Source organism: Lolium rigidum, chromosome 2 (genome assembly GCF_022539505.1).
Source record: "Lolium rigidum isolate FL_2022 chromosome 2, APGP_CSIRO_Lrig_0.1, whole genome shotgun sequence".
Lineage (NCBI taxonomy): Eukaryota > Viridiplantae > Streptophyta > Magnoliopsida > Poales > Poaceae > Lolium > Lolium rigidum.
The window spans coordinates 240,045,246-240,116,983 of record NC_061509.1 but is presented as its reverse complement, the minus strand read 5'-3'; the positions used below and the strand labels follow the sequence as shown (position 1 = coordinate 240,116,983).

Here is a 71,738-nt window from a genome sequence, read left to right as displayed (position 1 = left end):
TTGTAATAAGTGTTTAATAACATTATTCAACTAATGGTGAAGACCAAATAGGTCTAGGGTCAAAATTTATAAAAATGCCATAGGGCATATGTGAGGGTTTTGTGACTTTCTAATTTTTATTTATTTTATTTTTCTTTGCTTCACTTTGACAAGGGTGAGGTTTATTTGGTGCTAGATTGAGTTGGATGAAAGGTTCAAACCATTTTGAGGCAATAGAAGTGGCTAGGTCGGGATTGGATAATTTGGCTAAGTGCCACATATGCCTCTATGCATATGTTGGATTTTCTTTTGTTTCTTACTTGAAAAGGGTTGGTAAGTGCTTTGTTAAGTGTGTGGAGGTATTTCAATTCATCTATTCAAAGTAGACAAAGCAAAGCTCATCATTTCTAAAAAGTAGCCATAGGCTTGCATATGCCTTTTTCTTAAATAAGATCTTTTCTTTTTATTTTATTTTTCAAAGATTGATGACAAGAGGGATGAGGTTTAGGGTTTAGTAAGTTTTGCAATGGTTCACCACCATTTATCAAAGTAAGAAAGGTAGAGTTTAAAATTTTACTCATTAGGGCCACATGCCCACATATGTCTTTTTCTTCTATTTTGGGTTTCTCAAAATAGATCTAAAAGATTTTGAGAAGGTTAGGGTTTAGGGTTTTTCTTATTTGATTTCTTTCTCCTCTATTTTATTGGGTTTGTGATCTTCACTTGATCACTTTAAAGTTTTTAGGGTTTATCACATAAGCATAACTACACTCATCATGGCAAAAACACAAGTAAAAGGTATGAGCACTAAACATAGCACTCTATGTAAGAAAAGTTTTTGTTGGTTCACATTTTTGGAAAAAGGAAATTCATTTTCTCTTTGTTTTGAAATTTGGGGTGTTACATTTACTCATGTCATTACCATTGTTTTGATCGCTGCATTCATTACATATGTTTACAAATAGTATGATCAAGGTTATGATGGCATTTCACTTCAGAAATTATCTTTGTTATCGTTTTACCTGCTCGGGACGAGCAAAACTAAGCTTGGGGATGCTTGATACGTCTCCGACGTATCGATAATTTCTTATGTTCTATGCCATATTATTGATGATACCTACATGTTTTATGCACACTTTATGTCATATTCGTGCATTTTCCGGAACTAACCTATTAACAAGATGCCGAAGTGCCGATTCTTTGTTTTACGCTGTTTTTGGTTTCGAAATCCTAGTAACGAAATATTTTCGGAATTGGACGAAACGAAGACCCAGGGGCCTATTTTGCCACGAACCTTCCGGAAGACCGAAGAGCATACGAAGTGGGGCCACGAGGTGGCGACACCACAAGGCGGCGCGGCCAAGGGGGCCCGCGCCGCCCTATGGTGTGGGCCCCTCGTCGGCCCCCGACTACGCCCTTCCGCCTACTTAAAGCCTCCGTCGCGAAACCCCTGATGCGAAAAACCACGATACGGAAAACCTTACTGAGACGCCGCCGCCGCCGATCCCACCTTGGGGGATTCTGGAGATCTCCTCCGGCACCCTGCCGGAGAGGGGATTCATCTCCCGGAGGACTCTACACCGCCATGGTCGCCTCCGGAGTGATGAGTGAGTAGTTCACCCGTGGACTATGGGTCCATAGCAGTAGCTAGATGGTTGTCTTCTCCTCATTGTGCTTCATTGTTGGATCTTGTGAGCTGCCTAACATGATCAAGATCATCTATCTGTAATACTCTATGTTGTGTTTGTCGGGATCCGATGGATAGAGAATACCATGTTATGTTAATTATCAAGTTATTACATATGTGTTGTTTATGATCTTGCATGCTCTCCGTTACTAGTAGAGGCTCTGGCCAAGTTTTTGCTCTTAACTCCAAGAGGGAGTATTTATGCTCGATAGTGGGTTCATGCCTGCATTGACACCAGGACGATGACGAGAAAGTTCTAAGGTTGTGTTGTGCTTGTTGCCACTAGGGATAAAACATTGGCGCTATGTCTAAGGATGTAGTTGTTGATTACATTACGCACCATACTTAATGCAATTGTCCGTTGCTTTGCAACTTAATACTTGGAAGGGGTTCGGACGATAACCTAAAGGTGGACTTTTTAGGCATAGATGCGGTTGGATGGCGGTCTATGTACTTTGTCGTAATGCCCAATTAAATCTCACTATACTTATCATGACATGTATGTGCATTGTTATGCCCTCTCTATTTGTCAATTGCCCGACTGTAATTTGTTCACCCAACATGCTTTTATCTTATGGGAGAGACACCTCTAGTGAACTGTGGACCCCGGTCCATTCTTTAATACTGAAATACAAATCTGTTGCAATACTTGTTTTACTGTTTTCTCCGCAAACAATCATCTTACACACAATACGGTTAATCCTTTGTTACAGCAAGCCGGTGAGATTGACAACCTCATCTGTTTCGTTGGGGCAAAGTACTTTGGTTGTGTTGTGCGGGTTCCACGTTGGCGCCGGAATCCCTGGTGTTGCGCCGCACTACATCCCGCCGCCATCAACCTTCAACGTGCTTCTTGGCTCCTCCTGGTTCGATAAACCTTGGTTTCTTTCTGAGGGAAAACTTGCTGCTGTGCGCATCATACCTTCCTCTTGGGGTTGCCCAACGAACGTGTGAAATACACGCCATCAGGCACCGAGCGCTCTGGCACTGTGGCAGTACGTGCAGTTGTGGGGCCGGCTCAGGGATGCCCAACTTTCGGCGGATCAGGATAGGATGGTCTGGCGTTGGACGATGGATGGCCAGTACTCTTCCGGATCTTGCTATGACGCCCTTTTTCAAGGGGCGATCATCGCAGGCTTCTGGAAGCCGAACTGGAAATCCTGAGGGCTGCCAAGAGTGAAGTTCTTCTTATGGATGGCATGTCTTGACAGGTGTTGGATGGGTGAGAGGCTGGCTAGGCGGGGGTTACCGCATACCCCCAGCTGCCCGCTCTGCGACCAATCCACCGATACCATGAGTCACATGCTTACAGGTTGCTCGTTCTCCAGGATGGTTTGGTTCGAGGTCCTGTGGTGGTCGCTGGTGGTGCGAACTGCCCCTCTCCGGTTGCGCAAGGGAACTTCGTCGGTTATCATGCTTACGGCATGGTGGATATGGAAACACCAAAACGCAGCGGTCTTCGACAACGCACGGCCTTCGGTGACGTCCCTATTCAACGACATCGTGGCAGAGGCGCGGCAATGGGCGGACGCGGGGGGGGGGGCGAGGTGTGCGCCTTTTGCTCCCCTAGACTAGTTTTTTTTCTTTTTCTTGGGTCGAGTTGTACCGAGTGGTGTTCTTCCGTCCTCGGACTTGTATATATAACCTTTTTCATATATCAATGCATTGAATCGCAAGGCTTTTGCGTTTTCGCGAAAAAATCTTTATACATCTGTTCCACACAATGATCCCAAATTCGAAATACTGACAGGTTAGAAAGTGCCCTATGCAACACGTAGCGGTCTTCGACAACGCACGGCCTTCCGTGACGTCCATATTCAACGACAGCGTGGCAGAGGCGCGGCAATGGGCGAACGCGGGGGGGGGGGGGGCGAGGTGTGCGCCTTTTGCTCCCCTAGACTAGTTTTTTCTTTTTCTTGGGTCGAGTTGTACGGCGTGGTGTTCGTCCGTCCTCGAACTTGTACATATAATCTTCTTTATCTATCAATGCATCGAATCGCAAGTCTTTTGCGTTTTCGCGAAAACATCTGTTCCACTCAATAATCCCAAATTCGAAATACTGACAGGTCAGAAAGTGTCATATGCAACATGGATTTTAGTGAACTTATTGTGATGCTTTCCAAGGCTTGATTGAAGCTATGCTTCAAAAGCAGTGGTGCAAGCCAACTTCCGTCGCTTCAGTTATGGACAGAAAGAAGGAATGTGCCTGCCTGCCTGTAACAAACTTACACAGGCGAGGGAATGTTCTGTCCGAACAGGCAAAATATTAGACATACATGCATACCCTGTCGTCCTGAAGCTATGCACAGGATTTTCTTCTTCTTCTTCACAAAGTCTGGTACCACACTAGCTTGGCTACCTTGTCATGCATATACTGTTGCCCATAACCCTGGACCTCTCTAGGCATCTAAAGTGTAGAGTTCCAGATCCTCTGGAATCCACGTCTCACCTAACACTCTAACAGAGTAGATAGGGCTCATCACATGAGAAATCATTCGAATGAGACCACTTCATCGATTTCATCATAAACAAGAACAAACCGCATCACCCGTCAATTTGTCCATGCTGAAACATGCTGTTTATCGCAAGAAAATTGACACGAGCGAAGGATTGATGATGGAAACATTCATGTCTCTCCTACAAGCTCTTTCAATTAATTGGAAGATTCTGCACCGTTCACTACCAGCTTAGATGGAACGCCAACCAGCCGGATCCCCCCAACAGCAAAATCTGTTACTATAACGATGGGCGCAGGATTACAGAAACCTGCATGGACAGCAAATCTATTTTCCTGAATTCTGATGAGTGTGTTACCATTGTATTCGTGCAAAACAGCAGAAGTATCGTGTATGATTCGTCTTACCTCCTTTCGCACTATGGAGTTCGCCTTGTATAATCCAAAGCAGTGGAGGATCAGTCTAACAGCACTATAGTCAGAACTCAGAAGTGACAATCAGAGCATTGAGTTACTTGCAATCATTTGCTCATGGCTGCTTGCACTGATATATCATGCATTGAATGTACTAACTACTAGTCAGTATTATTTTCTCTGATTCTCATCTCTAGCTACGTTTGAGCAACGATTGATGGTAGCATCAACTCATAACAAAATTGGAATAATCATCATGTATACCACTCTTCAAATCACACAGGTGCAACATGATCTTTACAAGGCCTCAGCCCAAGTTTGATTGTTTTCAGAGAAAATCAGTCAGCCTCGGCCTACCTATGTTTGGTTGTTTTCAAAGAGGAACAGTCAGCCACAGCCGTACACTCTATATGAATCCTATATAGAAAAACTTCAAATGATGAAAACCCAGCATGCTTTTGGAATTTATTGTTGAAGGTAGGCTTGATCATGCTAGTCAACTCGGCGCTAGCAACTCGACATTTTACAAGTGCCCTACAGGCCGATGCACCGTACTTTCAGAGCCAAGATAAAACAAGGAGGCATCAAACTTAAATTGAAAAGGCTAACTGACTGAACTTGAGATTAAAGAAACAATAGTTTCTACCTGTAAGCATGATGATCTTACTCTCTGTACAAAAATCTGAGCACACGCACATGGAACTAAAATCTCGGGTGATCAGGGGCGCCCCGGGCTTCTTGAGGCGTCTGCATTGACGTCGCGTTCGCGGCTTGTCCAGTCGGCGTTCCACGTGTGCACAAGCCTATATTGCGAGGAAGAGCGAGCACTCGCTCAACGTGCATCCCGCGAGGTACAATATTTTCTTTCCTCTGCAGTTTTCTTTGGAGTTTCTTCCTTCCTTTTTTTCACTTCTATTTTGGCTTCTATTTCTTTATATTATTTTATTTTCAATACATATTTCTTAACTTTTATCGTATGTGAAAATATGGAATTAGTGAAATAAATAGCGGAAACTCCATTCGGAGGGGAAGCGACATGGAGGACATTAAAAAAATCAAAATGACATTTAAAAAATTCAAAAAAATAATCTGAAAACAGATATAGGTGTAGTCAGTGATTGATACAACAAATGGGCAAAATATCAATGGAAAATACCTTGTATTTTGTGCTACATAAAAATGAAAAATCTGACAAAATTTGGAGGTTTTGCACTGTTCACTACCTCATATCTGCAATGTTGTTAATTAACCGGTGTATCTCTACCACAACCACAAGTGGACTGACTTCAAAGGTGGGTGTGTATTTTATCCTCCCGGTCTGCATTTGGAGCGCAGTCCATGGCCGCTTCGATGACCAACATAAATGAGGGCTCCTCCCTGTTGCAATCGACATTTGGGACAGTGATTATTTCGATGGTTGATTTTTGTATCGACCCTCGTGGATCCGTGAGTTGTAAACTTTGATTATTTCATTGTTTAATAAAAACTTGTGTGCATCAACCGATGCAGAGGCCGGGTACACCCCATTTCGGAAAAAAAAAAAATCTGCACCACAACAATCATGCCTAGACAACAGACAACCGAACAGCTTCGACGACGATCCATCCATCGGTTTCCAGTGACAGCTAGCTCAAATTAGCTAGCATGCAATATCCATCAATCAGTACGCCCATCGAGCCCCACAGCCCGGACAACAAATCGACTTCTCCAAGGGCGTTTGGTAGCCTGGGCGTCCCTTGGCTCGCATCGGCCAGCATTTTTTCGGCCGTTTGGTTCCCTAGGCGCACTCACGTTCTTGCATAGCACGGGTTTTAAAGCACCCCTGGAACATGCTCCGGAGGAATGCCCGGTTTGACAGTTTCCCCAGGGCCAGGCCCTAGCGAGACAAAAATCGACAACGCCCTTCGCGCGGGAGCTCCGCCTCGGCATGGCGGGAGAAGCCAAAATCCCAGCGGCGTAGCGCGGCAAAGGTAGGGGTAACCTCCCTCTTCGGTTACCCTCTCCCTTAGCCCCCTCCCAAATTTTCCCTTCCCCCAAATTTCGCACCGACGGTGGCGGCGGCGATCCAGATCTGGCAGCACGCATCTCCCTCTGGTCTCTAGCGCCGGACCAGGGTCCTCTTCTCCAGCCGCGGCGGAGCCTGCGCACATCTACGGTGGCTTTCGGCCGTGTCCATCGTCCACCATGACGGAGATAAGGGAAAACTCCTCTGCTCTACTGTAGTGTTCGATTCATGTTCGCAGAACTGGTTGGGTTCGATAAGACCGTTTGTAATGCATAGATCTTGTTTGAGTAGACCGACCAGCTCCAGCTTGTGCATCACGCCGCAACACTCATCATTTGCGTACAAGCCTGGATCCTGATGGTGCACAAGAGAGCAGTTAGGCATGCTGCTTATCCTCGTGTGACTTACGGACCTATGTTACAACGAGATCAGGAGAGGATTGCCAACCTAAACAACATCTACAACTGCAACGACGTAGAGGCCATCCAGATGCTACGGATGAGAAGAGCCCCTTTCTATGCACTTGTGAAAACGTTCGGGAAAGAGGACTGCCGACCGATAGCATCCACACGTCCGTCGAAGAACAAGTCGCAATGTTTCTTCATGTCGTCGGTCATAACCGAGAGGTTCGAGTCATCCATAACACATTCGGGCGATCCACGGAGACTATCTCTCGGTACTTCCAGCCTGTGTTGTACGCAATTGGGGAGCTCGGAGGTGAAATGATCAAGCCGACATCAATGAACACACCAACCAAGATCAATAACAACTACGAGTGGTTCCCCTATTTCAAGGTGAGTACAATATCATGTTCCTTTTACCTATCAGACGTGTGCTACTGTTAGAAACATGATTGTGTGCTAATCTTTTTACATGATTGCATTGAGGCTATTGAAGGTAAGTGGACTGACTTCAAAGGTGGGTGTGTATTTTATCCTCCCGGTCTGCATTTGGAGGGCAGTCCATGGCCGCTTCGATGACCAACATAAATGAGGGCTCCTCCCTGTTGCAATCGACATTTGGGACAGTGATTATTTCGATGGTTGATTTTTGTATCGACCCTCGTGGATCCTTGAGTTGTAAACTTTGATTATTTCGTTGTTTAATAAAAAGTTGTGTGCATCAACTGATGCAGAGGCCGGGTACACCCCATTTCGGAAAAAAAAACTGCACCACAACAATCATGCCTAGACAACAGACAACCGAACAGCTTCGACGATGATCCATCCATCGGTTTCCGGTGACAGCTAGCTCAAATTAGCTAGCATGCAATATCCATCAGTCGGTACGCCTATCGAGCCCCACAGCCCGGACAACAAATCGACTTCTCCAAGGACGTTTGGTAGCCTGGGCGTCCCTTGGCTCGCATCGGCCAGCATTTTTTCGGCCGTTTGGTTCCCTAGGCGCACTCACGTTCTTGCATAGCACGGGTTTTAAAGCACCCCTGGAACATGCTCCGGAGGAATGCCCGGTTTGATAATTTCCCCAGGGCCAGGCCCTAGCGAGACAAAAATCGACAACACCCTTCGCGCGGGAGCTCTGCCTCGGCATGGCGGGAGAAGCCAAAATCCCAGCGGCGTAGCGCGGCAAAGGTAGGGGTAACCTCCCTCTTCGGTTACCCTCTCCATTAGCCCCCTCCCAAATTTTCCCTTCCCCCAAATTTCGCACCGACGGCGGCGGCGGCGATCCAGATCTGGCAGCGCGCATCTCCCTCTGGTCTCTAGCGCCGGACCAGGGTCCTCTTCTCCAGCCGTGGCGGAGCTTGCGCACATCTACGGCGGCTTTCGGCCGTGTCCATCGTCCACCATGACGGAGATAAGGGAAAACTCCTCTGCTCTACTGTAGTGTTCGATTCATGTTCGTAGAACTGGTTGGGTTCGATAAGACCGTTTGTAATGCATAGATCTTGTTTGAGTAGACCGACCAGCTCCAGCTTGTGCATCACGCCGCAACACTCATCATTTGCGTACAAGCCTGGATCCTGATGGTGCACAAGAGAGCAGTTAGGCATGCTGCTTATCCTCGTGTGACTTACGGACCTATGTTACAACGAGATCGGAGAGGATTGCCAACCTAAACAACATCTACAACTGCAACGACGTAGAGGCCATCCAGATGCTACGGATGAGAAGAGCCCCTTTCTATGCACTTGTGAAAACGTTCAGGGAAAGAGGACTACTGACTGATAGCATCCACACGTCTGTCGAAGAACAAGTCGCAATGTTTCTTCATGTCGTCGGTCATAACCAGAGGTTCAGAGTCATCCATAACACATTCAGGCGATCCACGGAGACTATCTCTCGGTACTTCCAGCCTGTGTTGTACGCAATTGGGGAGCTCAGAGGTGAAATGATCAAGCCAGCATCAATGAACACACCAACCAAGATCAATAACAGCTACAGGTGGTTCCCCTATTTCAAGGTGAGTACAATATCATGTTCCTTTTACCTATCAGACATGTGCTACTGTTAGAAACATGATTGTGTGCTAATCTTTTTACATGATTGCATTGAGGTTATTGATGGTACTCATGTCACTGCAAAGGTAACGAGATCAATGTCTGCAGCATTCTGCGGGAGAAAGCACTACACCAGCCAGAATGTTCTAGCAGTTGTGGATTTCGATATGAGGTTCACCTACGTGCTTGCTGGGTGGGAGGGTTCAGCTCATGATGCGAGCATCCTGGCCGACAGCTTGTCAAGGCCTGATGGGTTGCAAATCCACGACGGTAAGTTCTACCTTGGAGATCCCGGATATGCATGCCGACCTGGAATTCTACCTCCCTTCAGGAAAACAAGGTACCACCTCAATGAGTTCTCTGCGAAGCACCGACCTCTGAATGCGAGAGAGTTGTTCAATCTCAGACACTCAAGCCTTAGAGTCGCCATTGAGAGGGCCTTTGCTGCATTGAAGAACAGGTTCAAGGTCCTTGACCAGAAACCGTTCCACACGATTGACACTCAGGTAAAGCTGGTTCTTGCTTGCTGCATTCTTCACAACTGGACTCTAGGTTGGGGCGAGGATGAGTTCTTCGAAGAGGTTGTCAGTTTTGATGAAGTAGAGACCGTCCATGGCGTGGAAGCAGGCGATAATGATGCCTGGAAGGTGAAGAGACAAGAGTGGACACATGCAATGTGGGAGCAACGCCAGAAGGGATCATCGTGTTATGAACTACCATTCGTAGTAGTTAGTGATGATTTCGTGAACTGATTGCAACTATCATGAACTGTGATTTATGTGTGATGGGTAAGGCTACCCGTCGTAGAGAAGAGGTAACCGTAGACATGCCTAGATGGTACCAAACAGGCCTAATATATCTCCATCGAGATTTGGGCTTGGCTGCAGGCAAACAAACAAAAAATCCTTTTTGGCCCAGCCATGCAGTCCGACCTACCAAACAACATGCCAATTTCGATTTGTAGCTCGTTCTGGACGCGCAAGTGTGCTTACATGGCTACGCCAGTGAGCCACGAATCAGGCCCAGACAATCAAACGCGCCCCAAGCTGTTCACGCTCGATCGATCAGAACACACATATGTGGCCATGGTTGCAGATCGCTGTTCAACTCTGAAACATGTACGTAGAAGGTTGGCGGGATAAGCATTGCGTCATGGAGCAGCATCAGTCGTCAGGCGACAAGGTTTCGCAAGTTGCGATTCATTTGCAGAATGAAATATTTATGCTGTGGAGTTGCACGAAGAAGACAAGAGGCCCGTCCCATGCGGGGACAGTCGGAGCCTGTAGCCGGACAGGAACGAAGCCTGGTGCCATGGTGCGTGTTCTCCACGACGGAGGCACATCCACTAGGTTTATCTATATGATTGATGCCTGAATTTGGTTGGATATATGAAGATAATAATAATGGAACCTCAAACAGGCATGGGTGTCTCGTCTTCTTCTTTTGAGGCGCTAGAACAATTATGATGAGGGCAGGAGTGGCACACAATGATGTTTAAGTATTCAGCGAGGACATATACAATCTTGATCGCAAGAAGCACACAAATTAGAGACGTAAGTTATGCTTCATGTCCTCACAAGTGCGCATCAGCGAGTGGACACTAACATTGTTGGCCAATTGAGAACAGCTACCACTATAATATGCTGGATTCAGAGCACATGCTTAACGAAAAGAAGTAATCGAATGATCACCTGGTATTTAAACATTTTTGGTAACACATAGGAGCTCATTTTGTAGGGAGGCTTTAAGATGCTTACATGTCATGCATGATATGATCTCTTTTTCGTCATGTCGTCGACAATTATGCTAGTAATATATGAGAAAGAAAAGAGTGTGCCACCAAAATCTGACAATACGCGCAGCAAAACCTCACACTTTCAGACAACAAAAGGTGCCAACGAAATGGGTTGGCATGGTGCGTCATCTGCCGGAGGATCAAAGGAGAGCGACGTGAGTGGATTTTTCACACATGTACCATTACTCGATTAGTGCTAACTGCAACTGTCAAATAGTATTTTTTTTTCTCTCGGGTTACCCGCCAACTCGATCCATATGTGAATTGTTCTTAAACCTCTGAATCTGTGGGCGTAGGCTGGACCCGGTGTACATCTACATAGAGACAGTAGCTCGGGATATGTTCAACTATTATGGGTGATGGTCTAGCAATAAAATTTGTGTTGTATAAGCGTGACATGTATTTTCTATTTATTTTGTTGAGATTTGTATCCATATTTTTTCCTATGTAGACTTTGGATACTTCGTAATAATAATGGATATGTGCATCAGTTAATGTAGAGACGGAGATGTTCCCATATGTGATTAAAAATGATGGAACAGGATGATTCAAAGATAAACTAAAATGTAATTGTGCTCCTCATGGATGAACATGGCATGTAGGTACACTTTAGTTCACACACTTGCGTAAACTGGCGAATTGATCCATCTACTTCACTTTTAGGTTGTGTTTGGTCCAAACTGAGTCAACTCGGGCTAATATGTCTACTGTGGTGTGCCAACGTGTCGAGTTCACACACGTGTGCCAACTCATGCATCTCATTTAGAACTATAAGTATAAAATACCATCAACTACTGTAGGATTCATGAAAACATTGGTTCCCTCTCCGATTGCAATTGTAGCACACTAAATTATCTTATTTAAAACTCTAGCCCCAATTCCCCTTCTTGGAGCGAATTCATGCACAACTCGCTTGTTACATATGTTTCCTTTTACAATATTATACTCCCTCCATTTCTAGATATAAGGTGTGTAGTTTTTGGTACGAAAATTAAAGAATGCACATCGAGGAAAAATTACACAAAGTTTAGGTGGGATTACTCGTAAACAATTGACATGAGAAAATAGAGGAGTTTGCACAAGATAATTAAGAAAACGTAATCAAAACCTTAAAAAGTTTGTCCAGGCAAGTGATGCAACCAAAACACCTTATATTGTTGAATCTTTCTAAAAAAAACTATACACCTTATATCTAGAAATAGAGAGAGTATTGTGTACAACTAATGTCGACAATCCTATTTGACAAACTTTTATTTGGATAGTGCAAGAGTTATACTTTGCATAGCCTCTTCAAGATACTAGAATACACACACAACCATAATTTCTTAGGTTTAGACGTAATTTGTTCAGAAATTCTCCCAAACTAAAATTTGAAACATAATTTAATTTTCATGATGAAATAGAATTATGTTTAGCTTATTTATAATTATAAGATATACTTGCATTTCATAATTGTGAACTTCAAGATTTATCTTACATACGTTTAAAATTGAAAAGATACAAGTTGAGATTGTACGATAAAAGTTTATCAGGCGGGATCTATATCCTGAAAGTTGTATCAAGATAAAATATTTGCTATAAATATACAATAACCCTATAGTTCACCCTACCTTCGAATAGTCTTACCAAGGATGGCGTGCAAATTCACTAGTCTCGATCCTCCTCCACCTTAGAGACCACTACAAGTAGATGGAGTGCTAATATCAATAGTTCTTCGAATATATTAACAAGGTGGTGCCACTCGGTTGCACCGGTGTGGCCAAGAAGATATTCTGGGGCTCATACACGAACATGAGAGAGCATAAAAATGTTGTTCAATAGTGACATTCAGGGTGGGCTCTACTTTGAGGCTTGAGATCCATAAAGCTAAATATTTATATAAGGACAAAGAAGTGTAGAAATCACTTCGCTGCCATTGGTGAACATATCCGATCGGTGATACACACTCTAACTCGGTCTCAAAAGACCAGGAAGCATCATGAAGAGCCGATACGAGGAATGAGAAATAGAGGGAGATGTAGGGAAGCAACACAACGTGTTACATAGACATATGATCGCACAAATCAGATAACTAGTATACTTCATGTCTCTCACAGTGCCCAATAGGGAGAGGACACTAAGCTTTGCTGACCAATTAAAATCCACCACGGCAGCATAAAGATGTTTGATAAATAACACATGTCTAAGGAAAAAAAAAGGAGCTGAAAGACCACCTAGCTAGTATTTAACCTTTTTGGTAACATATGGGTGCTCTGCTTTAAGCTCCTTACAAGCAATGCATTATGGTCGTTTTTTTATTGCCGAGTCGATGTTCATGTCAGTTAGTAATATATAAGCAATAAAAGATCATGTCACAGAGATTTGATGATATGCGCAATAAAGGCTCACACTTTTGAGACCCTAAAAGGAGTTACTAAAATGGTATTGCACGATGCATCATCTCCCGGAGGATCGACTGAGAGCGACCTGAATGGATTTTTCGGATCGATCATAACCTCATTAGTGCTAAATGTCTAGGCAATTATTTGCTTGCTTATTGTGCAAGTGTTATACATAAAATATATTTGAGAAAAAGGAAGCCGCAGCAAAAAGGTGGACCATCAACTAAAGTCCCATATGTATTTGGAAGTTAGTAAACTGGGTACACCATACCATCATGGGACCGATCTCTTAGGAAGGTTCAAACAAATGCAACCTTGTGCCCAAGGTCCTGCAAATGTGATGCGTCCATCACGAGGTAGCAACCTAACTATTCCAACAAAATAGATTGACTATCCTTATACATCTGTTCCACACAATGATCACAAATTCGCAATACCGACATGTTAGAAAGTGCCATTTGCAATGTGGATTTTAGTGAGTTCAATGTGAAGCTTTGCAGCAGGCTGATTTGAAGTCATTATGGTTAAAAAGCAGTAGTGCTAGCTAACTTCCATCCGTTTCAGTTGTTGACAGAATTTAAAAAAAAATGCCTGCCTGCAACAAAACATGACAAGCAAAGGCATGTTTTACCTGAAAAAGCAAAAATATCAGACATGCTTGTAACCCTGTCGTCCTGGAAGCCATGCACAAGATTTTTCTTATTCCTCACAAAGTCTGGTACCATGCTAGCTTACTAGCTTAGCTACCTTGGCATGCACTGTTGCCCATAACTCAGGACCTCTCTACACATCTACATTGTAGAGTTCCAGATCCTCTGAAGGCCATTGCTCACCTAAATGAAAGATATGGCGCATCATATGAGAAATCATTCGGTGAGAGCACTTCATGGATTTCATCATAAAGAAGAACCAATCAAGACATACACCCGTCGATCTGTCCATCCTGAAATATGCCGTTTATCACATTGAAATTGAAACGAGCGAAGGATAATGTGGAAACATCCATGTCTCTGCTGTAAATTCTTTCAATTGGAAAATTCTGCACCATTCACTACCAGTTTAGATGGAGCGTCAACGAGTGGTACCACCCCCAACAGCCAAATCTGGTTACTGTAACGGTAGGCTCAGGATTCAGGATTCAGGAAACCGCATGGACATCAAATCTATCCTCCTCAATCCTGATGCGTATTGTTAACATGGCAATCGCGCACAACAGCAGAAGTACCGTGTATGATTCATCTTACTACCTTTCACACTGCAGCGTCTATAGTTAGTATCAGTTTAACAGGACTTGTCAGAAGTGACAATCAGAGCATTAAATCGCCTCACAATCATTTGCAGCTACCTTTGAGAAATGACCTATTCCTATTTTCCCTGATTCTCATCTGCAGCTACCTTTGAGAAATGATTGGTTCCTTTAACTCAGATCGAATTGGAACAATCATACATATCACTCTTCAAGCCGCTAGGGCAAAATGATCTTTACAAGGCCATGGCCCAGGCTCGGTTGTTTTCAGAGACGAACAGTCAGCGTCGGCCTATGTTCCTTTGTTTTCAAAGAGGAACAGTCAGTCTCAACCCTCAGGTATACTGCATGCCAGTCTCAATCCTCGGGTATACTGCATGCATATCCCTAATGTACAAATGACGTCCATTAGCCTTATGCACCCTAAGCATGCAGCAGGTCTAAAAATCACTCTGGAATGTTAACTCTTAGCTCTCGACGTTTTCACTACAGACGGATTCAGTACCTTGTGATAACCAAACACGGAGGCGTCAACTCTCAGTTGAATTAGCCAACTTACTGAACTCGAGAAGTTTCTACCTGTAACTCTGTAAGCTTCGTGATCTTAAATTCTCAATACTATGTGATTCTTCGATTGCAGTGTCCGATCGATGTCCACTCGTGCCTCGTAAGGCCCAATTGTGTCCGCCTGCAAAAGAAATTCAGCACACACACGTCTGCATTAGAACTGCACTCTGCCGTGATCAGACTTCAGAGGCGGCCCAGGGCTTCTCGCCTCCGCCGGCAGGCTTCTTCTCGAGTCTGCATTGTCGTCGCGGCTAGGGAAATTCTATAGGAAGCTCATTACGTCGCTTACGGGAGCAACGCCCACGCGCGGCTAGTAATGGACGGGCCAGGAAAGGAGAGTTCCCTATTCGTTTTTTTTTTGTTCTTCTGTTTCCCTTTTTTTCTTTTCACGTTTTATTTTTCTTTTTAGTTTCTGTTTTATTTTATACTTTATTATTTTCTTTATTTTTCTGTTTCTTTATATTTTTATTTTCTACTTTACTGCTTTATTTTTAAAAAATATATAATTTTTATTGTGTAATGGGTGAACATTTTTTGAACCTCGCAAACAATTATTTGGGAGTTACATGAACATTTTTGGAACCTCACGAACAATTATTTGGAACTACATGAGCATTTGTTGGAACCATGTGAACATTTTGTTGAACCCCACGAACAACTATTTGGAACTACATGAAAAAATTTGGACTTCATCTTTTTGGAAGATTATGAATAACTTATTGGCCCACAAGGACATTTTTTGAACCACGCAAATAAATTATTTGAATGATATGAAGATTTTTTTAGCACCGTTTACTATTTTCTAAAACTTTACAAACATTTTTTGTACTATGAATATTAGTTTACTCAAGTTTCTAAATATATTTCATCCAAATTATTTTCTAATATATAAATTTTTTGATCTGTAAAAAAACTGGCATAGATGTTGGTTGCACCCGATACGGACCAATCTAGAAGGCATTAACATCATGCATAACTGACGATCATTGTATAGAAGTTCCCACGCGTCTGATTTGGCCAACTCTCACGTCGGTGAGCCACTTGGGCTGGCCTTGTTCACTCTCAAGCCGATGGGATTTCACACAGCTATGGTGAGACGATTGGCCTATCGGGGGGCTCGTTGTGCACCCGAAGATGGATCTGAAGAATGCTGCTAGTGCATCCCGGTTTTATCTACACAAGGGCCTCCCTTGGAAAATAATGTATGTTCCGCAATAGTTGCGCCTGCACCTCATTGTTTATGTTATACTTGTGATATTTCAAAAGATGCGAAATAATGCATGGACATAATTATGTTGTATGTTGTGCACCCATAAAATATTGTCTCACAATATGACCATATGTGGAATGTGCAAAAAAGAGAAGACATAAGTGAATAGTATCATTTACTATTCACACGTCATTTGTTATTATTCGTGCACATTGTCGTATTTTGAGGCAGAACTTTATAAGTGAACAAGATGCAACACAAAAAATGTCCATAGTTTATTTCACATTTTATGAAAAAATATGAAGTGCAACATGCGAGATGACTTGCAGCCACAACTAGTAGCAAATTGTTAGTGTATCAAGGCATGCATGGATGCTGATTTTGGTTAACCTCAACGATGAACAAGATCAATTTCGTTGGGGTTTAACACCTTCAGGGAGGGTGGCGGAACCGAAGCTAGCACCTCCCCTTCGCTGCTTCTCCTTATATGTGTGAGAGCCAGCAAAGGCACCACGTTTGGGGTGCTTGAGGAGTTGGCGATAGGTGGAGGAGTTATCGGAATCGGAGACGGGTGAGATCACAGGATCCAGAGCAGGAGCCGAACACATGGAACGAATGACACAAGGACTGCATTGCCCCGACGCTCCTTTCGCACCTGCGCGTCTAGTGTAAGATATGTGGCATGTCACCTAAGCAGCACTACTAGGAATAACATTACCACCGGCACACAGATTTAGGCTATCCCCGGCGCTTTTGTACTCGCCGGCGATAACCTCGCCGGTGGTAATGTGCTACCCCCGGCGTTTTTGTATTCGCCAGTGTTAAAACGATAATACCCCCGGCGCTTTGCCCCGGTCGCCGGCGGTATCAATTTCTAAAAATAAAATAAATAAAAACAGGCCTAGCAGCGCATCTCCTGGCGCCGCCGCGGCCGCCATCCCGCTCGACGACGACGACGTCCATCTCCTGGCGCGGCGCCCTGGTGAGCCCCCGGGGCTGGTGGTGGACGTGGCCTCCGACGAGGTCGGCAGCATCGCGGCGGGGGATGGGGAAGGAGGAGGAGGGCGCGGCCCTGGGCGAGTTGTCCATGCGGAGCACGGAGTCCCCGACCTCGATGTCGTCGATGTGGTGCAGGCGCGGTGCCCTGGTGAGCCCCCGGGGCTGGTGGTGGTCATGGCCTCCGGCGAGGTCGGCAGCATCGCGGCGGGGGATGGGGACGGAGGAGGAGGGCGCGGCGGTGGGCGAGTCGTCCATGCGGAGCATGGAGGCCCCGACCTCGCTGTCGTCGATGTGGCGCAGACGCGGCGCCCTGGTGAGCCCCCGGGGCTGGTGGTGGTGGTGGCCTCCGCTGAGGTCGGCGGCATCGCGGCGGGGCATGGGGAAGGAGGAGGAGGGCGCGGCGGCGGGGGATGGGGAAGGAGGAGGAGGGCGCAGCATTGCGCCGGGGGGATGCGGGAGGAGGAGTGGTGGTGGTTGGCATCGGGAAGGGGATAAGACGGAGGAGTGGTGGTGTGGTGGGCCTCGCGCCACGTGATTCTAATCTATCCCTGGCGAAAAGAAATGTCAGATGCCAGCGCTGATTTTGGCCCAAAATCGCCCACATGTAAATTACCCCCGGCGTTTTCGATTACATTTCGCCGGCGGTAACTGTACTACCCTTAGCGAACCCGTTTCAACTCGCCGGCGGTAACGCGAGGAGGGTCTAACAGGTCTTACCGCCGGCATCTTCAAATCGTACTCGCCGGCGGTAAGGAGTGCGGCTATAAGCCTTTTCCTAGTAGTGCAGGATCTTACTGGTGCATCGCCAGAATTGAAAAGGTTTTGTTGCTTGTTCTTGCTTCGAACGCGGTCTAGTAGGCTCCATTCTCTTCCAAACTAGATCCATATGTTATATTTTCACGAACCTATAAATCCACGGGCCATGAGTACATCTACTTGGAGACAGTAGCCTAGAACATGTTCAACCAATACGGGCGATGGTCTAGAAATAATATTTGTGTTGCATAAGTGCGACATGTATTTTCTGTTTATTTGGTTGATAGTGTATCCATTATTTCCATATTTAAAAATTAGATAAAAACTTGACAATAATTAGGGCTTTATGCATTAATCTATGCAGAGGCTAAAATTTTCCCATTTACGATTCAAAAAGATAGAAGAAGGTGATTCAACAATAAAACAAGATGTAATTGCACTACTGACAGCTGAACATGAAATGTACCAACACTTCAATTCACGAATGGGACCAAACAGACTGAATCCTCTCAAGAAAAAGAAAAAGACGAAGCACGACTGGAGCACGTAACGGCTGCTGCTTCATCACGAACTCAACTAGTGTGAAACAGCTGGGATGATACAATTTTGTTACGTGAAAATTAGCGTTGTCGTAGATAAGGCCAAAGAGGCCCTTGTTTTCCCAAGATCCTCCACGCGGGGGGGGGGGGGGTGCAGGGTCCGCCTCTTCCCCTAGCTCCACCATCGACCCTACCTACAAAATTTAGCGCATTTTTGAATTCTAAACATGACTTGACAAGTAAAATAAAACTACCACAGTGAGGCCCTTTTGGAGGACAAATCGAGGAAGGAGTAAGACCACTTCGGAATTCACATAAGTCCACCCGTTAGACAATCGCCATGTGATTAGCCAGCTGAGGCCTGGATGTTATGAGGTAAAAAGATTAATTTGAGTGTTGACTCTAGATGGCTAACTAGTATTTATTGTTTAGGATAATTCACCCATGGGCTAAAAACATGCCGACACCAGGTAATATTTCCAACTTGTCTAAAAGTTAAATTTTACTTTTGTGTATCGTGTTCTACTCATTTTTATAAATCTAGGGCTATCGTATTTGCTACGATTGGACGTTATTTATTTTTCTACTTCCTCCGATCCATATTAATTGAATCAAATTTATATAGATTCGTATATAGCTAATTAAGTTTATTACACTACATGCATAGTATCTAGATAAAATGGAGCCAATTAACTTGGGTCAGAGGGAGTATTATTTTAAAATTTTAAACAATTTGTACGTTACATTTTTAATAACTTTAGTTGCCTACTAGTATGATTTTCTATGTTTTCAAAACCTTAAAATCAAAATAGATTTTGTTTAAAATACTTTGAAACCAAAAGCTTATGAAAACTCAATTTTGGGAAAATACTTTTAAATAACTTCTGAAAGTTTTATTTCCTTGTGAAATTTCATTCAAGCCCAAACAACAAACTTCTTAATTCAATTTATTTTACATTCCAATTAGATTCATATTCAAAATAATTTTCTTTCTTAAAATACATAAAAGGCTAATACAAGTGTAATTTTTTGTGCCGCTGAAATCTTCAAAACAAGATTCATATCAATAGTTCTCCACACAAAAAATTACACTTTCTTTGATTGGGTAGTGCATTGTCTTCGCTTGGGCAGTGCAGTGCCCGTGTATTTATTTATTTATTGCGAAAATGCAGTGCCTGAGTAGTGCTCTGCCTTTTGTTGACAGTGAGCCGCAGTTGGTTCGGCAATGCACTTTCTTTTAATTTTATTGTGCACCATTTTTTTTAGGGTAATGTGGTGTTGCCACCGGGTGGCTATACCACCCCTCTGCCTATCGTTCGATCGATCATCACGATTCGGGATCACCTTCCTCCCGCTTTTCTTAATTAACTTAGCTTCTGCAAATTATCTGGCGCACTGACCATCATGGAAGGCAGTAGGCATGCATCATGCATGTGTCCTGGAACGACAATCATTGAGAGAGGAGAGAGACAATAAATGCATGCATGCTCCTTGTGCATGTCAAGAGTTAAGTGCCCATGGTATATATGCTCGGGTCCAAGCTTTCATCTCTCTTAAACTCACGCATGCATGCATCTTTTTCTTGAGTTACCCATAGCCGTAATTGTTTTGGCACTAGAAGAAGGCTATAGCTGTGATTAGCACGACCAAGCAACGTAGCCACAGCCGCGACGAGAGCCACTACCACCGCGCTCCGCCGCGCCGCTGTGGCATCGGGGATCCCCCCCCCCCCCGCAGGCGCCCAGGCCTCCTCGTGGTGCGCGCGGCCAGGGGCAGATTCAAGCGGGCCAAGCCCCACGTTGCCGCCGGCGCTCACTGGCGCTGCGCAGATGGACGGCTCCGGCGCCGACGGGCCCATGCCATAGACCAACGAGCACATCGTGCCGGCATACGCGCATGCGGCCGCCCGCACCTGTTCTTCCCGGCGTGCTCCAGCTGCAGGGACGCCACAACAGCGTGTGCAGCGGCCGCGCCGAACGCCTCCTCGTCCCTCCGCGACGTCGCCCGGGAAGTCCTCCGCAACTGCATCCGCCAGAGCTCAGCCCGCCTGCCGTAGCACCTACGCATGGTGAACGACCAACGCGAGAGGCGCCGCCGCGGGGAATCCTTCCCAGCGATTTCTCATTCCTATTCTTATGTGCTAGCATTAATTTCGGGGCCACAGATGGTATCCCAGTTCGTATTCACAGCAACTTCTGGCCGGAGCAAATGGCCGCCGGTTCAATAAAGAATTTTCCTTCGTTGAGCTAGCTATTACGTGGATGCAAGCCACCCAGCACAGCTGGAAGCATTAAGGCAGAGCAGGAAAAGCCGCATCCGGTGGACGCGGAAGCATGCAGCTTGGACCTGTCAAATGTTGCTGACGCTCATGTGTCAGTTGATCAGAGGTCTGTAAAAACTCTGGCTCATTCAACGGAGATTTAGGCCTCCAAGTGAAGTGGTTAGTGCATTTCAGGAGTTAAAAGACGTCTACTCAAACCAATGAACGAATCTCGAGGACCACATCTGACGGTAGCCAGCAGGGTGGTATAGCCACCGGGTGACAAAAAATCCACTCTCTTTTTTTTATTGTGTAGGTAAACGTCTGGACAAAAAAAACGCCATTCGAGTCCACAAAGAAATTTACCGTGTGCATATGTGTTGCTTCGAGTGCGAGGGCGCATTGTGGCCTGGTGCCGCCACCACGTGGCAAGCAGCCAGTGCACCACTCCGCGTGAATGAGCTCGTGTCCCGCGCTCCATGTGGCCCTCGCCTCGAAGGGAAACTTTAGGTTAGTCTCGGTCTTAGCGTATCTCTAACGGCATGATCTAAAATAGTCACTTAAATTGTTTATTTACTAGAAGATACCTCGCGCGCTGCAGCGGAAATCTTTTAAAAACTCTATTGCGTGAATTAAAACGTGTAAGACATATGAATTTTATATATTGGAATATGCAATTCTTAATTGTCCACAACAATCAGGAGGTAATTTGAATTGACGTGAATGGTTGTGTATTAAACTATTAATGCATGCTAAGAGAGATCAAAATAAATTATCTCACAAATTACCTACTCTCACAAAAGTAGTTTGCTACGGGAACGATGAGTGATCAGACCGTTCGATCTTTGAACCAATGTGAGTACGCAGGCACACGTGTGTGCGTGGAGAGAACTTCTCACGTTTGTCAATCTCCATACTAGCCAAATTATTATTTTTTTACTCGATCTCTTGTAGGTCTTATAGAAGTAGAGTGTACGGCATGCGTTTATAGAGGTGAGTGTATGTATATATGATGAACGTATACGTGTGTGGTTCGGAAAAAAAAACTTCTCACGACGCACTCACAGAGACAAGTGCAAACTCGTGCTATCAAAGTTGGCAAATCCTATATGCCGACCAGGTCGGCGGTTACCACGCACCCCCGCGAGCGTGGTATGGGCCGGCCTGGTCAGCCCCAGTTCGCTTTTTTTCTTTATTCTTGTTTTCTTTTTCTATTTCTTTTTTCTTTCCTGTTTCTTTTTTTATTTCTAAAGTTTTTATAAATAAAATGTGCATTTTTAAGAATTGATAATAAAAAATGTTCAAATTTAAAAATGGTCAATCTCAAAAAAATGTTCAATCTCGAAAAATGTTCAATTTTAAGATTTATTCAATTTTGAAAATTGTTCATTTTTAAAAATGTTCAATTTTAAATTTGTTCATATTTTCAAATTTGTTCAGATTCAGATTTTTGAAATATTTTCAAACTTTACAAAACTTTTAGAAAAATGAAAGCTAAAGAAATAATAAATCCGAATAAAGAAAAAGCAAAAAACGAGATTTACGTGTTTTGGGCCCAGCCCAACAATGCTCCTGCCAGGGCGCGGGGTGTGCGGCAGCTCCTCCGGTCGGCATATAGCACTTCCCATCAAAGTTGCCCCGGAGGTTTGTCCCCGCCACCAGTGGGTGCGGGGGCTGCTTAACACCGACCTGGTCGGCACATCCAGGGCACTGCACACCCCGCGCATGCCTAAAGTGGCTAGATGGGCCGCGGCCCAACAACATCAGGTAATACAGTTTTTCTTTTTTCGTTTCTTTTTTCTTTTTTTTGGCTGATTTTTTTAGATCTGATTTTTTAAATTAGTTTAGTTTTTCCTGAAATTTAAATATTTTCAAAATTTGAATATTTTTCAGATTGGAACAATTTTCAAATTGGAACAAATTTTGAACATTTTTTTTTAGAATAAACGTTTTTTAGAATGAACATTTTTGTTTCAAAAATTCGATTTTCCCAAAATTTGAACATTTTTCGAAAATTAACATATTTTAAATTTAAACATTTTTCGGTTATGAACATTTTTCGAATATGAACAATTTTTAGCTTTGAACAATTTTTGTTTTGAACACTTTTCAAAATTTGAACTTTTTCGAATTTGAACTTTTCCGATTTTGAACAAAAATAAAAATAAACAAAAAAGAAAGAAAACAGAATGAAAAAACAGAGACAGAAAACGAAAAAAAAAGTGAAAATGGGCCAGTCCCAATACCCGACCAGGGTGTGCGATGCCTGGTAGGCACCGACCTGGTCGGTGTATAGAATTTCCCAGCGGGTGCAGCCTGTTTGGCTTCTTCATGCGTTTGCATTTTCCACTCCATGTTGGAGACTTTCTCAGCGGATAGGCTTTCCACACTGTTGGTGATCCCATGGTCTTTGGGGGCTCTGTTGAATACCCCAGAGATGGGTTTCAAGAAGGAAAATGATGGGATTCCCCCGGACGATGGAACGCCCCGCAGCCTCCTCCTTCCACGTGTGACGCGTGTCCACGGGGCCCACCGAACTGCACGTCATCTCTTCCTTTCCTGGCCACTCGTTCTCTGCGTTTCTTATCCTCTCACGGTTTTGCAGACCATGGAGCCAAGGCGGGGAAAGACGGCGGAGGAGGCCAGCAAGGGAGCCTCCCCGCACGAGGTCGAGCTCCAGCGCGGGTGGCTGCTGTGCCGCCGGGAGGGGACCACAGCGCGGAGGCGGTCGACCTGCGGCGCGCCGGGAACGAGCATGAGGATCTCCGCCTCGTGGGAGTTGGAGGTTGCCGGCCGCCCTGGCCTTCCTCCTCAACCGGCCGCTCGAGCTACAGGCGCCGCCGCCCGTCTCGCTGAGGCGCCCCGCCGCGCAGCCGCCGTCGTCCGTGTCGCCAAGGCGCTCCGCCGTGCAGCCCCCGCCGCCCGTCTCGCCGGGGTGCTCTGCCGCCCAACGACAAGGAGAGAGGCAGCCACCATGCTGCTCGAAGAGGGCGGCCTTCTCCTAGTCTATATCCTCCGTAGTCCTTCTGCTCGTGATGGACGGTGGTTTTCGTTTTTGCTACGAGCCCAGCCACTCCCGCTGCCGTGCTACAGCCATGCTCCGGGCGCCGTGCTACACTGCCTCCATCTCGCGCTTCTCGGCTTCGTTAGGAGTTTTGCTGCCTTAGGCCTGCGGCGTTGCTACCTGCGGAGGTCGGTTTTGCTATTTAAGGTGCCCGGCATTGCTACCGGCGGAGGGTGGATTTTTGCTACCATAGGCATAGGGCGTTGCTACTAGCAACTTGTGGCGTTGCTGTCCTGGACGGACGGAGTTGCTGCAACCTCGGACGGCGTTGTTGCCGGCTGCTGGCGATGTCTCCGTTGATGTCTTAAAGGATTTGCATCATATGAATAAAAAAATTTGCTACAATTTATTTGCGGTTTTGCTACATCTGCGTAATATGTTTGCTACGTGGTCTCCGGCGAGGTCTCCGGCAAGCCCAGCCTTTTTATTTTCTTTTCTGGACGAACCGTTTTTGCTTCGATCATTTGCTGCCGGGGGTGATTTTTTGCTGCCGGAGGTGTTTTTTTTGCTACATGCAAATCTAACCGTCAAAATGGTTGATCCGACGGCTGGGGACCCGGGGGCTGGGGAATCAGATCCCCCGGGGGACGCCCAGCACTTTCCTTTCAAGAATGCTACTCCATCTCGGATTCCGTCCAAAGGCCTCCAGTGCAAAACACCAGTGTAATGCTCGCTTGCTTAAGCCTTAAGGCCTGCGTTTTTGCATCACGGCTGATGCCATAACGCGGGTGACGTGCTCGGTTAAACTAGATCCCACCCAGAAGGTCCAAATGCCCATTCTTGTTCATGTCCATTCCGTGTGTTTCAGAATTCAGATGCGCGTTAATCCCCTTTGCTATTTTGGAGACTTTGCAACGCGTCGAGAGTTGCAGCTGGATTTCTTGGAAGCAACCGTGGTCCGTAGATGCTAGAACTCGCGGGACGGGACCTCGCGAAGCAATTTCTCCGGACTATGAATTCAGCCTTGTTCTGGGGGAAAAAGACTTCAAGCATGACGAGTGTAATAAGCCCGCCGAAACACACAAGAACCCACAGCGTTTTGGTTTGGAATGATCGTACCTCTATTATCTCAATGATGAAGACGGTGTATGATGGCTAGGGCCAATCGATATCTTGCAACTCAAGACGGATCGGTTGCTGCTGTGGCCCAGTGCTGACTGCTGAGCGATCGATCTTATCCAAGCGTGAACGTAACGCCAATCTGCTTTCTTCTGGGTGGGGCAGTCAACATCAGTCCACATATCCATATTCGGCACTGTTCTAACGTTAGACTCCTGGCGACCTTCTATTTGAGACGAAAGGAACCATGATCTAATCCTCTTTCTGAGGTTACCTGATCAATCTAAGATAGAATACACGATAACCACGTTCAAATATTTGTCTAGATGTGTCCACGAAATAAATATTTATCTGAAAACTATATACCGTCAGCTGCACATTTGGGACTAAACCATGGATGGCCGCGTGCTGAGTAGGGCTAACCCAAGTTTTCTTTGTTTTCTTCTTTAACCATAAATCCCCCCTAAAAAGTTATACATTTTGTATTATGTTAGTTATTTTGAAGTTATCCTAATCTTGCACACGCAAAAAATTGCAGTTATTCATGTTGTACTGAATTTTGGATTTATCTTATCGATGCAAATTAGATTTGGATAGAAGACTATGCTCCCTTTATTTTGAGTTTCTATTTTAAATATAAGAAACATCTCTCTACTGTATAAACTATTATACGAGTAAATGATTTTGCTGATTTATAGTAGCTCCGGCCTCCGGCCACAAGGAACCCCAATTGGCAGCACATAATTAGCACCCAAAGATAGACAGCTAATTGTGGGGTGATAGAGCATGACAGAAATTATAGTATTTTTTTTTTCGAGAACCCGCAGGAGAGCTGCGCGTCATTGTATTAAGCTTACAAGAGAACAACATGGTCCAGTTTATGAGGGAAACCGGACCAAAAATCGAACAAATGGTGCCTTCCGGCTTACAACACACATCCAAGCTAGCACACTACAAGCACCCGCCTTGCCCATCCACCGGCCAACAAAGGCAAAACGGAGGGGCACAAGGTCTTGAAAGTGCGTCACAACCATAGCAGGAAACCTAGAACGACACTAACTCTAGGAGGTACAGATCAACGTACGGCCCTCCCAAAAGAGGCGAGGGGGCGGCAGGACCTGACCGGACCTAGAGGAAGCAATGTCGAGCAGACGTCGGCGTAGGGTACATAGCACTCCGAAGAACCACACTCAGGGTAGCGGCCACCTCCGGCTCTAACAACCGTCGTGGGACTCCCGGGACAACCTCGACAGAGCCTCCAACAAGGGGATGACACCAAAGTGCCATCACTGTCTGATCCAACAACTGGATCTAGGGTTTCCCCTGGTGCCCGGGAAAGGGTTGAACGAAAAAGGGGTCGACGACGCCTTCAAGAAGGTAACGGCGCCCGCAGGCGTCGCCGCCGTCCGCAACCGCACAGGATTTCTCTAGCCCTGACTTCAACCCCGCTGTCCACACGGCCGGAACGAAAGAGCCATCATCAGCAAACGATGCCACCGAAGAGAGACGTGCGCGAACGGCGAGCGAGGAGGAGTAGCCAGCCATCAGCACCACCCAGCAGCCCAAAGCGCTGCTGGCCTAACAACCACACTCCTGTGTGGCGACACAGGACGGACGGAGCTTGGCCGCATCAGCCGCGAAGCAGAGCAGCGACGAGGGCCCAGATCGGACCCGCCTGGCGCGAGCTCCGCGAGCTCCTGCACACAGGCACCACGCCGCTGATCGAAGCAGACGCCGCCGCCATCTCGCCGGTCGCGAATGGCTGCGGCCCGCCCGGCCCAGATCGGGCCCGAGCGCCGCCAGCGGCCAGTTGCCGCACCACGCAGACCAGCAGCACCTCGGAGGCTGGAAGCTGGCGCCACGCGACGACGTGCATCCATGCGGCCAGCCACAGCACCAGCGCCGCCACCCGCCGCCGCCACCCGCCGCCGCGGCCCTCCGCAACAGCCCCACTCCACGCGAAGAGAAGCCGAGAGGAGCCCGCCCCACCATGCCCTCCGCCTTCGGCGGCCAGGCGCCGCCACCACCGCCGGCTCCGGCCGCTGCCGCGGCCGGAGCGGCTCGGTATCTAGGGTTTTGTGGTTGGGTGAGGGGGTTCCCTCCGGAGCCGCCCGCGTGAGCAGCCCGGGAGGGGAGGCCAAAATCCTGCTGCTTCTTCGCCCGGCGAATCTGAAGATCGGAACCGGCAAGGCGCGTCCCCCTTTGGCAGTTTGGCCGGTTCGCAAAAGCGTCTGCTATTATTATTGCTTTCCTTAAAACATGATCACGTACAGGTACAACACGCCAGCGACGCAGCCAGATGTGTGATTGGCAGCCAGACGCCGAGTAGCTGCAAAACTTCGTGCTGGCGAAACCGCAGAGACGCAACGCAAATGGCACGTAGAGGACTTGGCCCGCCGTTGTTACCAACTGTAGCTTAAGCAACCGGCGAGATCTATCGCGCTCCCCGTCGCCCACACCGGAGAAAGCGTCGGCCGCCGAGTCCAGCTTCCTCCCTCTGCTTCCGCGCTGTCCTTCCAATCCCTTGATCCATTCCATTTCCTTTTGATAAAACTTGTGTGACTAGCACCGCACTGGCAGCATCTTGTTTGGAGAACAGAGTCACGGGGATGACGGAAAAACTTAAAGCAACTTATCTCGGATATCTGGATTTTGGGCATGGATCGGAATTATTTATCGGCCGCTAGAAATTCCCTGCGGATCGCATTTCCCGCACCCCCAATAGATGTGACGAAAATTTTAGTTTCGTGCCTACGAATTTCCCCATCGCCGATGTCGGTCTCCCCTCCCCCGCTTCCGTCGGCGATGTCCCGAGTGCGACACTCAATCCTACTGCCTCTGGGGCGAAGCGAAAGCGGCAGGGCAACCACGTTGTACAAGGTGGCGGTACCATGGCTCAAGTGAGCTCTATAGCAACGGTGGGTGGCCACCAGCGGAAGCAAAGCGGCGCCTTGTAGGGGCGGGCAAAATCCATGTTGGCCGGAACACCCATGCAGAATAAGGTACAACCACGAGGCGGGCACCTCATCGACTTGCAACACCATTGGGGACGCCTCTAACATGTTTGACCCTCCGCCCGTGAGGTAAAATTTGTCCCATTTTTACTTGAATTGTGTCGAATTGGTCATACTTCTTTGTTTCTTTGAAAGTGAATCATGTAGCTTTGATTTGCATACGATTCATACCTTTTATGTGAATATGTTGGAGGAGAACAAGGTGAACATTAGTACTGAACCGCTTGGCGATTACGATGGCGGCATTGATGTTGGAGAGAGTGGGATTGGAGGGGAATGATGGGGAATGATGGGGTCGATCCGGGGTTGGGGGAGGTTGGAGAGGACATGTTCGGTGCTTCTCTACCAAAAGGAAAAAAAAAAGAACAAGACATGCAAAGTACACGGAGACCAAGTACCTCCATTTGGTTAAGGCTTGGGAATAGGTGCGCGATTAGCAATAAGCAAACGAGAAATGTTGGTAATTTCAAAAAAAAAAAACGAGAAATGTTGGTGAAAAATTAAGACAAGCTCCATAGGAAGATGTCGACCTCATCTATCCGCTCATTGAGATCACTCTAAGGCCGTTATGATGTGATCAAGCAATGCCAACCCCATCTACCCGCTAACCGTGAGATCTATCCGGCCGTAGCTCGCGCGGGAACCAAAAAAACATAGTACTCCTACTACTATCAGGTGCATATTCGGGATACTGAGATGTGAGGTTGAAAGTGACGGCGCACGAACGCTGCTCCCAATTGGACTACACGTCAATGTCGAAAAAAAATTGAACTACAGGTTGATGTTGAACACGGCCTGGACGCTTTGCTTATGTGGGAGAAGGAGAGGACGAAAAGCAAGCGTGGCAGCCAGTCAGAGGGATGCATCTCCTATCCGGCCAACGTTGGAAGGCGGCCCCGCGGTTTCCGGCGCACGTCAGCCAACCCGCGCCTACCGTTGACCTCACCCTACCCACCAAAACCGCCTCCCAATAAAAACCCGCACGCCACATCCTCGCACGACACGGCGCAGCACACACATCCACAGCACGAGAGAGACACCCAGAGCCGCAATTCGCCAAGAAACCCCAACACAGGTTCGGCCTGCCTCGGCGGCGCAGGGGTTTCGTTCCCGTTCCTCCCATCCCCACCGAGCGATGATGGACCCCGACCACGGCGGCGGCGCCGACGAGGCGGAGGCGGCCTTCTTCGCGCGCCGGAGCCGCCGCTGCTGCTGCTTCCCCTGCTGGCCCTCCACCTCCTCCTCCTCCTCCTCCACCCTCTCCCACCAGCGCATCGGCGCCGCCGTGCCGGAGGAGGAGAGCTGGTGGCAGAGCGGCGTGGACGCGCTGCTCAAGGTGCGCGAGTGGTCGGAGCTGGCGGCGGGCCCGCGCTGGAAGACCTTCATCCGCCGCTTCGGCCGCAGCAACGGCGGCGGCCCGCGCCCGCACGGCAACTTCGGCCGCAAGCTCAACTACGACGCGCTCAGCTACGCGCTCAACTTCGACGAGGGCCCCGGCGCCACCCCCGAGCCCGGCGACCACGCCGCCTTCCGCGACTTCTCCTCCCGCTTCGCCGCCCCGCCCGCCTCCGCCAAGTCCTCCATGGACCTCGGCGGCCGCGACGCGCCAACGCTCTTCGCCTCGCCGCCCAACGCCGACGGGGCCGACCGCCGCAGCTGATCCCCCCGCCCCCCGTCGGATCGCGCCGGAGGTCCACAGGGAAAGGTATTATTGCTCGATCGTGATCGGAGTGGTGGTCAAACTTCTGAGCGTGGCGAAAAGATGGTTGCCTTTTTCCTCGATTGGTTCGGCCCGGCGATGGGGATCGTTGCATCGATTTCCTTCTCACCCTCTTCTGAATTCCGATTGTTTGGTTCATTCACTGTACAAAAAAGAAAGCGATTGCTACATGAGTACTGCTATATTGTTACATACTTCATTCGTCAATTCATCACAGTTTTGTCCAGTCCCCCCATTACGGCTGAGAAATCCCTCGTATTTGATTATTCCATGATGAATGATGGTTGGTGCGAATTACTAGCAATTTGGCATTCGTTGTCCGTGTCCCCGGCCGGAGACTTGCACGACTGGCAAGAAAAGAAGAGCAATTCCAATCCAATCCGAATTCTAAAAGCTTGCCGTGTTCCAGCTGTGGCTGATTGCGACAGAGGAAAACGGGAGGAGACCTTCGGATGGAGGCGTTCTGCTTCCAGAGACAGCAAGATGCCTGTCGCGACTGCGCACGTCTTGCAACTCACAGGGCAACCGCGATCTCGTAACGCATGTTCCCACTTTCGCAAGCGTTCTTCCACGGTCGCGATACATGCGAACCATCAATACTCATGGCTGCAATGGGGTGGTTATTAAGCAGAACATTGATGCGAATTCATCGCGACAGAACCGTGGTCTTCGGAGAATCGAGGGACGGCCGTGTCGGATTCCAGACAGCCTCCACTGATGTTAACCTCTGACCATCCAGCACCCCCACCACTTTCTGTGCAAAATTTTGGAAACCTACCACTTTTTTCAATCGTATAGAACTTCCACATTTGACGGAGGTTGTCTCAGATAGCACTGATCTTGAATTGAACACGTATTGATAGCCGTTCCGACAACGCTAGCCCACTGGCAAGCATGACGTGGCACCCTAGAGTCGTCTTCTGTTAACGGGCCTCCACGCTTTAACCCACGCGCGCTGTTACGCCTAGGGTTCAGCTGGCCATCAGGATTCGACGGTGGCTGCTCTTCTCGGCGAGGGTATTAGCGCCTGAGCGAGCGCTGCCTGCGACTGATGCGAACTCGAATCCATACCAGCCATGGTCAGGTCGCACATCCTCCGACCGCGGCCCTCTGACGAAAATGCACCGCCGCTTCCGCCCGCCGACGAGCCAGCAAGGCCGCCGCCCGCCGCCATCGTCGGGAAGGAACAAGGAAAAGGGGAAGGGCACGGGCGGTAAGTGAACCCTAGGCGTAACGGGGGCGCGTGGTTCTTCTGTCCGAAAATGTGGCGGGGCCCGCACGCCGTTAACGGCATGTTAACGGAAGATGACTCCAAGGTGCCATGTCATGCCAGCTAGTGGGCCAGCATTGTCGGAACGGCTATCAACTCTTGTTCAATTCGGGATCCGTGCTATCTGAGACAACCTCCACCAAATGTGATAGTTCTATGCGATTGCAACGAAAAGTGGTAGTTTTCCGAAATTTTGCATAGAAAGTGGTAGTTCTATGCTATATACTCCTTTTCTTCCCAACCAACTCGCCCGACTAGAGGGCAATGCTTCTCTATCGTCTTGAAGCTGGTACGGATTGATCGATACAGGATGCAAGCATACAAAAACGTCATCCACTTTTTCATGGTTTCTGGCTTTGTGCAATGCAAGTCGGTGAATCCGCCAATGTGGTTTCCTAGAATTGTGGAAGTAATGAAGTATGTAAAGCCATGTAACAGTATGAAAACCATATCTGTAATTCTCGATCAGATGTATGCAGCATCTTATCTTTGGCCTGACCCACATCCGTGTCCGTGCTATGCTCTGTCAATTTCAATCATGCAGAGGAATAATCATCGTCTCAGGTCTTTGTTAGGTACTTACAATGCTGTGCTGAGTGTTCGGCCGTCAGATTTGGTTAGTGCAGAACCTGGCTTTCCAACGAAAAACTATATAGAAAGCTGTATCGTAATACTCCTGGCCGCAATGGGATGGTTAAGGAGAACACCTACGCCAATTCATAGCAAGAACCGTCATTTTGAGAGGATCACGGACCGCGGTATCGGGTTCTAGACAGACTCGATTCATGCTAACCTCTAACCGTCCAGCACCCCCTGGGCTTTTCTTCCAAACAAACTCGCCGGACCACAATCCAATGCCTTCTGTTTTGTCCTGAAACTTTAAAACTGTATCACACACACAGATTACAGGCGGACACGATATGTCACCCGCTCCACTTTTGATGGTTTCTGCATTGCGAAACAGCGAAGCCACCACCACCACCGTGATCTCCTGGATTCCTGAAGATAAGAAATATGTAGGACAAGTCTAACAATACAGAAACCATATCTGTAACTCTTGATCGGATGGAGTATGCAATATCTTATCTTTGTCCTGACCCACTTCTGCGACGAGTTCATGCAATGCACTGTCCATTTCAATCATGCATAGGAATAATCCTCGTCCCAGGGCTTTGCTAGGTACTTATATTGCTGTGCTGAGTGTTCAGCCATCAGATTTGGTTAGTGCAGAACCTGGCTTTCCAACGGAAAACTATATAAAACAGCTGTATCATAGTATCTGATATGACAACTAGCAGCATCAAACTGAAACTATGGCAGAAACAATGCTGGCTGCCGTATCAATATCCGGTTGATGATTGCAGCAGTTGTATGGGCGTCTGGTATGTATATTGATGCTAGTTGAGCGCTAATCATTTGCACACAAATGATTTAGTACTACTAGCTCACGCCTCACAAGCAATCTGCTGGAAATCTGTCCTGTCCGTCGGGTTGTTTATTCAGTGTATATGATCGGTATGTGACTATGTGAGGGGTGTCACCTCTTCCCTGCTGTATGTTTAAACATTGATGGATAGTATCATAATATGGTATTTTACAGAGGTTCCTCGCAAACTACAGCTTTCTAAGTACTCCGCACTAATCTATGATAACAATGCATTACAGAATCTCAAGTGCACTAGCCCTAGGAAGTACAGATACTTGGATACGTATCCGATACGCGATACGACAATTTTTCAAAAACAAAGATACGGAGATACGTTTCATATATATGTAAATATTTTAAAAAATACATAAATTAAATATTCCTCATAGGATTAACATGGATGTGGATGTTCTCCACATCCAACATAGATATTTCAACAATTAAAGAATTAAGAGTGAATTTCACTTTTTACCCTGTAGTTGTACAATTGTGACACATATTAACCCATTTAGTGGAGTTTCTACCAAAATATCCCATTTATGTTTATTGAATCCTCTGGATCGACTAGGGTAGACTTAATCGGTAGTGTAAACCATATGATGAATCTATTTACCACGATCTGTTAAAACTAAGGGAGATGCCAGTGAGATGAGAGAGGAAGGGGTACCTTCTACTTGGCTCGAAGATCCCGTCGAACCGGCCATGGTGGAAGGCAACGGCGATGGCACGGAGTGGTCGAGGTGGTGGTGGCGGTGCTTCCCGTCACTGCTGCTAGCACTCGATCGGTAGGGTGTGCCGGTGGGGTGTACGGCGTGCGACGAACCACGTGATATGTGCCGCCAGCCCCCGCCTATTTTTATAGCGCAACGTGACAGGGGCCCGCCAACCATAGTGGGTTGGGCGCCCCCGCCAACCTCTTCTCCTCAAGATCAATTTTCCGAGCTACCATGCCCCCCCCCCCCCTCATCATGTCGTCTTCTAAGAAGATAACATGTCTCATTTCCACAAACTTTGTATATTTGTCTGGACAATAGAAATGATAACCTTTTGACTTTTTAGGATAGCCAATAAAATGGCAGCTGACTGTTTTGGCATCTAACTTTGCGATGTTTGGGTTGAACACTTTGGCCTCAGCCGGGCTCCCCCACACTTTCAGGTGGTTTAGAGAAGGCACTCTCCATGTCCATAGCTCATACGGTGTTTTGGGCACCGATTTGCTTGGTACTCTGTTTAGAATGCTAATAGCGATTTTTAATGCCTCAGTCCACAATCCTAATGGTAGGGTGGAATAGCTCATCATACTGCTGATCATATCCATAATGGTACGGTTACGCCTTTCAGCTACCCCATTCTGCCAAGGTTCGCCGTCATAGAATACTGGGCAACTATTCCAGTCTCCTGTAAGAACCTTGCAAAAGGTCCATGGACTTGGCCATATGGAATATGTCAACCATAGTACTCCCCTTCACGATCAGATCTCACTATATTTATTCTTTTACCATGCTGATTTTCAACTTCAACTTTGAATATTTTAAATTTATCCAATGCTTCTGTTATTTCTGTGATTGGATAAATATTACCATATCTGGAGTAATCATCCGTAAATGTTATGAACGAATCATAGCCATCCACACTTTTCACAGGAAATGGTCCACATATATCAGTGTGAATTATTTCTAGTGTTGCGGTGCTTCAGGTTGCACCCTTTTTAAATTGTTTTACAAATTTTCCTTTAATGCAATCTATGCATTGTTCTATGCCTGAGAATTCTAATGTAGGAATAATATTATTTTTAACAAGTTTTCTCCCCCTCGAAATATGGCCTAAGCGACAATGCCATAATTTCGATGATTCATCAGTTCCTTTTTCTTTTCTTTTGTTCTTTTTCCGACGCGGATACTTGCTCATTCACTTTACACGCAAACAATACTTTTTCACGCAAGGATAATAAATAAAGCTCATCGTGGAGTAAAGCAACCCCCCACATAAATATTGTTACACCATGTGGCGCACTTGCCATGTCCAAAATAACACTGATAATTGTCTTATCCAAACGTGACACACTAATCAAATTTCTGTGTAAAGAAGGAACAAATAAACCATCTTTAAGCAGAATATTAAGCCATCAGCTAACTCCAAAAGGACGTCGCCAACAGCTTCAACTTCTGATTGAACTCCATTTGTGACTTCAATGCATCTTTCGCTTCTTTGCGTAGTCTGCGTCGAATGGAATCCCTGTAAAGAATTTGCAACATGAACAGTTGCACCTGAGTCAATCCACCAAATAGATTTTAAAAACTGTGTATACAAGGATTCATTTACAAAGGAAACTAAATTGTTACCTTTCTTTGCCATTAGTTCCTTTAGCCAATCAGGATAATCTTTCTTGTAGTGCCCAGTCTTCTTGTTGTGAAAACTTCTGGTACTGCTACCGATGCTGCATTTGGTCTTTTGCATATGGCTTGGAAGGAGAGCCATTATTGCTTTGTGTGAAGTTCCTTTTCTTGTTGTCCTTCACATAATTTAGAGAACCTCCATTATACTCTGTGCTTTGAGGCTATCCTCCTCTTGCACACACACAGTCTTTTCTATGTCCCACTTTTGGCATGATAGAATCTGGTATATGATATACATGATAAAATCTGGTATAAGAATAAACTTGAATTGTTTCTGCATGCTTTTGATTGAGTGTTGGTGTAGCACCCTGAATTGGAGTTCTGGAAACACTACTGAATTTTGAATGAGGGAAATTGTGGACTTGATCTGATTTTGTTTCCAAAGATCACCTGAAACCTTCAATGTTTTATCTGCTTAAATTTGTTAAAATTAGCTATTATCTTTGTGATGCGTTTGTCCCTTGAAAACCCAGTGCATGCGGGGAAACTCACATTTTTCACTCTTTGGCAAGCTTGACAGGTGAGAAATGTTCCGCCTTGTTTGTAGGAAAACCGCCCCATTTTTAATTAGAGTTTTGGAAACACTACTGAAATTTGAATGGGGGAAAATGTGGATTTGATCTGATTTTGTTTCGAAAGATAAGCCAAGCTCACTTGAACTTGAAAACCTTCATAATGTATTGTCTGCTTTAAAATTGTTGAAATTAGCTGAATCTTGGTGATTGGTTTGTCTCTTTGGAAATGCACTTCATTGGGTGTAAAGTGGAATTTTCCTTTTCTAGGCATGCTTGATGAGTGAAATATTCCTTCTTCCCTATTTGCAGGAATACCTCCCTATGTTTCCTTGGCGGCGGCGCATTGGGACTGTGCGTGTCCGACCCCAATGTTGCCGCAAAGGAGAAAAACAGGAGGCGGGATCGCGAGGAGGCCACCGAGCGCCACAAGCGTGAAAATGAGCTCTGCAATCGTGCCCACCAAGCTGAGATGGCAGCGAGCAAGGCTTTGTGGGAGCTAATTCGGTCCCAGATGAAGGTTGTGACCCTGGAAGTGAAGGTGATGACCTTGGAGTTGAAAGTCAAGGAGCTAGAGACAGCAGTGATGAAGGCCAATGCTGCTGCAGACAACAACGGGTGATGTGACAAGTGGCTCAGTGGCTAGCTTGGCATGAGAGTGAGGAATGACCATCTGAAACTGCTAGCAATTTGTCATATAATTGGACCAAATCTATCCAGTTGATGGTTTCACTTTTTGGCTTCTCCCTTGTCGGCATGGCTTAGTTTATGATGTTAATTGGATCTTAATTATGGTATTTCTTTGGAGAGAAAAAATATTAAATTAAAATAATTGGTAGGGATTATGTGGTGGATGTCAAATTAGGAAGTGTGTTATCCTGGTCATGGTTAAAACATGCTGTTCTGAGAATGTCTCAACTGATGTTTCCACTGTTATGTTTATGCATGATTCATTTTTCTATTTCTGTTTTGGTGTTCCTCTTCATGCAAACCTGCTATTCTTGGGAGAAGAAGAGAACATGATGCTATATTCATCCATCTTTGGATACTCATGACAAGTGCACATGTTTCCTCATTCTCACACACAGCTAATTCATAAGTTATTTCTAGGTAATATTACAGATTTATTTCAATTATGTATTCATGCTTGAGGCTGAGCTGTTTTCTGGAAGTTGAAGAAAAACCCAAACATTTGTCACGAGAAAAAAGAACAGTGTGGAGGAATATGAGGGGTATGGCCTCTTCATTGTTGTCTGACTAACTGTTCTAGGTATCATAATATGATAGTGCACTGAACTTCCACCATTCCACACCACTTGCAGTTTTTTTTTATCAGATATCAGCACTAATCTATCTATCAGACAACATTACAAAATTCGAAGTTCACTGAGAAACCTTGCTACCACCAGGTGGTGCAGCGAGCAAAGGTGGCCAGATTTTGATTTGGATGGCAAACGCTGACAGGCATGGTGAACTGAGCAGGAGTGCATTAGATTAGATAGGATAGAAGAGAATGGCCGTATGTATCTATTGATGTAGAGGCTGGGACTTTACTCCCATATAAAAAAAAAAGTGCAGAAATGTAATAGCAGCCGTCATACTGAAATTCGAAGTAAATCAAGTGAACTGCAACAAGGCAATGTATCTTCTTTACTATGGTATGGATACAATACAAGTATTTCCCAAGAAAAACAGATGCAAGAACGAAGCAAAAATTGCACGTTGTTGATTGGGATCATCTTGCTGGCTCATTGTTTGCCGGTGTGGGGCACAGGGGGTATTCCCATGTATGCACGTGAATACTAAAGATTTTGAGCAAACTTCTTTTTACTACTACTTATATGGCCCATAGCCCATAAAACAGCCCACCCAACCCAATTCTGCTCTTCGCCACTTATTCCCCTGATCCCCTATTCTCCTCAGATTTTGCAATTCACATGACCCAATCAGATTAGCACTTACAGTACCATATCAAGGTATTTTGCAAGTTGTAATAATCATCAAGACTAAATGTGTGTAATTGACTAGTTTACCTGTAAACATCTAACCTAGACTAGCACATATAGTGGTTGCTTTTATTTTCATAGTACTGCTTTGAGAATTTTTTTTTTCAATGAATACCCGGTCACAAAAACCTGGCGCCACCACTGGTGGGGCGACGCAGATCATGCAAGCAATGGCAACAACGAAATGGTAGCTACCATAGTAAAAAGAGTGCACATACACACTAAAAATAGACTAGATACAAACAAAAGCGAGTGAGTCCGTAAAGGAGCTAAAACGCTTTACATTTATAGACTGAGAGAGTAGAAAGGAAGAGTGCCGAAAAGGCGAAAGAAACCAATGGAAAGAGCAATCTGGGAAGGGATCATGACGATGACTGAAGTTAGCTGCGGTAAGTAGGGTTACTCTTCAAAAAGTGTAGGGGTTCTCTTTGTCTCTCTTCTTGGTTCTTCTCTTTTTGAGCTGTGCATTGCATTGCAGTACCTAACCTGAAGTCCTGAATAGAGTTTAGCAAATATGTCCCTTGAGGGAAGACGTACTCTCCATATCCGTCAGTGCCCAGCGCCGTCCTCATCCCGTGGTCCAACCGGACGGCTCTTCATAATACTCCGACCGAGCCAGGCTTCTCCACCTCGTCTTCCTCCTAGCTCGCGCTGCGAAACCCTAGCCGGCCACCACCATGGACGGCTCCACCTCCAAGGGCAAGCGCAAGCGCGGCCGGAAGAACAAGGCGGCAGAGGACCACCGCTCACCGTCCCCCGATGCCCCCGCCGCCGCCCCCGCGGCGGCGGTCTCCGACAGCCCCGCCCCGGCAGCCGCCGGCCGCCGCGGGCGCAAGTCGCGACGCCTCGAGGCCGCAGCCGACGCGGACGCCTCGCGCCCGCCCACGAAGCCCGTGGCGAACGGGGTGGACGCGGAGCTGGGCCCCGCGGGGTGGGAGGAGGCCGGCAGGGCGGTGCCGTCCATGGACGCGGTCGTCAAGGTCTTCTGCGTGCACACCGAGCCAAACTTCTCGCTGCCGTGGCAGCGCAAGCGCCAGTACAGCTCCAGCAGCAGCGGCTTCGTCATCGGCGGCCGCCGCGTCCTCACCAACGCGCACTCCGTCGAGCACTTCACCCAGGTCAAGCTCAAGAAGCGCGGCTCCGACACCAAGTACCTCGCCACCGTCCTCGCTATCGGCACCGAGTGCGACATTGGTGCGTGCGCTCTCTCCCTTTCGCTTCCACCGCCACCTGCATTGCTTGTTCCTTTGTTGCTTCGTTTATTTAAGCTTAATTACGTCAAAGAGCTTGTCCAGTATAAATGTGAATCCGATGCAACGTTGAGCAGACTCCTCTCCAGCCCCCCCTGGTTACTATAGCTTGACATGGGTAGTGTTGAAAGTTGGGAACTTCAACCTTTTGGTGCCTGGTTTGGACTTCCTTGGTAGTACCTGTATTAGGTATGGTTTGTAACCTAACATGTAGCTGTGACAAAACTCACCATGAGCTAGTTGCAAAATTATTGCACGTGCAGCCTTTCTGGCTAAAGTTTGTAAGTCGTCACCTAATCGTCGCCATTTTGTCCGGGTGCTCTGAGGTGGACTACTGGGAGGGATGCCTGGGATTTCTCAGTTAGGTGGGTACCAAGAAAATAATGGCATCATGTCGCTCGACCAGGGGAAATCGGCACGATAAGCTTGAGTTTTGGCATAAGAATCGGCGGAAACTTCAGATCTACAGGGAGTGAGGTCACCTGGAGAGGGGTGCTGTCGCCGGTGTGGCTGATTTGCTCGGGGAGGAGATGCGAACCTGGGGAAACCCTAGTTCTCGCCGTGGTTTGCAGGCCACGGTGCTGCTGGACTGCTTGCCATGTCTCTCAGCCACAGCTTCGGAAGCAGCTGTAGGCTTGGGGTTGCGGGTTTGGGAAAGTATCGAAGTAGGGGCGGCAAGGTTGGAGGGAGAGGCTTAGAGCGATCGAGAACTGCTAGGGTTTTGTGTTGGCTTATATAGTTATGGGGTAATAAAGTTTCATATTTATTACCATATAATATTTATTATTATTATTTGCCCAGCCTTGTTGTTGCCATGGTGGGCCCCATGTCGTCTCAACTTGACTCAGCGACATGACAGCTTGTTTCTGGCTATTCTAAAGGAAGTTGAACATATGGATTTGAAAATGCGAAGCATGTACTGACCTTATTACTCTGGCAATTTGTTTTTGTTAAAACAATTTAGTATGTTTAGGTCTTTTTTTTGTCTAATATCAGCTCATGAGAAAACTGCAGTCTTAAATGTTGAACTTGAAAATGTCATTGCGGCAAAAATTGCTGTAATCTCTTGTTTGGCATTCTTGCTCAGTAATTGGGCCTGATAGTTTTATTTGTTGAGTGGTTATAGATTTTCTTGTCTATATTTTACACGGCCTAACCGGAATTATTCTATGCATATCAGCGCTGCTAACTGTCAGTGATGATGAATTCTGGGAAGGAGTTTCACCAGTTGAATTTGGGTCGTTACCAGCACTTCAGGATGCAGTCACTGTTGTTGGTTATCCAATTGGAGGAGATACAATATCAGTGACAAGTGGTGTGGTTTCTAGGATAGAAGTACTTTCATATGTTCATGGTTCTACCGAACTTTTAGGGCTGCAGGTATTGTTCTTCCCAATGTTTTCTCATCCCTTCATATAACTTCCATGATAGAATAATACTAGATGTCAAGTTAATCTTTCGAGGAATCATATATATTTATCTACTTATTAATAACTTTTAATTTTGGACCTTCTCCCGTGGACAGATAGATGCAGCTATCAATTCAGGAAATTCAGGTGGCCCAGCTTTTAATGACAGGGGCATATGTGTTGGTATTGCCTTTCAGTCTCTCAAACACGAAGATGCAGAGAATATAGGTTATGTGATACCCACCCCAGTTATCAAACACTTTATTCAGGACTATGAAAAATCTGGGGCATATACAGGTAAATTGTCCTATTCAAATATTGTATGAGGATACGTTTTCTTATCTTGTTATGATCAATGATTTCATTCGTTTTACTGCTTGTCTTGAGCACACTGAACACTGTTTGACATTATTTTGGACAATTTAAATCGTTTATTAGAACTTATGAACGATATTATAGGCATAATCTATACCAGGTTATTGATCTGACTGTTCCTTATGACTTTGCAAGTATTTATTAATTATTACGGAGTACCAGGGTTGGGTCTCAGAGTGATCCTCTGTTCTGTTTTTTCCTGACATGCAGTCTGATGATTGGTATTGCTTGTGCAATCTTGATCGTTTGGGTTGGTTATCATGACATTAGTAAAGTAAAGCCAATATATTGCCGTAGAGTTCTGTTTAGGATTTTTCCTCCTATTATTATTAGATCCTGTAATGATCAATTATTTGCTTAGTCCTTCTCTTTCAGTTTGTTCAATGCACTTTCCAGTGTGCAGATACATTGGTTTGAATTTGATTGATGTGTCGCTTTTCTGTATTGATCTTTTAATGGACCATACAAGGGACAAAATACTGTTGTACTCCCTCTATGCCAAAATATAGTGCGTATAAGATTTTGTCAAAGTCAAACCGTGTGAGCTTTGACCAAGTTTCTACAAAATAATAATAACATTTAGAATATCAAATTAATACCATTTGATTCATCGTAAAGTATATTTTATTATGGTATACATTTGGTATTGTAAATATCGATAATTTTCTCAATAAACTTAGTCAAACTTAGTGGAGTTTGACTTTCACAAAAACCAATGCGCACTATATTATGTCAAAGAGGGAGTATTAAGAAAGAGTTTGTTTAGTATTTTCCATTTTTCCTTCATGTCAACCCCTGGTCTAATGTTCAATAGTATGTTGTCCCATATCTATCTCTTTGATGTCTGCATGTGAGATGTGATTTGATTATTATCTTTTGCGATATTATTTCAGGCTTCCCTATAATTGGGATAGAATGGCAGAAAATGGAAAATCCTGATCTCCGGAAAGCAATGGGAATGAAACCGGATCAAAAGGGTGTTCGTGTTAGGAGGGTGGAACCTACTGCTCCTGAGTCTGGATGTCTGCAACCATCAGATATTATTCTTAGCTTTGATGGTATTGACATTGCCAATGATGGTACAGGTATGTCCTATCTTCTTACATTTTCACTCTTTTGTGGATTGGAACATGTTCATTTAATGCCCTATATTGTGCTGTAAATAAGTCTAAACACGTTCATTATTTGACTTCTCCTGCTCTAGATACCACTTTTATCTTTTATCTTTTATGTGCCATGTTTGTATTTCTATATGAAAGTATCACTCAAAGCTTTGTTAATATAACTATCCTTTCTCTCTGGAGTCTAATGAAAGTTCTAACTGAACGCATTATTCAGATAGCTTGTAGCACTTAAATTATGATTTTGTAAATGTAGAATGTTTGCAGGTGGCCAACACTGCTGATTTTAGTTTTCATTTGAATCTCATAGATACATGAATCTTGTCAATTTCCTTAAGTGTGATGTGGTTATATTGGCAAACTTTTCTTTCTGTTTTTAGCTTTCTAGCATCTTAATTATGCTTAATTCCTGAAAAATTCAAACCTCCTCACTTAGAACAGTAAATATTCCTTTTTATCGAATGTTATTTACTCACCCCATTTCTTTCGGGTATTAGTTCCTTTCAGGCATGGCGAGCGCATTGGCTTTAGTTATCTTGTTTCTCAGAAATATACTGGAGACAAAGCCGTCATTAAAGTCCTGCGCAACTCAAAAGTTCATGAATTTAAAATAAAGCTAGCGACCCACAAGCGGCTGATTGCAGCTCATGTAAAGGGCAGGCCACCATCATATTACATTGTTGCAGGCTTTGTTTTTGCAGCTGTCTCCGTTCCGTATCTTCGTTCTGAGGTTTCTATCTATCTTCTTTTTGCATCCTGTTTCAGTGCATTGAATAATCAATAAACTAGACTGTCAATGCCTTCAATTTCAGTATAATTGGTTGGATCCTGATCTTCTTGATCTTGAAGGGAGTCAGTAACGAAATGAGGTCATCTACACTACTAGTAATCAGTTTTCAATAAAAAATGTTCACTTCAATGTTTCAGTGCTCATAGTGATGCGGTAGCCACTTGCTAATGACAACCTCGGTGGTAGTGAAAATTCACATGCATAGGGATGTAGATCAATAGCAAGGGAGGATTTATGAGCTAATTTAGTTTCTGAGATGTAATTAAGAAATTAAAATTATACCTACAACAAATTATATCTGTGTTTCAGCTACCCTTGTTTAGTTCTAATTTGTGATAGTTACCATGGCAAAGAAGTTGAACATTTTAGGGTTTATCGCCTTTTTGGTAACTTCTCTCCTTGGACAATCTCCCTAGAAAACAGTGAACACATAAAACTTAATTATGTTTAAGAGGATGTTAATTTGTGAAAATGAAATACTTCGTAAGCTTACTGGATCTACTTATTTATCAGTATGGGAAAGACTATGAATATGATGCACCTGTCAAGCTGCTGGTGAAGCATTTGCATTCAATGGCGCAATCACCTGATGAACAGCTGGTTGTGGTATCACAGGTTATAAGTTCTTCCCCTGTTAGTTGTTCATGGCAACTCTCTTCGGATATGACTGAAGTATTCTTGCAGCTCTATAATAAAATTTCTTTTAATCTCCTAACGTGATTGTATGCATCAAACACTTGCAGGTGCTTGTGGCAGATATCAATATCGGTTATGAAGATATTGTCAACACTCAGGTAAGAAACTTCTAGCATGAGTTACTCCGGTTGATTCTAGCAGTTCCCTCCAGATATTTTGCTGTTAGAATATGTACCCACACTCTGGAATTCAAGCCTCCTATTCTTTACCAATGCATTTATTGACACGGTGTTATTACTTTTTAATACTCTATATATTTTTGTGGCGAGGCATTTGCAATTTAATATAATTGTCAGATAGGCATTCTCACGTTCTCAGTGCTATTTTAGCATCCCAGCACCTCTTTGTTTCTAGACAGTTGATTCTGAACCTAATAATTGACATTGTCATTATGACTGCTCTGTTGACAGGTCCTTGCTGTCAATGGTCATCCTGTGAAAAATTTGAGAGACTTGGTAACAACGGTAGAAAATTGCAAGGACGAATTCTTGAAGTTTGATTTGGAGTATGACCAGGTAGACCCAGGTTCCTTATTTATTTGACTATTTATGTTGTAAACATCTCTCATGCCAACCTTTTTTTGACGCCTTGAAGTCCCTACGAAGGCACAGATATGACCTTGGTTAGCTGTCGCTGATTTGGTTGTTAAAATGTGTATAGATATATCTTAATCTGTGATAACTAATATGGAACGGAGGGAGTACCAGTAGTTCGTCATGATTACATTCTTAGTAATGCTACTAAGATCATGCAAGTTGGCAAGTGGCCCTTATATTGGCTGTTGATTTCTAGAATCTCTGAAACTTTACTGATTTTATTTCATGCAAGCTGGAAAATAGTGTTGACATTTAACAAGTGGCCCTTATATTGGCTGTTGATTTCTAGAGTGTCTGTAACTTTACTGATTTTATTTCCCCGTTCAAAAATATATCTCTGGCTGATTTACTGCGCTAAATTCCCCTTGGTCTCTTCTAATTGGCGGTTGGGTGATATTATCATAAAGTAGAATAAAACAATAATTAGCGAATGGTTTGACAAGGTCCCTGTTTAATGCAGTTGCTTTGTTTGCTGATGTCAACTGAGTAACTAATGTATGATTTGACAGATTGTTGTCCTTGAGAGAAAAACTGCGAAGGCTGCTACTAAGGACATTCTGACAACACACTGTATACCATCGGCGATGTCTGATGACCTGAAGGCCTAATGGGAGCAAGATGTCGCCTTTGGCAGTCTGGTGGCCCTGATCGGGGTCACATTTTTTTGGCTGAAATGATTGGTAACCACGAAAAGTTTCGAGCCTGCCAGTAGCTTCATCTACGAGTCCACAGCCCTTCAGGGGTCCTGGATGTCAAACAGCAGCTGATGCATAGATTCATTAAAGAGGGCTCAGAGTGAGTGAGTGACAAATCAGCATAATCTGGAGTTGGTGTCCAGCAGCGGGTCATTTTGAAAGCAATAGTGATTAATAAACGCGAGTTTGATTATTACATTATATCAGCGAAGAGGATATAAATCATACTTGATAGTTTGTAGTGAGAAGCGTATCACACATGATATTCTGTCTGTAACACCAGTTATCGTTGCATACAGCCAGTGTCCAATTTATATAGTGACATTTGCATCTGTTTCTCCTTGTTCCCTCGTCTTTCATATTTATCAGTTGGGATCAATGGGTGCGCATAAACTGGTTGACGCCTGTGGCAACTGAATGACTGATATTTCAGCTTTTCATTCTAAATCTCCTTGTTTTGCTTTGCTTAATTGCTTTGTTCGTCTTCTCTGGTCATGCCTGGGTTGCTGGCCTCCAGCTCAAGCCTGCATTTGTTCTGGTCGGCCCTGTGCCAATCGGCAAATGTTGTGCCTTTCCGTCTCTTGCTTCTCTTTAGGGTGATGATTGGTGTTCATACTCCTCTGTCCACTAGATCTGGGATATGTAAGTCCTCCAACTTAGACTGCCCTCTTTTTCTCTTGCAATGAGAATTTCCAATATATCTGCTACTACATTGATAAGAACGGATGGACATGTCTCAATCAATATAGTTGTGTGAATCCCTTCATAAAGGAAAACCCCTTCTAAGATATGTGTTCCTGGCATGAATGTTACATCAGTGGGTCTAATCGCCTTATCAACTTTAGTGAAAAAAATTGGAGCTTATATAGAAGACATACACCACTGTTTGGGTAGTGTGATAACTATGAAATTCAGTTTGAACAAGGGAGAGTTCCCAATTTACAACTGAAAACATTGCCATCAAGTCCATCTTGATGACATCCTCTTTCTTTTTTGTTTTTTTGAAAAAATCTGCTAGAAACCCATCTAGTGTAGGGGCTTTGTTGTGCTCCGTCTGAAAATTGCTTCATACAATTTCTTCTAAGTGAAAGTGAAGTCAGCTGTAAGAATTATATTTTCTTCGGGAGACAATTGAGGTATATCATGGATATAATCACACACGATTGAGAAATTATTTGGAAATTATTTGAGACCAATGTCCAAAGAGTTCATTGTAATGTTTTGTCAAATAGGCCTTCTAGTTTTCTTCTCCCATAGTGGTTCACTCTTCTTGTTCTAACCGAAATATCTTCTTCTTTGTATGTTTTCCTTTCGCAATAAACTAAATATATTTTGTTTCATTTTCCCCTTCCTGAACATATTTAACCAGCATCCCGGTCGGCTGCATTTAGAGGTATTGTCGTTGTCTTGATTAGGGGTGGACTAACGAGCTGCTCGGATCGTTAAGGTTCGGCTCTTTAAGCTCGTGGTCGTTAAGACTTGAATCGTTAAGCTCGTTAAGAATAACGAGCTGAAATCATTGTTCGGCTCGACTCGTTATGTTCGTGCGAGCGCTCGCGAGCAGCTCGTTAAGGATCGTTAAGGAGGCAATGGAAAACAAACATGTGTGTATTGCCTGGTGAGGGAGAGAGGAAGCATAGGTTTTTGATCCTAATGTAGGAGTTTCAAGCATGGTCAAAGAACACTATTTTGATTGCCCCTTCCTGCCAAATATTTGAGATAACTAAAGTGACTCGCAGTAAAACCTAGTGAAGCCTAGCTTGTTACCGATCTTAACGAGTAGCTCACGAACATAGTCGGCTCGATTGTTTAGCTCGTTAATCTTAATGAGAAAAACTGATGCTCAGCTCGGCTCGTTAACAAAACGAGTCGAGCAAACTAGCACTCATTTAACTCGCCGAGGTTCGAACTTTTTGTCCAGCCCTAATCTTGATAACGATAGTACTATGAGGAGTTCTAGGGTTTATGGTGAAACTAGACAACGGGATGCCTTGGTTCAAAAGATGAGAGGAGAGGTCGCGGGAATGGGGGTAGTTCTCGACAGCTCTGGCAGAAAGCTGTCAGTGCGAAGCAGTGCATACAACATGACAGAGAATAAGAATATCCCAGAATATAGGAACCCGGATCCGAATCTCGAACCTATGGGTGGCTCTTCCATGCACGGGACTATCTCATTTCTCCAAAAAGCGACCGCTCATCACCTCTCAGCCAAGCCAACCACATCACACTATTGTACCCATTGCCGATCAAAGCAAGAAGAGGCACTCATACATCGCGAGGGAGCCTGAGCTCGATCGATCAATGGAGTACGCATCATCCACCCCGAGCGCGACGGACTCCATGTTCCTGCCTTTCCTGGTAATGTTCGCGGCCATCTACCTCCTCGCCTACTTGGTCGTGTTCCGCCGCTGGAGCCGGCAGCACCGCCCGGACGCGTCCAGCTGCTTCACCTCGCTATTCCACGGCACGCCGGCGTTGCTGCTTGCCCTGCGCGCCGTGCTGTCCAACCCGGCCGCCGCCGGCGACCTCGCGCTCGCGGCGCCCAACACGCGCGCCGACGACCTCGCCCTCGATTTCAGCACAGCCTACTTTGTCAGCTCTAACCCTCACTCACGATCGGATCGAATCGAGGCAGAGATAGAGAGGGAGCTGGAGGTAGACGATGAACACTTGGTGGTTTTTGTGCAGCGTACAACTTACTGCTTTTCTGTTTCATTCATCCTCTTATTGAGCGATTACAAAGCAATGCCGTGACTTCCGCCACGTTCCCGACTGAATCGTGCCATCCCACGACTCGGAACGAGCTCCACGACGATCCTACAAACATGGAGGTGCTCGCACTAAACACGACGCGGTCCTCCTAAAATCTCTCTAACAGAAACTCTGACGAAACTGTCGAAACTGAATCCTAACGACACTAACAGTTGCTAACTGAAACTTATTCAACAAATCTCCCCTAAGTTTTAGTCGCGGATGATGTTGGTGACGCCGATCCTCGCGCGCAGGTCCTGGAACCGAACGCGCCCAAGAGACTTGGTGAGAATATCAGCGAGCTGGTTGGTGGTGCCGATGTGTTCGACGGAGACTCGCCGTCGGCGACGTATTCCCTGATGAAGTGGTGGCGAGTGTCGATGTGCTTGCTGCGATCATGGAACACTGGGTTCTTGATCAGCTGAATGGTGCTTTGATTGTCGATGAAGAGCTTCACCGTCTTCTCCTCCTCGTTGAGCAGTTCGCCGAGGAGACGTCGGAGCCAGGCTGCCTCGCACGCCGTCGCTGTGGCAGCCATGTACTCAGACTCACACGACGAAAGTGCCACCGTCTTCTGCTTGACCGACTGCCAAGACACTCGGGCAGCCGTTGATGAAGAAGATGCTGCCCGTCGTGCTCTTGCGATCATCCAGGTCGCCGGCCAGGTCCGCATCACTGTAGCCCACGAGCTCGAGCTGCTCGCTGCCGCCACGGAGTGTGCACCCGTAGCTCTTAGTGCCTGCGATGTACCGGAGAAGATGCTTGACCGCGCTCAGGTGTTCCGTCGTCGGCGTCTCCATGAAGCGACTGACGAAACCCACTGCAAATGCAATGTCAGGCCTGCTATGCACCAGGTACCGGAGACCACCGACGATGGAACGATACATCGTGCCATCCACCGGTGGATTCGAGCTGATCTTGCTCATCTTCAGGCGTGGCTCCATTGGCATCTGGGTCGGGGTGCAGTTCGCCATGCCAGCCTTCTCTAGGAGCTTGCCGGCGTAAGCGGACCGGCAGAGCGTGATCTCGCCGCCGCCACGGGACACTTCCATGCCAAGGTAGTAGGCAAGAAGACCCAGGTCACTCATCTTGAACCTGGTCATCATCTCGCGCTTGAACCTGGCGATCTCCTGCTTGCCGCCGCCAGTGACGATCAGATCGTCGACGTAGACGCCCAGCAGCAGGCGTGAATCTTCCTTGCCGCGTGTGTACACGGCGTGCTCCGATGGGCTCCTGGTGAAGCCCGGAGAGAGAAGCGTGCCTGTCAAGCTTGGCGTTCCAAGCTCGCGGTGCTTGACGCAGCCCGTAGAGCGCCTTCTTCGGGCGCAGCACCTTTCCCTCCATGCCGTCGATGATGAAGCCGGGGGCTGGGAGACATACACTTCCTCCTCAAGGTCGCCATTCAGGAATGCGCTCTTGACGTCGAGGTGGTGCACCTCCCGGTTGTGGTGTGCAGCTATGGCGAGGAGGACGCGCACCGAGTCCAGGGCGTGCAACCGGCGCAAAGACTTCCTCGAAGTCTATGCCAGCTCGCTGCGCATATCCCTTTGCCACCGGCCTCGCCTTGTGCCGCACCACTTCGCCTGCAGGATTTTTCTTCAGCTTGAACACCCATTTCAAACCGATGGGACGGTGCCCAGCAGGCAGGTTGGTGAGCTCCCAGGTGTCGTTCTCCTCGATCGCGGCCATCTCCTCAGCCATGGCAGTTCGCCATCCAGCTTCTGCTTGAGCCTCTGTGAACGACGCAGGCTCTTCTCCTTCGGCAAGGAGCAGCCCCCGTTCAAGTTCGGCATCAATGTTGGCGACGGTCCTGTACCTGCGCACAGGAGTGTCTCGGTCCTCCACAGACGGAGTGTTAGCGCTGGAGGGCGTCGCGAACTCCACGGAGGGGTCCTGGAGGTCCCCTGCATCGTGGAATTGAGGGGTCGCCGGTGTCTGTGGTGACGCCGTGCCGTGCGCGCTCTGTGCGCGCTCTGGCGCTCGGAGGTGTCGCGCCGTGCGCGTCCGGTGCGCGCTCTGGCGTGGGAGGGTCGGCGGCACACCCACGCGGAGCAGCAGCTTGGGGAAGCGTGTACTCCACGTCGAAGTCGCTGTTCACCGCCTCCAGGCCGCCGTTCTCCCAACTCCATGACGCAGCCTCGTCGAAGACAGCGTCGCGCGTGACGTGCACCGTCTGTGTCAGGGGGTCGAAGACCTTGTACGCCTTGGAGCCTGGCTCGTAGCCCAGCAGGACCATCTTCCTGCTGCGGTCTTCGAGCTTCTTGAGGTGTGGCCGAGCCGTTTTGACGTGAACGACGCAGCCAAAGACCCGCAGGAAGTGCAGATTTGGCGTCTTGCCGTGCCAAAGCTCGTACGGCGTCTTGCCATCCACGGCGCGCGTGAAGGAGCGGTTCAGAAGAAACACCGCCGTCGTCACTGCCTCCCCCCAAAACGTGTTGGGCACGCCTCGCCCTTTGAGCATGCTTCGTGCGGTGGCCACTACCGTCTGATTGCGGCGTTCCACCACGCCATTGTGCTGCGGTGTGTAGGGCGCGGAGAGGTGGCGCTGGACGCCTCGTCGGCGCGAGAATTCCTCGAAGGAGCGGGAGGTGAACTCTCCCCCTCGATCGGTACGAAGGGTGCGCAGGGTGCAGCCGCTCTGCACTTCGGCGGCCGCCTTGATGCGACGGATCGCGGCTTCAGCTTCGTCCTTGGTGGAGAGCAGCACCAGCCACATGTAGCGGCTGAAGTCGTCCACCATCAGGAGGAAGTAGCGCTTCCCTCCTGGCGTCGCCGGCGTGATCGGTCCGCAGAGGTCGGCGTGGATCAGCTCGAGGCGTTCCGTGGCGCGAAACTTTGCCACCTGCGGGAACGGGGCCCGCCTCTGCTTCCCTGCCAAGCAGGCGTCGCAGAGCTGGTCCGTGTGGCCGATCTCTGGTAGCCCGCGAACCATGTCGTTGCGAGACATGGCGCGGAGCGCCCCGAAGTTCTGGTGGCCGAGCCTCTCGTGCCAAGTCCAGCTGCTGTCGCCAGAGCGTAGCGACAGGCACACAGGCTGCACCACCTGCAGGTTCACCTTGTAGAGACGATTCGGGGAGCGAGGTACCTTGGCGAGCAGGCGATTGCTGCGATCCCAAAGGGACATGAAGCCGTTGCGGATCGCTGAGGGGCAGCCGTTCTCGTCGAGCTGGCCGAGGCTCACTATGCTCGTCTTGAGCTTGGGGATGAGGTAGACGTCCGTTAAGGCGCGGTGCTCGTCGCCACGCACCGCGATGACCACGGTCCCACGTCCGACGATGTCGACGATGGAGTTGTCGCCGAATCGCACCGTGCCAGTCACCTTGGTGTCTAGCTCGGCGAAGACGGCTCGACTGCCGGTCATGTGGTTGGACGCGCCGCTGTCGAGGTACCAGGGTACGTCGACCGGCTCATGCTCGTCGCCAAGCCGCACCTTGGCACGCTCCTCGTTGAGGAACACGTGTCCGCCCACGCGTTCGGGTTCGTCGGCGACTGGGCACAGCTGCGCCATGAGGAGCGCGGCCGGCTCGTCGTCGTCGCCGTCCTTGACCGTGTGAGCCTCTTCCCTCTTCTTCTTGCGAGCGCTCACGGGCCCAATGCCCAAACTTGCCGCAGTGAGCGGCATTTGTCGTCGCGTGCGGCGACGCCGCCGTTCGCCCTTGCGGCTTGTCGCGCGGGGCGTCGTTCCCGCGCCCTTGCCGCGGCGGTTGCCACCGCCGCCACCGCTCCCCGACGAGCCATCGCCATCGCGGTGCTTCATGCGGGCGCGCCACTGCTCCCTCCGTGAGCAGCAGTTGGCCGCCGCCGGCCATGCCTGTGGGCTCGTCGTCGTCGTCTTCTTCGCAGACCTTGAGACGCCCCGTCAGCTCTTCGATGGACATGGTCTTCAGATCGAGGAGGCCCTCGATCGACCGTGCCATCTGCTTGTACTTCCTTGGCACGACCCGCAGGTACTTGAGGATCACTTTCTTGTCGTCGACGGGGTCTCCATGGATGTCCAACTGGTGGACCAGTTCCTGCAGCCTCAACCCAAAATCATCGACTGACTCACCGGGTTTGAACCGAAGATCCTCGTACTGCTTGCGGAAGTTTTGGGCTTTCGAGTCCCGACTCGATCTGCCCCGACGCGGATCGTCTTGATCGCATCCCACGCCTCCTTCGCCGTGTCCTTGACGGCGAGCATCGGAATCATCTCCGGAGGTACGGCGCGGAGGATGGCCTCCAACGCCGCACGATCGTCGTCGTACTCGCCCACGCCCGTGTCGATGACTTCCCACGGTGACGAACCCGCAGGATCACCTTCATGAGCAGCGACCAGGTGTTGTAGTTCGTCCTCGTCAGCACGGGCCACGCCGTGCTGGAGCTGCCGCCCATGTCACGCGTGGAGCGCGGGACGGCCAGCGCCTTCTCTGCCGAGGAGTGTGGTGATGAAGCCGCGCCCGAGTTCTTCCCGTCCTTGTCCGCGTCTGCGGCGGCCTTCTTGGACGCGTCATCGCCGCCCTTCGTCATCCTTCTCTCCGCGACACGAGCCTAGGCTCTGATACCACTTGTCAGCTCTAACCCTCACTCACGATCGGATCGAATCGAGGCAGAGATAGAGAGGGAGCTGGAGGTAGACGATGAACACTTGGTGGTTTTTGTGCAGCGTACAACTTACTGCTTTTCTGTTTCATTCATCCTCTTATTGAGCGATTACAAAGCAATGCCGTGACTTCCGCCACGTTCCCGACTGAATCGTGCCATCCCACGACTCGGAACGAGCTCCACGACGATCCTACAAACATGGAGGTGCTCGCACTAAACACGACGCGGTCCTCCTAAAATCTCTCTAACAGAAACTCTGACGAAACTGTCGAAACTGAATCCTAACGACACTAACAGTTGCTAACTGAAACTTATTCAACATACTTCACCGTCGACCTCCTCCACTACCTCGTCTTCCTGCCCCACGAGGCCCTCTTCGTCGCGCACCACCTCGCCACGCTCTACGTCCTCGCCACCTGCCGCGCCGCCGTCCGACGCGGCGCCTACGCGCTGCTCGCCCTGGAGGTGCTCGCCGAGGCCACCAGCCTCGTGCAGAACCTGTGGACCCTGGCCGACATGCGCCGCGCCGGCTCGCCCGCGGCCGCCAGGGCGCACGCGGCGCTGTCGCTCCCGTTCTACGTGGCGTACACGGCCATGAGGGCGGTACTCGGGCCGGTGTGGTTCGTGAGGATGGTGAGATTCTACGCCGCCGGCGCCGGGGCTGGCGAAGGTGCCCTGCCGGCGTGGGCTTGGGTGTCGTGGACGGTGGTGATCGGTTCCGGGATAGTGCTGAGCGTGCTGTGGGTGGGCAACCTGTGGTTGGCCTACTTCAGGGACAGGAAGGAGAGCTCTCGCAACAAGGAACAATGATCAATTCTTGATCTCACATTGATTTCGAGTTCATTCATTCACCGTGCAAGTGCAGCACACACTTCTTCATTTACTGTCCTTTTGGCTCTTGAATTTACTGAGCCTGCACGTCTTACTTTTTTTAAAAAAAAATCAAGAACTTTAGGTATAAGGTAGAACCTATTTAGATGATTGACCATATAGATTTAGCAAATTGGTAATGGAAGAATAAGTTTTGATAGTCTCGTCCGGATAACATAAGATATTTTACTTACATACAATTTTGTTTAGCGAGGTTGTTCTTAGTGAGAAATACTCATCTACCAAGATACCACACAAAATCCTTAGTCTTTAGCAATATCTTCATTTTCCAAAAAAAGTATCGATTGACACATTGGGCTGGATTAAAACTCTCTACATGGAGTCTACAAAGAATTTACCACTCTCATGTAGATTCCATCAATACTTGTCGGTTCCTTGCGTCAACTGGACCAATGCCAGACGTTGTAGCAAAATATTCCTGAATGCAATCCTGAGACTAACAAGATATCTTATGAACGTCACATTTGGAGGTGAAGTTTCGAACACCTTCGGTAATGTATCAGATTTGTGATGTACAATGTTATAACGGGTAGGATATTGTTTTCGAAGTGTAGCATTATCTACCCACTTATCTTGCTAAAACTTCATCTTAGATCCATCCTTAATGGAAAAAGAACCATATGAAAATAAGAATTTCTTTATCGCCATAAGGCCATCCCAGAAGTGCGAGTTCCTAGGTTTCCAATAAATTTGGGACAAAGCCCTTAAGCCCATGTACTTTCTCTTTAGAATAGTTTACAAATCCCATCTTCATAAAAAGCTTGAAAAGCCATTTCTGTAGTAGGTCTCGGTTCTTGAAGTCTGGTTGTGAATACGAAGTTCCCCTGATCTTTTGGACTTCATCGAAAATAATCTAATCTTTACAAAACTCTTCTAGATAATTGGAATAAGAAAATTATATACGGCATCATGTTACTTAGTACTAAATTAAGGAGAACCAATCGTATATAGTACCATGCCTACCAACTTGCAAGCGGCTATTCACTGCACGGGCGCACGGCGACCGGACAAAAGAGCCGGTTCCGCACGGGCTCACGCTCCAGCTGCCGGTGGATCACCATTAAAAATTAGATTATTGACAAGAACTACTTCAGAGGCTCGTGGACTACTTCAAAGCATTGAATAGGTAATGCTAATCAAATGCATTCTTCATGCTTCAATACGGTTCAAGCAACATAATTAACAGCAATAGCAGCACATGGCTGGCTACACTTTGTTCTCAGAGATGCCTGTACAGTGTGGATGAGATGCTTGTGCAACGAGATGCTATGCTAATAGACAGCATAGCAACACTATGCAAAGGTCGGCTCCAAACTGCATGGCGCTGGATCAGGTTTTTCGAAGGATCCAGAGTGGGTGAAAGTCACTCGGAAGCTAGGGCCAGATTCGTCAAAAGTTAAACAAGTTTAGCCTGCCCAATGCCAGAATTTTAAGTTTATCCGATGCCAGAACCCACCAAAATAGTGCACAGATGAGAAGGATCCTACTACTGAGGCTACATCTACGTTGATCCTTTCATTCATCCACACCAAATGGACTCAGAAGAAACCTACACCCTCATGGTAGTTAATCATTGCTTTCTCAGTCATTTCCTCTACCCATGAGCCAGCCGTAAGATGAAACTGCGCCAAGACATCAGCTACAGCGAGGCTCACACTTTGGTCCCTGAAAGTAGATGCACGCAACGGTAAGGAACAAGAACAGTCGCACATAGACCAACAGGAAAGAGCAAGGCAATGAAAATGATGGAAGAAAAAACACATAATTGTGGTATTGAACAGGGACAGTCATCCGTAGGGAGATAGCTGCAGAGAAAAATATAAACATGTAAACTTTAACAAGCTACTGATGTGCAGATGTGCAGCAAGAACAGATTCTCAAAATCAACAACCCATAAAGCATATGCATGGCAGAATAGAAAGGGAGGAATTAATTTACAAGGCTATAGCAAATAAGGATCAAAATCGATCGACAAGTAGGGCAGAGCCAGAACAAGAAATTGAGTTTGTGATAGATGACTCAAACACATCCTCCGATAGCAGGCTTATGGTGAGCTGAATTTCATGGACCTCATCATTCTATTGTTCTATCAAGTTGTTCATACAGGGCATGGCATTCTCACCAGATCAGTAATTTCTCGTACAACAATTTGATATCTAAAAGATTCGAATTATATACATGATAAAAAAATCAGGACTCAATACAAAGAATCAGCAGAATAACAATATCGTTAAGTGGATTTGGCAACAAGGATATAATAAGAAAAATGCTTACTGAAAGAACAGCAAAAAAGGGCATGCCAAAAGTACAAAAACAGGTCTAGAACATGATTGTCTTACTGTGAATTTAATTATATAATTTTCTATCCAGCAGCACTTGATTACAAGAGTTACTTATGATAGACTGAATAGACCTGCTAAAGCTAAAAGGAGTAAAATAAACACATAATTCTGCATGCACATCATACATCCATAGAACTAAAATACAAGGCAATGAAAATGATGTCACCTGCTCTAAAATAAAAAATTTAAAGGAAGGAATTAGTTTACAAAGCTATAGTAAATAAGGATTAAAATTGATCGAGAAGTAGGGCGGAGCCAGAACAAGAGTTTGTGACAGATGACTCAAACGCATCCTTATATATCAGGCTTACACAGTGAGCTGAAGTGATGGACCTTATCATTCTATTGTTCTATCATGTTCATATAGGGGATGGAGTTCTCACTGGATCAGTAATTTATCGTACAAAAATTTGATATCTAAAAGATTCGAATTATATACATGATTAAAAAAATCAGGACTGAATACAAAGAATCAGCAAAATAAGGATATAACAAGATCGTAAAGTGGATTCCGCAACAAGGATATAATAAGAAAAATGCTTACTGAAAGAACAACAAAAAAGACATGCCAAAAGTATAAAAACAGTTCTAGAACATGACTGTCTTACGGTGAATTTAATTATATAATTTTCTATCCAGCAGCAACTGATTGCAAGAGTTGCTTATGATATATTGAATAGACCTGCTAAAGCTAAAAGGCGTAAAGTAAAGACATAATTCTGCATGCACATCATATATCCATATAACAAAATACAAGAAGGCAATGAAAATGATACCTGCTCTGGTCTCTGCAGACAGCTTGAATGAATTTAAATAGAGGCACTGATACTTTCAACCCAATTTCAGGGTCCTTTATACCCCGTAGTATGCCAGAGTAAGCCTTTAGCATTCCATGTCTAAGATGGTTAACATAATCAACCTCAACATCGGCACAGTTTTTTAGATTAGCATCATGTTTAAGCCTTTTCAGAACATCCTTCAGGTACTTCTCGAAATCCTTGCCAATAGCAAGAGCAATGTCTCCAAAGCATGAGAAAATTAGGGGTTTAAGCGTCGATTCTGAGAGACCTTTGTGAAGAACTTCCATAATTTGATCACAGTATGGCAACATTTTACCTTCCAAGACATGAAAGATATCACCAATCACTTCTAAGGAGATGGGGGAGAGTAGGTGCACATCATAGAACTGTATGAATATTGGCATGTGTTCCCCGAAATCTGGACCACTGGCGTTAGTAAGAGCGCCAATGACAAGCATTGCTTTATCACGTACAGTAGAATTATCGCTCGCAAACACTCGGCAAAACAGAAACAACAAAACATGAGCAGCATCGGTAACTATTCCTGCCATTCCTGAGCTTCTCAGTTTCTGGATGATGACCTGCAGTAGAGAACACAGCCTAACGAGAAGATTGTTTTTCTTCTCCTTGTCATCTAAAGCAAAAGCTCGGCGATCAAGCGTCATGCACAATCTTTTCATGATACGACGCATTAAACCTTCTACAACGTATGTAACTCCAGGTTCACGTATGTGGCTGACATTCACAATCTCACTCAATGCTTCATAGGCAGATGCTGGAAGCCTGAAAGGGGTCCCATCAGCAGGTTCTGAAGCAGAAATAAGAGCTTCAACAACACGATCAAGGAAAGGTGGAAGCTCAGACGACATTGACTCTGCATCTTCATAACCCCGGGCAAGAAAATATATAGCTCCACATACTTTTTCAGACACACTTTGAGTATCTTCACTACTCCGTACCAACACATCGATGATGCGAGGAAGGTTTGAATTTGTTATGATTCCATTTCCACTTGCTGGAGAATGCAGAAGCTCGAACATCCGCCCAAGAGTACGAGCAGTGGTTACTTTTACCTCACTGTTTGGATCTTTCATCATGCCGAGCAACAAATCAACCAAGGGAGCAAGTTTCTCAACAGAAGGACCTTCAAGGATAAAACGTATTTCAGAAATAGCTGCCTTGCGTCTACGCCAATCTGACGCTTTGATGTTAGCCTGAACAGAGCCCATCACAAGGGGGACAATTGCATCCCCAATAGTTCTAGCGATGAGAGCTAGGCACCGTGTGGTAGCTCTCCGGTCATGTTGGCATCTCAGATCATAACCTAAGGCAAATCTTAGATCATAACCTAGGGTAAATCTCAGATCATAATCGTCTCCCTCTAGATCAACCTCTAGATCTTCTTGGGTTACAAGATACTCTAGCAGCATTGGAACAAGTGAAGAGAGGGCCTCCTCAATAAAGCGACAATCTGCAGTAGGTTCAGCATCAACAGAGCCCCTGTGTATAATCACTTCTTGACAGATAGCGCTCCAGAACACCATAATACACGGGTGAGCGGCTTCCTCATCTCCTTTCATACACTCAGCTGTCAGACTGAGTATGGTTGTCATGTAAGGCTGTAACAGCAGAAAATGTGTGCATGCAATTTCAACAAGGCAATCGATAGCTGCATGCTGGATGCCCGGATCTTTGGATTTAGCCGATTCACAAACTGCGCTCATTATACGATCCCTGTCATCCATATTTGTGAGCTTGACCTCAGCAAAACCAAGAACACCATACAGAGCTTTAAATGCCTCGAAACGGACATCAGAACTTGGCTGATCATGGTCCATCATCCCCTGGACGGCAGCATTCACAACACCGTCCACTTCTTCCGGCTCCAAAACCTCAACCGCCTCACAGACAAGCCCCAGCGCCACCAGAGTTCTTTGCTTCAGTTGAGGAGACGCGCCCTGCTGCGTCATGTTGCCTAGCAGTTTGGCAACGAGGTCTCGCCATTCCCCCCGGGGCATCTCAATGGCTGCAACCACTGCAATGATTTCTGGTGAGATGCGGCATGCATCAGCCGGAGATCCTAGAGACGCCAGCAACGCCTCCTTGACCTTCGATTTGATGGATGGGTCGAGGTTGATCCATTTGTTAGACAGTAGCTTCTTATCTGAGGAATCCTTTGCCTCGAACGAATTCTTGAGAACAAAGCCAGCAAGTTTTCTACACGCCGGTGGATGCGCATCGGTCGAGAGCACAGACGATAAGGACAGGAGGAAGTTGGGAAGATCGTGCTCCTGTAGCAGCTCCAGGTCGCCTTCTGCTTCTGACCGTTCGTCAACATCCTGAGACAGAGCACCTTGCAGCGCCGCAGCGAGATTCATGCCTGTATGAAACTTGTCCTGCCACTGGAATTTATTTATTCATTGATTGAGGGAAGACATTGATTAGACAAATGGACAAGAACCAGGATATCCAAGGAAATTGACAGGAACAAACTAATTTGCCATCAAACGCAACACAGTATAAGGCTTGCTACCCTAGGCTGTGGTTAGGGTTAGGGCTCGGGGCAAGTCGGGATAGCAAATCAACGCGGATCTGACCAGCAAAACGAATCGCGCTACCGGCCGGGTCTCGCAAATCACAAGCGCCCCAGTCTGGGGTTGAAGAGCTCGCTCGCCCCCGTCCGCCGCCCTCTGGTTTTGATTTTTGAAGCGGGGGAAGAAGAATTAGGCGGAGGAGGAGGCGGCTGTGGGTACTCCTCGGACTGGTGTTCATTTTCCGTTTGGAGTAACGCTGGCCATCGGGCCGGACCGACCTGACGCAGCCTGAATCACTTTAGTTCTGGGCCAGTAAGGCCCACGATTCCTTTTCGAAAATGGGCATTTTATTATTTGCGCAATAGATTCGGTCTCTGCATAACTAAGAGTACACAGCCGCACACAAATTCGTTACATTACAGTACGACTTGATTTCGTCCATGGCCCATTGGCCCAAAAGCCCGCAGGAGCACGGCCGGAGGCGCAGGGATTGCGTCATCCTCCATGGTGAGGCAGGGTGTCGAAGGCGAGGACGTGAGCGGCCGGAGTACGGCGTGAGGCACGCATGATTGGAAGCCAGCCGGAGGGAGACGGTTCATGTCGTCCTGCGGGAGAGGGAGAGAGGGGAGGGAGGCGAGTCAAGATGGCAGTTTTCCCAGTGGAGCCGGGTACCCGCGGGTATATACCCACTAAGAACCGGGGATGGTGGTCAAATTACCCCCGTGGGGCTAGCGGGGCGGGTACCCGGTAAGATGGCGGGGCGGGGATGGGGGAAAATCCCCCACGGGGCCCCACGGATACCCGAGAGCCCACATGTCAGCCTAACAAAACTAGCCCACGAAGACCACAGGACGCTGGTCAATTCCCCTCGTCGCTGCAAACTCCAATTCCAGACCATCATTCTCCTGCCCCACGACTCCACAAGGCCACGAACATGAGCCCCACCTTCCTCTCCTCCACGATTCACGGGGGCACACCGGCGGCAGCCGCGCGCCGGCGCAAGGGGGATCTCGTCGCCCACATCCTCCCGCCCACATCTGCTCGTCGCCAGCATCCTCCCGCCCGCATCGGTTTGACGACGATGTCCCTTGCATCTGCCGTCTGATACGTCTCAAACGTATCTATAATTTTAGGCATATATGCATGCTGAATAGCGGTCTATGTTCTTTGTCGTAATGCCCTAAGTAAATCTCATAGTAGTCATCATGATATGTTTGTGCATTGTTATGCTCTCTCTATTTGTCAATTGCCCAACTGTAATTTGTTCACCCAACATGCTATTTATCTTATTGGAGAGACATCACTAGTGAACTGTGGACCCCGATCCATTCTTTTACATCTGAAATACAATCTACTGCAATCATTGTTCTATGTTGTTCTTTCCAAGCAAACATCATTCTCCACACCATACGTTTAATCTTTTGTTTACAACAAGCCGGTGAGATTGACAACCTCACTGTTAAGTTGGGGCAAAGTATTTTGATTGTGTTGTGCAGGTTCCACGTTGGCGCCGGAATCCCTGGTGTTGCGCCGCACTACACTCCTTCACCAACAACCTTCACGTGGCCTTCATCTCCTATCTGGTTCGATAACCTTGGTTTCTTATCGAGGGAAAACTTGCTGCTGTGCGCATCACACCTTCCTCTTGGGGTTTCCAACGGACGTGTGCATCACACGCCATCAAGACCTTTTTCTGGCGCCGTTGCCGGGGAGATCAAGACACGCTGCAAGGGGAGTCTCTCACACCCAATCTCTTTACTTTGTTTATTGTCTTGCTTTATTTTATTTTCTATTTTGTTTGCTTTCTTTATATCAAAAACACAAAAAATTAGTTTCTTGCATTTAATTTATTTTGTTATCATGACTAGTCCTGTACTTGTTACTCTGTCACCTGAGGAATTGATCTTTACTTTTAAACAAGGGGATGAGGAGAGTTTTAAAGAAGCTTGGTCTAGAATTTTTGATTCTTATGGTAAAACTGAACCTAAAATGACTCTAAGCCTGCTTCTTAGTAACTTTTATTTTGGGCTTATTCTTCGCTATAGATATGCCTTGGATGCTGTAGTGGGAGGAGATTTCCTTCACTGCGATGGGGATCAAGCTTTTAATGCCATAAAAAAATTGGTTGCATCATCTAGCTCAGCTAATAAGTCTGATTCATCTCTTGCTAGTATTTATAATAGATTAAACACTCTCGAGACAAATATATCTTGTTTAAAAGAAGGGTATAGTCAGATTCGTGAGCATTTTGATTATGTCTCAGTAAACTTTGAACCTTCAATGTGGGACCCTACTATTAAAGTTGCTATTTGTGGTGAAACTTTTTATGCCCGTTGTGATATTATGTTTGAGTTTTGCCTTATGCCTAAAACTATTTATGAATCTTTGACACTTTGGGGACTTACTGAAGGTGGAGAAGGAATAACTCTTACTGATAATTCTATTATAATTCCTAAGGGAATAGCTGAAGGTGTGTTCACAACATTTCTTGGAAGAACGGTATCCACTGATTATCTCGTTATTGAATGTGTAGGGACAGGACAAATCACACTTGGAAGATCCCTGCTGAAACTCTTGGGAGCAACCATAGATGTGGGGAAAGGCACTCTAAATTTTACCTCTACCCCCAGATGCGGTCATGTATTCCCTAGACCAAAGAGTAAGAATAAGAGTAAGAAGGGTAGGCGCAAAGCCCCTGGTAATAATGTTAATGCTTCTTCTCTTGATGTTACTTGATTTACACTTTCTGCGCCTAGCTGAGAGGCGTTAATGAAAAGCGCTTATGGGAGACAATCTATTATTTTATTTCTGCAATTTTTGTTTTATATTTGAGTCAAGGTGCTTGTTACTACTGTAGCAATACCTTTGTATCTTTATTTTATTGTATTGTTGTGCCAAGTAAAGTCTTTGATAGTAAGGATGATACTAGATTTGGATTTCTGCGCAGAAACAGATTTTTAGCTGTCACAAATTTGAGTTGATCTCTCTGTAGGAGAGTCTAAAAAATCTGCAAAAATTCATGAGTAATCCTCAGATATGTATGCAACTTTCATTCAATTTGAGCTTCTTCATCTGAGCATGTTAAGTGCCTCGAAAAAATTCGTCTTTACGGACTGTTCTGTTTTGACAGATTCTGCCTTTTATTTCACATTGCCTCTTTTACTGTGTTTGAGTGGATTTCTTTGCTCCATTAAATTTCAGTAGCCTTGGGTAATGTCCAGAAGTGTTGGGAATGATTGTGTCCTCTCTGAACATGTGAATTTTTGATTATGCACTAACCCTCTAATGAGATTGTTTTGAGTTTGGTGTGGAGGAAGTTTTCAAGGATCAAGAGAGGAGGATGATATAATATGATCAAGAAGAGTGAAAAGTCTAAGCTTGGGGATGCCCCCGTGGTTCATCCCTGCATATTTCAAGAAGACTCAAGCATCTAAGCTTGGGGATGCCCAAGGCACCCCCTTCTTCATCAACAACTTATCAGGTCACCTCTAGTGAAACTATATTTTTATTCCGTCATATCTTATGTGCTTTACTTGGAGCGTCTGTGTGCTTTTATTTTTGTTTGTGTTTGAATAAAATCGGATCCTAGCATTCCTTGTGTGGGAGAAAGACACGCTCCGCTTTTTCATATTGAACACTGGTGTTCTTAGTTTTACTTTTAATGTTCATGGCGAAAGCTTAAAGCCGCTTCATTCCTATTTGGTTGGAAACAGAAAATGCTTCATGTGGTAATTGGTACATTGTCTTGAATAATGTGATACTTGGCGATTGTTTTGAGCTCTCAAGTAGATCATGTTTAAGCTCTTGCATCATGTAGTTTAAACCTATTAGTGGAGAACTACCGTAGAGCTTGTTGAAATTTGGTTTGCATGATTGGTCTCTCTAAAGTCTAGATATTTCTGGTACAAGTGTTTGAACAACAAGGAAGACAGTGTAGAGTCTTATAATGCTTGCAATATGTTCTTATGTAAGTTTTGCTGTACCGGTTCATACTTGTGTTTTGCTTCACACAACCTTGCTAGCCAAAGCCTTGTACTGAGAGGGAATGCTTCTCGTGCATCCAAAACCTTGAGCCAAAACCTATGCCATTTGTGTCCACCATAACTACCTACTATGTGGTATTTTTCTGCCATTCCAAAGTAAATTGCTTGCGTGCTACCTTTAAAATTTTCATTCCTTGTCTTTGCAATACATAGCCTATGGGAAAGTAGCCTAAAAAACTATTGTGGTAAAGAATATGTCGCTTATGTATTTTATTTCTTATAAGTTGCTTGTTGAGCGGTAACCATGTTTCTGGGGATGCCATCAACCTGTTACACCTTTGTTGAATATCATGTGAGTTGCTATGCATGTTCGTCTTGTCTGAAGTAAGGGAGATTTGCCATGAGTTGAATGGTTTGAGTATGCATATTGTTAGAGAAGAACATTGGGCCGCCAACCAAAGCCATGTATCATGGTGGAAGTTTCAGCTTGGATATTAATCCTCAAATCTCTTATGAGAATATTATCTGTTGTTGAATGCTTAAAGCATAAAAGAGGAGTCCATTATCTGTTTTCTATGTTGTCCCGGTATGGATGTCCTCAAGTTGAGATCTATCAAAATCGAGAAATCAAATGTGATTTATCTCCTTGGACCTTTGTACAGGTGGCATAGAGGTACCCCTTTGTGACACTTGGTTGAAACATATGTAATGCAATGATAATCCATGGAAATCCGAGCTAATTAGGACAAGGTGCGAGCACTATTAGTATTCGATGCATGAGGCTTGCAACTTATAGGAGGTTTTATGCATAACACATATGAATTATTACTACCGTTGACAAAATTGTTTCCATGTTTTCAAAATAAAAAGCTCTAGCACATGAGTAATCCCTGTTTCCCTCTGCGAAGGGCCTTTCTTTTACTTTACTAGGAAACATGCCCGTGCGTTGCAACGGGAGACGGAAATCGGTGTCACGAAACACACAAATTAAGTTGTCATTGGTTTTGCTATAAATAACTACTATTTATATTTGCATTTCGGATACATATCATAAAATCAAATTTGAATTGTTACATACATATTCTCATATATAAATGCACAAAATATACAAAAAATCTTATATACCCTCTAGTATGTGCAGAGCTCGTATCATAGTTTGTAATCCACATATAATAGAAAAGAAAAAGAGACCAAACCTCTTTTATTTATAATTTGTAATAGTAGTGGCTGAGCTAGGCTTGTTAAATAAAACTCTTTGCAACCTGAAGAGTACAAATGCTGAATTAAAATCTCATGTTGCTAATATCTTCTCACACTTATCAATTCAACGCGAAACAACAGTAATATAATGGAAGCAATTAGCAATGTAAAAAAGAATTTAGATTTTCATTCATAAGCTAAGTGAAATTGAATTTTCATGGAGGCCAAAATAGCTAAAAGAAGAACAGAAAGATGTACTGTAATAGAATTTACGCGCCAACCTTACTTGTTTCCCAGTCTCGGTTCGTATTGCTGAGATATGCCGGTTGAAAAGGCGTAGCTTCAATGTCTGATTTAATATGCCTTCTTCTCATTAATCTTGCTGTGATGGACACTCTGATGGATTGTAGCTTTGTAGGGAAGCGCATGGGTTGTGTGTGGAGCATACGTTCCCGGTGTTGGCGGCCTAGACCTGTCCGGCGACTCCTGGGGCGAAGCCAGCCTTATTTGCGGAGAGAACGGAGGTACGGCGGCGGCCAGCTGGTCTGATGCTCTCTTTTCTATTTAGCGCCACCGCACCACTCGGTCGGAAATTTCGTGAGGCAAATTTCAGCAAGTGCACACGGATAGCGTCTGGTTCAGAGTTCAGACGGAGGAACTCCGGGTGTGGACAACGAGGAGCACACTCAGCGACAATTTTGTGAAATTTTCACCCAACTGAGTACTACCTTTCAATTTCTGTCCCATTCACTTTTCCCATCTTACTTATTCACACTCACGCAAGTACGAGAAGAACAGCGGTATCTACTCATTCCAATCATCCTCGCATCAATGATAGGCATGCGCCGGTGACAAAGACGTGTATCTGCTCATAATTTGTCCAGAGTAATTCTGCCTCTTGGGTTGTGTCGTTCTCGAGCCTGTAGTGCCCGCCAAGGCCACTCGACGAGATCGTTCTGGTTGGATTTTGGCCGCCATGGCCTTGACCCCGAGCCGCCGCCGGCCATGGACTTTATTTTTCGATCTTGTAGCGCCCGTCATGGCCGCGATCTTGACATCTCGCGTGGAACCCGACTAATTTGTTTGTACTGTTCCATCCAGATCAGGCAGCGCCCCGCGTTTTTCTGCAGCGACGAACCTCTCCTCGGACCAAATCGAGGTGCGGCGGGTGGATGAACTCGAGGCCGGCTGTGTCCGTCGCGGGATTTCTGCTCTTGGCGGTGGCCAACCGCGGCGGAAATCGCTGCGGACTTCGAGTATCTGCTCGATTTTTCGATGGCAACAAGATTCGATCAGATCTAATCTGATTTGGTGAGGAAGGCGGAGTCGCGCAAAAACAAAGACGGGAAAAGAGCCTTGGAGGGAGGCGGCGCGCCATGGCAGGAGGGAGTGGCGGTGGGGTGGCGGTACCCTAGGTCGGGAGGTCGGGAGCATGGTGAATCGCTCGGTTTTTGGATCGAATGGCTGCCGCTCGGAAGGAAGTGGAGAGCGAATATGGGCCAGGCCCAAGGGGCGAAGATGAAGCTCGACCAGGCCCAAGAGGGCGACGACGACGAAATTGGTGGCAGAAAACGGAGGAACTTCGTTCTTTTTAAGTAGTGTAGATGTTGAGTCAGTCTACCTACTTCTTTCTATCTTAGAAGCAAACAATTGTGTCAACTGTGTGCATTGATTCTTACATAGTTGCTTATTTGCACTCATCATATTACTTTGTGTTGACAATTATCCATGAGATATACATGTTGAAAGTTGAAAGCAACTGCTGAAACTTATATCTTCCTTTGTGTTGTTTCAAAACCTTCTATTAAGAATTTATTGCTTTATGAGTTAACTCTTATGCAAGACTTGCTGATGCTTGTCTTGAAAGTACTATTCATGAAAAGTCTTTGCTATATGATTCAGTTGTTTAGTCATCATCTTTACCATTGCTTTGAATCACTTCATTCATCTCATATGCTTTACAATAGTATTGATCAAGATTATGATAGTAGCATGTCACTTCCGAAATTATCCTTGTTATCGTTTACCTACTCGAGGGCGAGTAGGACTAAGCTTGGGGATGCTTGATACGTCTCAAACGTATCTATAATTTCTTATGTTCCATGCTAGTTTTATGACAATACTCACATGTTTTATATACACTTTATATCATTTTGATACATTTTCCGGCACTAACCTATTAACAAGATGCCGAAGCGCCAGTTCCTATTTTCTGCTGTTTTTGGTTTCAGAAATCCTACACAGGAAATATTCTCGGAATTGGACGAAACAAAAGCCCACGGTCTTATTTTCCACGAAGCCTTCCAGAACACCGAAGAGGAGACGGAGAGGGGCGACGAGGCGGCCACACCATAGGGGGGCGTGGCCCCACCCCTGGCCGCGCCGCCTTATGGGGTGGGCCCCTCGAGCGTCCCCCGACTATGCCCCTTCGCCTATAAAATCCTTCCGTCGCGAAAACCCTAGTACCGGGAGCCACGATACGAGAAAAGTTAGTGAGACGCCGCCGCCGTTAACCCCATCTCGGGGGGTTCTGAAGATCGTCTCTGACACCCTGCCGGAGAGGGGAATCATCACCGGAGGGCTCTACATCACCATGCCCGCCTTCGGACTGATGTGTGAGTAGTTCATCCTTGGACTATGGGTCCATAGCAGTAGCTAGATGGTTGTCTTCTCCTCTTGTGCTATCATGTTTAGATCTTGTGAGCTGCATATCATGATCAAGATCATCTTATTGTAATGCTACATGTTGTGTTTGTTGGGATCCGATGAATATGGAATACTATGTCAAGTTGATTATCGATCTATCATATATGTGTTGTTTATGATCTTGCATGCTCTCCGTTGCTAGTAGAGGCTCTGACCAAGTTGATACTTGTAACTCCAATAGGGAGTATTTATGCTCGATAGTGGGTTCATGCCTCCATTGAATCTGGGACAGTGACAGAAAGTTCTAAGGTTGTGGATGTGCTGTTGCCACTAGGGATAAAACATCAATGTTTTGTCTAAGGATATTTGTATTGTTTACAATACGCACAGTACTTAATGCAATTGTATGTTGTTTGCAACTTAATACTGAAGGGGTGCGGATGCTAACCCGAAGGTGGACTTTTTAGGCATAGATGCATGCTGGATAGCGGTCTATGTTCTTTGTCGTAATGCCCTAAGTAAATCTCATAGTAGTCATCATGATATGTATGTGCATTGTTATGCCCTCTCTATTTGTCAATTGCCCAACTATAATTTGTTCACCCGACATGCTATTTATCTTATTGGAGAGACACCACTAGTGAACTGTGGACCCCGGTCCATTCTTTTACATCTGAAATACAATCAACTGCAATCATTGTTCTCTGCTGTTCTTTGCAAACAAACATCACTCTCCACACCATACGTTTAATCCTTTGTTTACAGCAAGCCGGTGAGATTGACAACCTCACTGTTAAGTTGGGGAAAAGTATTTTGATTGTGTTGTGCAGGTTCCACGTTGGCGCCGGAATCCCTGGTGTTGCGCCGCACTACACTCCTTCACCAACAACCTTCACGTGGCCTTCATCTCCTACTGGTTCGATAACCTTGGTTTCTTACTGAGGGAAAAACTTGTTGTTGTGCGCATCACACCTTCCTCTTGGGGTTCCCAACGGACGTGTGCATCACGCGCCATCACCGCCCTCAACAGCTCGTCGCCCGCATCCTCCAGCAAGAGCTCGCTTAAGTTTCCCTTAAGTGAATCACCCAAGGTTTATCGAAGTCAGGGAGGAAGAGGTCAAAGATATCCCTCTCAAGCAACCCTGCAATTACGATACAAGAAGTCTCTTGTGTCCCCAACACACCTAATACACTTGTCAGATGTATAGGTGCACTAGTTCGGTGAAGAGATAGTGAAATACAAGTGGTATGAATGAATATGAGCAGTAGTAACGGCGCCAGAAAATAGCTTGCTGGCGTGCAGTTGATGGTAGTAATATTGCAGGAAGTAAAGATGCAGTAAAACCGTAAATAAGCGATGATTGGAGTATTTGGAAACAAGGCCTATAGGGATCATACTTTCACTAGTGGACACTCTCAACATTGATCACATAATAAATCCACTCTACACTCTCTTGTTGGATGACAATCACTATTAATTGTGTAGGGCTACAAGAGAACCTCAATGCCGGAGTTAACAAGCTCCACAACATTCGATGTTCATATTTAAATAACCTTAGAGTGCATGATAGACCAACGCAATTATACCGAGTACTAACATAGCATGCACACCGTCAACATCAGCTATGAAAGGGGGAATAGATCACATCAATACTATCATAGTAATAGTTAACTTCATAATCTACAAGAGATCACAATCATAACCTACACCAAGTACTTCATGATGCACACACTCGTCAACATTACATCATGGAGGAGGAATAGACTACTTTAATAACATAACCAGAGTAACACATAGATGATATTCAACTAGATCACAAAGAGAGAGATGAACCACATAGCTACGGTAGAGCCCTCAGCCTCGGGGGAGAATTACTCCCTCCTAATCATGGAGACAGCGATGGCGGTGAAGATGGCGGTGGAGATGCCTTCCGGGGCACTTCCCGTCCCGGCAGAGTGCCGGAACGAGACTTCGTCCCTCGAATTGGAGTTTCGCGATGGCGGCGGCTCCGGAAGGTTTTCCGGTGTTTCGTCAATCCGTGTCGAAGATTTAGGTCAGGACGGCTTAAATAGGCGAAGAGGCGGAGTCGGAGGGGCCACGGGGGTCCCACACACTAGGGAGCGCCCCCCCCCCTAGGCCGCGCCGCCACCATGTGTGGGGCCCCTGATACGTCTCCGACGTATCGATAATTTCTTATGTTCCATGCCACATTATTGATGATATCTACATGTTTTATGCATACTTTATGTCATATTTATGCATTTTCCGGCACTAACCTATTGACGAGATGCCGAAGAGCCGATTGTTGTTTTCTGCTGTTTTTGGTTTCAGAAATCCTAGTAAGGAAATATTCTCGGAATTGGACGAAATCAACGCCCAGGGGCCTATTTTTACACGAAGCTTCCAGAAGACCGAAGGACTTACGAAGTGGGGCCACAAGGCGCCGCCACAACAGGGCGGCGCGGCCTGGGCCTTGGCCGCGCGGCCCTGGCGTGTGGGGCCCCCGTGACGCCTCCTGACCTGCCCTTCCGCCCACATATAGTCTTCGTCGCGAAACCCCAGTACAGAGAGCCACGATACGGAAAACCTTCCAGAGACGCCGCCGCCAATCCCATCTCGGGGGATTCAGGAGATCGCCTCCGGCACCCTGCCGGAGAGGGGAATCATCTCCCGGAGGACTCTTCACCGCCATGGTCGCCTCCGGAGTGATGAGTGAGTAGTTCACCCCTGGACTATGGGTCCATAGCAGTAGCTAGATGGTCGTCTTCTCCTTATGTGCTTCATTGTCGGATCTTGTGAGCTGCCTAACATGATCAAGATCATCTATCTGTAATGCTATATGTTGTGTTATGTTGTGTTTGTTGGGATCCGATGGATAGAGAATATTATGTTATGTTGATTATCAATCTATTACCTATGTGTTGTTTATGATCTTGCATGCTCTCCGTTATTAGTAGAGGCTCTGGCCAAGTTTTTACTCTTAACTCCAAGAGGGAGTATTTATGCTCGATAGTGGGTTCATGCCTCCATTAAATGCGGGACGAGTGACAGAAAGTTCTAAGGTTGTGGATGTGCTTGTTGCCACTAGGGATAAAACATTGATGTTATGTCCGAGGATGTAGTTATTGATTACATTACGCACCATACTTAATGCAATTGTCCGTTGTTTGCAACTTAATACCGGAAGGGTTCGGATGATAACCTGAAGGTGGACTTTTTAGGCATAGATGCATGCTGGATAGCGGTCTATGTACTTTGTCGTAATGCCCAATTAAATCTCACTATACTCATCATATCATGTATGTGCATGGTTGAAAGTATAGAGATGGTAAACCTAGAGGGGGGGTGAATAGGTTTCTACAAGTTTTAATTCTTTCTTTGCAATATTAGGCTTTGCGGAATAAAAAGGTGAGCCTAATGCAAACTAGGTGAAGCAACCTATATGAGGATACAACTAACTCGAGCACGAAGGCTCTCACAGGCGATTAAATCACAAGTAAGGAGTTCGGTTAGAGATAACCGATAGCACGCGGAGACGAGGATGTATTCCTGTGTTCCCTTGCTTTGCAACAAGGTACGTCACGTTTGGAGGGGTGGAGGTCCCACGAAGGATTCCCCACGCCACGAAGGCTCACCCTATTCTCCGGAGCCTATCCCACGAAGGAATAGCTCACTCACTTGTGGTAGACTTTGAGGCAGCCTCCAAACCTTCACAATCTTGCCCGGAGCAAATCCACAGCCCGGATGCTTCCGGACTCCTCTTGCCCACCTAGGGTTTCCAAGGAACCCTAGGAAGCAAGCTTCTCGATGAATACAAGGGGGACTTCCCCGGTTGGCGACCGGTTGACCGAGCTGTGCGCCGGACAGGCCGGTTGCTGGCCCGGTTGGACCGGGCTGCAGACCGGATTTCTGCTGTAGACCCCTTTTTGATTGCTGTTGAAGTGGGGGGTCTCCTTTAGCCTTCTTGTTCCTTTGATACACCATTTATGCCTCATTGCCTAATACCTGAGATTATACTTATAAACATATTAGGCCAAATACTCTAGCACGGTGTCATTGTTACCAAAATAATGGATAAGGGTAAAATACCCTTACAATGGTCATGCCCTCTCTATTTTTCAATTGCCCAACTGTAATTTGTTCACCCAACATGCTATTTATCTTATGGGAGAGACACCTCTAGTGAACTGTGGACCCCGGTCCATTCTTTTACGTCGAATACAATCTACTGCAATACTTGTTCTACTGTTTTCTACAAACAATCATCGTACACACTATACATCTAATCCTTTGTTACAGCAAGCCGGTGATATTGACAACCTCACTGTTTTGTTGGGGCAAAGTACTTTGGTTGTGTTGTGCAGGTTCCACGTTGGCGCCGGAATCCCTGGTGTTGCGCCGCACTACATCCCGCCGCCATCAACCTTCGACGTGCTTCTTGGCTCCTACTGGTTCGATAACCTTGGTTTCTTACTGAGGGAAAACTTGATGCTGTGCGCATCACACCTTCCTCTTGGGGTTCCCAACGGACGTGTCATCTACGCGCATCAAGACTGTTTTCTGGCGCCGTTGCCGGGGAGATCAAGACACGCTGCAAGGGGAGTCTCCACAATCCAATCTCTTTACTTTGTTTTTGTCTTGCTTTATTTTATTTACTTTCTTGTTTGCTGCATTATATCAAAACAAAAAAAAATTAGTTGCTAGCTTTACTTTATTTACTGTCTTGATCTCTATATCAAAAACACAAAAAAAATTTAGTTACTTGCATTTATTTTATCTAGTTTGCTTTATTTACTACTGCTAAAATGGGTACTCCTGAAAATACTAAGTTGTGTGATTTCACAACCACAAATAATAATGATTTCCTATGCACACCTATTGCTCCACCTGCTACTACAGCAGAATTCTTTGAAATTAAACCTGCTTTACTGAATCTTGTTATGAGAGAGCAATTTTCTGGTGTTAGTTCTGATGATGCTGCTTCCCATCTCAATAATTTTGTTGAATTGTGTGAAATGCAAAAGTATAAGGATGTAGATGGTGACATTATAAAATTAAAATTATTTCCTTTCTCATTAAGAGGAAGAGCTAAAGATTGGTTGCTATCTCTGCCTAAGAATAGTATTGATTCATGGACCAAATGCAAGGATGCTTTTATTGGTAGATATTATCCTCCCGCTAAAATTATATCTTTGAGGAGTAGAATAATGAATTTTAAACAATTGGATAATGAGCATGTTGCACAAGCTTGGGAAAGAATGAAATCTTTGGTTAAAAATTGCCCAACCCATGGACTGACTACTTGGATGATCATCCAAACCTTTTATGCAGGATTGAATTTTTCTTCGCGGAACCTATTGGATTCAGCTGGTGGAGGTACCTTTATGTCCATCACTTTGGGGGCGGCAACAAAGCTTCTTGATGATATGATGACAAATTACTCTGAATGGCACACGGAAAGAGCTCCACAAGGTAAGAAGGTAAATTCGTTGAAGAAACCTCCTCCTTGAGTGATAAGATTGATGCTATTATATCTATGCTTGTGAATGGTAGATCTAATGTTGATCCTAATAATGTTCCTTTAGCTTCATTGGTTGCCCAAGAAGAACATGTTGATGTGAATTTCATTAAAAGTAACAATTTCAACAACAATGCTTATAGGAATAATTCTGGTAACAACTACAGGCCATATCCTTCTGCTAATGGTAATAGTTATGGTAATTCTTATGGGAATTCTTACAACAATAATAGGAACACACCCCCTGTACTTGAAGCTATGCTTAAAGAATTTATTAGTACACAAACTGCTTTTAACAAATCTTTTGAAGAAAAGCTTGGGAAAATTGATATACTTGCTTC

At 46.1% G+C, this 71,738-nt stretch overlaps 4 protein-coding genes across 4 annotated transcripts; 3 read left to right on the top strand and 1 right to left on the bottom strand.

Annotated features, from left to right (window-relative positions):
- Positions 1 to 28,893: 28,893 nt before the first annotated feature.
- Positions 28,894 to 29,548, top strand: LOC124690701. The gene has a single exon (XM_047224055.1). It carries the CDS (start codon positions 29,024 to 29,026, stop codon positions 29,546 to 29,548), a length of 525 nt encoding a protein of 174 aa, XP_047080011.1. The 5' UTR covers positions 28,894 to 29,023.
- An 8,305-nt stretch (positions 29,549 to 37,853) lies between these two features.
- LOC124693171 (protease Do-like 9) lies at positions 37,854 to 44,245 on the top strand. Its single transcript, XM_047226637.1, has 9 exons — positions 37,854 to 38,412; positions 39,649 to 39,848; positions 39,994 to 40,174; positions 41,146 to 41,337; positions 41,871 to 42,103; positions 42,677 to 42,778; positions 42,907 to 42,957; positions 43,270 to 43,374; positions 43,965 to 44,245. The coding sequence occupies exons 1-9, from the start codon at positions 37,896 to 37,898 to the stop codon at positions 44,061 to 44,063; spliced, it is 1,680 nt and encodes a 559-aa protein (XP_047082593.1). The 5' UTR covers positions 37,854 to 37,895; the 3' UTR covers positions 44,064 to 44,245.
- A 2,123-nt stretch (positions 44,246 to 46,368) lies between these two features.
- LOC124688402 (TLC domain-containing protein At5g14285-like) lies at positions 46,369 to 52,343 on the top strand. The gene is made up of 2 exons (XM_047222086.1): positions 46,369 to 46,743; positions 51,811 to 52,343. The coding sequence occupies exons 1-2, from the start codon at positions 46,452 to 46,454 to the stop codon at positions 52,290 to 52,292; spliced, it is 774 nt and encodes a 257-aa protein (XP_047078042.1). The 5' UTR covers positions 46,369 to 46,451; the 3' UTR covers positions 52,293 to 52,343.
- Positions 52,344 to 53,682: 1,339 nt separating this feature from the next.
- On the bottom strand, positions 53,683 to 58,190 carry LOC124690700 (importin subunit beta-1-like). The gene is made up of 3 exons (XM_047224054.1): positions 58,113 to 58,190; positions 55,492 to 57,917; positions 53,683 to 54,038 (listed from the first exon to the last, which is right to left on the bottom strand). The coding sequence occupies exons 2-3, from the start codon at positions 57,891 to 57,893 to the stop codon at positions 53,912 to 53,914; spliced, it is 2,529 nt and encodes an 842-aa protein (XP_047080010.1). The 5' UTR covers positions 57,894 to 57,917; positions 58,113 to 58,190; the 3' UTR covers positions 53,683 to 53,911.
- Between the last annotated feature and the right edge of the window lie 13,548 nt (positions 58,191 to 71,738).

Excerpts from the sequence above, each read along its gene's own strand:
- LOC124690701 (XM_047224055.1), top strand. The coding sequence starts at position 29,024 with ATGATGGACCCCGACCACGGCGGCGGCGCCGACGAGGCGGAGGCGGCC.
- LOC124693171 (XM_047226637.1), top strand. The coding sequence starts at position 37,896 with ATGGACGGCTCCACCTCCAAGGGCAAGCGCAAGCGCGGCCGGAAGAAC. Across the intron at positions 38,413-39,648 it reads CGGCACCGAGTGCGACATTG|CGCTGCTAACTGTCAGTGAT; the intron begins GTGCGTGCGCTC and ends TATGCATATCAG. Across the intron at positions 43,375-43,964 it reads TTGATTTGGAGTATGACCAG|ATTGTTGTCCTTGAGAGAAA; the intron begins GTAGACCCAGGT and ends ATGATTTGACAG.
- LOC124688402 (XM_047222086.1), top strand. The coding sequence starts at position 46,452 with ATGGAGTACGCATCATCCACCCCGAGCGCGACGGACTCCATGTTCCTG. Across the intron at positions 46,744-51,810 it reads TTTCAGCACAGCCTACTTTG|CCGTCGACCTCCTCCACTAC; the intron begins TCAGCTCTAACC and ends CAACATACTTCA.
- LOC124690700 (XM_047224054.1), bottom strand. The coding sequence starts at position 57,893 with ATGAATCTCGCTGCGGCGCTGCAAGGTGCTCTGTCTCAGGATGTTGAC. Across the intron at positions 54,039-55,491 it reads GTCTGCAGAGACCAGAGCAG|GGACCAAAGTGTGAGCCTCG; the intron begins GTATCATTTTCA and ends ATCTACTTTCAG.